At 45.1% G+C, this 72089-nt stretch overlaps 1 protein-coding gene across 1 annotated transcript; it reads right to left on the bottom strand.

Annotated features, from left to right (window-relative positions):
- Positions 1–11904: 11904 nt before the first annotated feature.
- On the bottom strand, positions 11905–32044 carry LOC135568551 (aromatic-L-amino-acid decarboxylase-like). Its single transcript, XM_065015347.1, has 13 exons — positions 31844–32044; positions 30682–30795; positions 30027–30161; positions 24580–24714; positions 22372–22521; positions 21917–21983; positions 21651–21745; positions 20795–20862; positions 19317–19393; positions 18267–18286; positions 17688–17786; positions 14688–14789; positions 11905–12832 (listed from the first exon to the last, which is right to left on the bottom strand). Exons 1-13 carry the CDS (start codon positions 32042–32044, stop codon positions 12632–12634), a joined length of 1464 nt encoding a protein of 487 aa, XP_064871419.1. The 3' UTR covers positions 11905–12631.
- Positions 32045–72089: the final 40045 nt, after the last annotated feature.

Raw genomic sequence — 72089 nt, forward strand, 5'->3', positions numbered from 1 at the left:
GGCAGGTTGTAGGGCGGCCGGCCGTCACAAGACGCGAGATTTCATCTGGAGAGAGAGGGAGAAAGAGGTCAGAGCACAGGGTAGGGCAGTGTGAGCAGAACCAGCGGTGTCGTTTGACTTAGCAAACGAGGATCGGATGTCGTCGACCTTCTTTTCAAAATGGTTGACGAAGTCATCTGCAGAGAGGGAGGAGGGGGAGGGGGAGGAGGATTCAGGAGGGAGGAGAAGGTTGCAAAGAGCTTCCTAGGGTTAGAGGCAGATGCTTGGAATTTAGAGTGGTAGAAAGTGGCTTTAGCAGCAGAGAGAGAAGAGGAAAATGTAGAGAGGAGGGAGTGAAAGGATGTCAGGTCCGCAGGGAGGAGTTTTCCTCCATTTCCGCTCGGCTGCCCGGAGCCCTGTTCTGTGAGCTCGCAATGAGTCGTCGAGCCACGGAGCGGGAGGGGAGGACCGAGCCGGCCTGGAGGATAGGGGACATAGAGAGTCAAAGGATGCAGAAAGGGAGGAGAGGAGGGTTGAGGAGGCAGAATCAGGAGATAGGTTGGAGAAGGTTTGAGCAGAGGGAAGAGATGATAGGATGGAAGAGGAGAGAGTAGCGGGGGAGAGAGAGCGAAGGTTGGGACGGCGCGATACCATCCGAGTAGGGGCAGTGTGGGAAGTGTTGGATGAGAGCGAGAGGGAAAAGGATACAAGGTAGTGGTCGGAGACTTGGAGGGGAGTTGCAACGAGGTTAGTGGAAGAACAGCATCTAGTAAAGATGAGGTCGAGCGTATTTCCTGCCTTGTGAGTAGGGGGGGAAGGTGAGAGGGTGAGGTCAAAAGAGGAGAGGAGTGGAAAGAAGGAGGCAGAGAGGAATGAGTCAAAGGTAGGCGTGGGGAGGTTAAAGTCGCCCAGAACTGTGAGAGGTGAGCCGTCCTCAGGAAAGGAGCTTATCAAGGCATCAAGCTCATTGATGAACTCTCCGAGGGAACCTGGAGGGCGATAAATGATAAGGATGTTAAGCTTGAAAGGGCTGGTAACTGTGACAGCATGGAATTCAAAGGAGGCGATAGACAGATGGGTAAGGGGAGAAAGAGAGAATGACCACTTGGGAGAGATGAGGATCCCGGTGCCACCACCCCGCTGACCAGAAGCTCTCGGGGTGTGCGAGAACACGTGGGCAGACGAAGAGAGAGCAGTAGGAGTAGCAGTGTTGTCTGTGGTGATCCATGTTTCCGTCAGTGCCAAGAAGTCGAGGGACTGGAGGGAGACATAGGCGGAGATGAACTCTGCCTTGTTCTGATGAACATTATCGAACAAATCAAACATTTATGGTGGAACTAGGATTCCTGGGAGTGCATTCTGATGAAGATCATCAAAGGTAAGTGAATATTTAAAATGCTATTTCTGAGTTATGTTGACTACCAAATATGGCTGGTATATTTTTGGCTGCTTTGTTGTCTAAACGCTGTACTCAGATTATTGCATGGTTTGCTTTCTCCTTAAAGTTTTTTAAAATCTGACACAGCGGTTGCATTACGGAGAAGTTTATCTAAAGTTCCATGTATAATAGTCGTATCTTTATCAATGTTTATGATGAGAATTTCTGTAAATTGATGTGGCTCTCTGCAATATCACCGCATGTTTTAAAACTACTGAACGTAACGCGCCAATGTAAACTAAGATTTTTTTATATAAATATGAACTTTATCAAACAAAACATACATGTATTGTGTAACATGAAGTCCTATGAGTGTCGTCTGATGAAGATCATCAAAGGCTAGTGTTAATTTTATCTCTATTTCTGCTTTTTGAGACTCCTCTCTTTGGCTGGGAAAAAATTGCTGTTATTCTGTGGCTTGGTGGTGACCTATCAATCGTTTGTGGTGCTTTCGCTGTAAATCCTTTTTGAAATCAGACACTGTGGCTGGATTAACGAGAATTGTATCTTTTAAATGTAAAATACTTGAATGCTTGAGGAATTTTAATTATGAGATTTTTGTTGTTTTGAATTTGGCGTCCTGCGGGCTCAGCTTCCGGCAGGGCAGGCGGTGGGGCAGGTTCCGGGTGGAGAGCCAGACCCGGTCGCCTGGGGGAGAAAACAGGCGCCTCACTGTGGTGGAGGTTGTGCCGAAATCACTCATCCCCCCGCAGGAGCCTCGATCTGGCTCAGATGCCAAGGTGCCAGGTCCAGCTGATACCCCAACACACACTGGAAAGGTGTGAGGTTAGTGAAGGAGTGGCGGAGGGAATCCTGTGCATACTCCGCCCAAGGTAGAAACTCCGTCCACTCCCCCGGCCGATCCTGACAGTAACACAGCAGGAACCTGTCCACCTCCTGGTTGACCCTCTCCACCTGCCCATTTGCTTGAGACCGATACCCAGAGGTGAGACTGACTGTGACCCCCAGGAGAACGCCTTCCATACCTGTGAGGTGAACTGAAGGCCACGATCTGACACAATATCCTCCCGGATCCCATAGTGCCGGAAGAGATGTATAAAATGAGCCTCCGCAGTTTGCATGGTCGATGGAAGCCCAGGCAGGGTAGGAGGCGACAAGCTTTGGAAAACCGTCCCACAACGACAAGAATGGGGGTGTTCCCTTAGAGTGGGGAAGGTCAGTGACAAAGTCCATCGAGAGGTGAGACCAGGGTTGTTGTAGAACCGGCAGGGAATGGAGCTTTCCATAAAGGAGGTTCCTGGGTGTCTTAGACTGAGCACAGATGGAGCAGGAAGAGACTTAAACCCGGATGTCCCTAGCCAAGGTGGCCAGTACTTCTCCGTAAGACAGGCGATGGCACGGCCTATCCAAGGATGACCCGACACAGGCGTCGTGTGCGCCCAGGAAAGGAGGCAGTCCCACACACCTGTGGGAATGTAGGCGCGGTTCTACAGGCACTGTGCAGGTGCGGGTTCCGTACACAGGGCATGCTGTATATGTTGGCGTCCACATCCCATACCACTGGCGGGATGATGCAGCATGGAGGGATGATGTTGGTCTCCTCTCCCTGCCTCTCCTCTGCGTCATAGAGGGGAGACAGGGCATCTGCCTTCATATTCTTTGAGCCTGGCCTATAGGAAATTGTGAAGTGGAACCTGGCAAAGAATAGAGCCCACCTGGCCTGTCTCAAGTTTAGCCTCTTTGCTGCCCTGATGTGCTCCAGGTTGCGGTGGTCCGTCCACACCGGGAAATGGTGTTTGGACCCCTCAATCCAGTGCCTCCACACCTTCAGAGCCTTCTTGACCGCCAAGAGTTCCCTGTCCCCTACATCATAGGTCCTCTGGGTGGGGCTCAGCTGCTTGGAGTAGAAAGCGCAGGGCCGCAGCTTTGGGGGGGCTCCGGTACGCTGGGACAGCACTGCCCCAATTCCTACTTCGGAGACATCCACCTCGACAATGAAGGGGGGTGAGGTGTCTGCCAGCTAGCCTACTTCAGCAGTACTGTATCATTTGAATTATTTTAGTCAATAAGATTCCTGCTACGTAAGCTTAACTTTCTAAACATTCGAGACGTGTAGTCCACTTGTCATTCCAATCTCCTTTGCATTAGCGTAGCCTCTTCTGTAGCCTGTCAACTATGTGTCTGTCTATCCCTGTTCTCTCCTCTCTGCACAGACCATACAAACGCTCCACACCGCGTGGCCGCGGCCACTCTAATCTGGTGGTCCCAGCGCGCACGACCCACGTGGAGTTCCAGGTCTCCGGTAGCCTCTGGAACTGCCGATCTGCGGCCAACAAGGCAGAGTTCATCTCAGCCTATGCCTCCCTCCAGTCCCTCGACTTCTTGGCACTGACGGAAACATGGATCACCACAGATAACACTGCTACTCCTACTGCTCTCTCTTCGTCCGCCCACGTGTTCTCGCACACCCCGAGAGCTTCTGGTCAGCGGGGTGGTGGCACCGGGATCCTCATCTCTCCCAAGTGGTCATTCTCTCTTTCTCCCTTACCCATCTGTCTATCGCCTCCTTTGAATTCCATGTTGTCACAGTTACCAGCCCTTTCAAGCTTAACATCCTTATCATTTATCGCCCTCCAGGTTCCCTCGGAGAGTTCATCAATGAGTTTGATGCCTTGATAAGCTCCTTCTGAGGACGGCTCACCTCTCACAGTTCTGGGCGACTTTAACCTCCCCACGTCTACCTTTGACTCATTCCTCTCTGCCTCCTTCTTTCCACTCCTCTCCTCTTTTGACCTCACCCTCTCACCTTCCCCTCTACTCACAAGGCAGGCAATACGCTCGACCTCATCTTTACTAGATGCTGTTCTTCCACTAACCTCACTGCAACTCCCCTCCAAGTCTCCGACCACTACCTTGTATCCTTTTCCCTCTTGCTCTCATCCAACACTTCCCACACTGCCCCTACTCGGATGGTATCGCACCGTCCCAATCTTCGCTCTCTCTCCCCCGCTACTCTCTCCTCTTCCATCCTATCATCTCTTCCCTCTGCTCAAACCTTCTCCAACCTATCTCCTGATTCTGCCTCCTCAACCCTCCTCTCCTCCCTTTCTGCATCCCTTGATTCTCTATGTCCCCTATCCTCCAGGCCGGCTCGGTCCTCCCCTCCTGCTCCGTGGCTCGACGACTCATTGCGAGCTCATAGAACAGGGCTCCGGGCAGCCGAGCGGAAATGGAGGAAAACTCGCCTCCCTGCGGACCTGGCATCCTTTCACTCCCTCCTCTCTACATTTTCCTCTTCTGTCTCTGCTGCTAAAGCCACTTTCTACCACTCTAAAGTCCAAGCATCTGCCTCTAACCCTAGGAAGCTCTTTGCCACCTTCTCCTCCCTCCTGAATCCTCCCCCTCCTCCCTCTCTGCAGATGACTTCGTCAACCATTTTGAACAGAAGGTCGACGACATCCGATCCTCGTTTGCTAAGTCAAACGACACCGCTGGTTCTGCTCACACTGCCCTACCCTGTGCTTTGACCTCTTTCTCCCCTCTCTCTCCAGATGAAGTCTCGCGTCTTGTGACGGCCGGCCGCCCAACAACCTGCCCGCTTGACCCTATTCCCTCCTCTCTTCTCCAGACCATTTCCGGAGACCTTCTCCCTTACCTCACCTCGCTCATCAACTCATCCCTGACCGCTGGCTACGTCCCTTCTGTCTTCAAGAGAGCGAGAGTTGCACCCCTTCTGAAAAAATCTACACTCGATCCCTCCGATGTCAACAACTACAGACCAGTATCCCTTCTTTCTTTTCTCTCCAAAACTCTTGAACGTGCCGTCCTTGGCCAGCTCTCCCGCTATCTCTCTCAGAATGACCTTCTTGATCCAAATCAGTCAGGTTTCAAGACTAGTCATTCAACTGAGACTGCTCTTCTCTGTATCATGGAGGCGCTCCGCACTGCTAAAGCTAACTCTCTCTCCTCTGCTCTCATCCTTCTAGACCTATCGGCTGCCTTCGATACTGTGAACCATCAGATCCTCCTCTCCACCCTCTCCGAGTTGGGCATCTCGGCGCGGCCCACGCTTGGATTGCGTCCCCCCTGACAGGTCGCTCCTACCAGGTGGCGTGGCGAGAATCTGTCTCCTCACCACGCGCTCTCACCACTGGCGTCCCCCAGGGCTCTGTTCTAGGCCCTCTCCTATTCTCGCTATACACCAAGTCACTTGGCTCTGTCATAACCTCACATGGTCTCTCCTATCATTGCTATGCAGACGACACACAATTAATCTTCTCCTTTCCCCTTCTGATGACCAGGTGGCGAATCGCATCTCTGCATGTCTGGCAGACATATCAGTGTGGATGACGGATCACCACCTCAAGCTGAACCTCGGCAAGACGGAGCTGCTCTTCCTCCCGGGGAAGGACTGCCCGTTCCATGATCTCGCCATCACGGTTGGCAACTCCATTGTGTCCTCCTCCCAGAGCGCTAAGAACCTTGGCGTGATCCTGGACAACACCCTGTCGTTCTCAACTAACATCAAGGCGGTGGCCCGTTCTTGTAGGTTCATGCTCTACAACATCCGCAGAGTACGACCCTGCCTCACACAGGAAGCAGCGCAGGTCCTAATCCAGGCACTTGTCATCTCCCGTCTGGATTACTGCAACTCGCTGTTGGCTGGGCTCCCTGCCTGTGCCATTAAACCCCTACAACTCACCCAGAACGCCGCAGCCCGTCTGGTGTTCAACCTTCCCAAGTTCTCTCACGTCACCCCGCTCCTCCGCTCTCTTCACTGGCTTCCAGTTGAAGCTCGCATCCGCTACAAGACCATGGTGCTTGCCTACGGAGCTGTGAGGGGAACGGCACCTCAGTACCTCCAGGCTCTGATCAGGCCCTACACCCAAACAAGGGCACTGCGTTCATCCACCTCTGGCCTGCTCGCCTCCCTACCACTGAGGAAGTACAGTTCCCGCGCAGCCCAGTCAAAACTGTTCGCTGCTCTGGCCCCCCAATGGTGGAACAAACTCCCTCACGACGCCAGGACAGCGGAGTCAATCACCACCTTCCGGAGACACCTGAAACCCCACCTCTTTCAGGAATACCTAGGATAGGATAAAGTAATCCTTCTCACCCCCCCTCCCTTAAAAGATTTAGATGCACTATTGTAAAGTGGCTGTTCCACTGGATGTCTTAAGGTGAACGCACCAATTTGTAAGTCGCTCTGGATAAGTCGCTCTGGCTAAATGACTTAAATGTAAATGTAAATGTGTCGGGATGTGCCAACACGGGAGCAGTGGCGAAACGTGCTTTCAGCGTCTCGAACGCCCTCTCCGCCTCCACCGTCCAACGAAGCTGCTGGGGACCTCCTCTCAGCAGGGAGGTAAGAGGTGCGACCACCGTGCTGAAGCCCCGAATAAACCCCTGGAAATCGTTGGCGAACCCCAGGAATCGCTGGACTGCTTTCACCAAGGTGGGGATGGGCCATGATCTGACTGTACTGACGCATTGCTCCTCCATCTCCACTCCCTCCGTGGCGTTGAGATAGCCCAAAAAAAGACACGGACCGCTGGAAAAACAAATATTTCTCTTGTTTAACATTTAGGTCATGCTCCAACAATCTTCTCAGCACAGATCTGACCAACAAGACATGCTGGACGCATGTATAGACCAAAATGTTGTCTATATAGATCACTAGGCCGCGTCCCAGCATGTCCCGAAACACTTCGTTGATGAAGGCCTGGAAGGTTGAAGGAGCATTAGACAGGCCAAAGGGCATTACGAGATACTCGTTATGACCCGTGGTCGTGGAAAAAGCAGTCTTTCATTCAAAGCCTGCACGAATGCGCACCAGATTGTAGGCGCTCCTAAAGTCCAGCTTCGTGAAGTACTGCGCCCCGTGCATTTGTTTGATGATGGTTGGGATGAGGGTAAAAGATAGCTGAACTTGACGGTGGCCTTGTTCAGTGTTCGATAATCAATGCAGGGGCGCAGTCCCCCATCTTTCTTCTTGACAAAAAAGAAGCTTGAGGAGGCTGGTGACTAAAAGGGGCGGATAAAACTCTGCTGGAGACTCTCCTGTACATAGGTCTCCATGGCCTCGGTCTCCGAATAGGAGAGGGAATAGACATGACCTGTTGTCTGGCGCAGCCCTCCCGAGAGGACAATGGCACAGTCCCAGGGGCAATGGGGAGGCACGCGTGTAGCCTGGGTCTTTGAGAAAACCCGGTGCAGATCCTGGTACTCCTCTGGTAAATCCACTTGAGGAGCACAGTCCGGACTTACCACCATGGTGGTGTTGACAGACACCCCGAGACACCTACCCTAACACTCCTGCAACCAACCTAGCAGTCTCCTCTCGGACCAGGAAATAACCGGGTTATGCAAACTCAAACCAGGAGAGACCTAAAACAATGGGGTGCGTGGGAGTGTCTATGATCAAGAAAGTGATCTGTTCTGAATGAGTGTCATGGGTCAGCAAAGAAACCGGAACAGTAATGTGATGTACGAGCCCTGTCCCTATTGGACGATTATCCGGGGCTCGAACTGGAATGGGTGACTGTATGGGGAACCAAAGGAATGCGTAATGCAGTGGCCAGTGCGCTAAGAGATTCCTGGCAGCTCCGGAATCAATCAGAGCTAACTGGAGTGAAGGGCTAGGGTACTCAGGGAATTTAACGGGAAAACACACTGGTTGATTTGACAGACAAGGAGAGGAGACCTTGCCTTCTACCTGGGTTGGCGCAAGATAATTCCCTGGCTTGTTAACTCCTCGCCTCCTAGTGGATAGAGAGCGGGTCGGAGAGAAATTTATTCAAAAATAAAAACTGAAATATCACATTTACATAAGTATTCAGACCCTTTACTCAGTACTTTGTTGATGCGAGTCTTCTTGAGTATGATGCTACAAGCTTGGCACACCTGTATTTGAGGAGTTTCTCCCATTCTTCTCTGCAGATCCTATCAAGCTCTGTCAGGTTGGATGAGGAGCGTTGCTGCATAGCTACTTTCAGGTCTCTCCAGAGATGTTCGATCAGGTTCAAGTCCGGGATCTGGCTGGGTCACTCAAGGACTTGTCCCGTAGCAACTCCTGCATTGTCTTGGTTTGTGCCTAGGGACGTTGTCCTGTTGGAAGGTGAACTTTCGCCCCCAGTCTGAGTTTCTGAGCGCTCTGGAACTGTTTTTTTTTATCAAGGATCTCTCTGTACTTTGCTTCGTTCATATTTGCCTTGACTCTGACTAGTCTCCCAGTCACTGCTGCTGAAAAACATCTTCACAGCATGATGTTGCCACCACCATTCTTCACCATAGGTATGGTGCCAGGTTATCTCCAGACGTGATGCTTGGCATTCAGGCCAAAGAGTTCAATCTTGGTTTCATCAGACCAGAGAATCTTGTTTCTCATGGTCTGAGAGTCCTTTAGGTGCCTTTTGGCAAACTCCTGAGAAGTGGCTTCCATCTGGCCAATCTTCCATAAAGGTCTGATTGGTGTCGTGCTGCAGAGATGGTTGTCCTTCTGGAAGGTTCTCCCATCTCCACAGTGGAACTCTGGAGCTCTGTCAGAGTGACCATAGGGTTCTTGGTCACCTCCCTGACCAAGGTCCTTCTCCCCCGATTGCTCAGTTTGGTCGGGCAGCCAGCTCTAGGAAGAGTCTTGGTGGTTCCAAACGTCTTCCATTTAAGAATGATGGAGGCCACTGTGTTCTTGGGGACATTCAGTGATGCATAAATGTTTTGGTACCCTTCCCCATATCTCTGCCTCGACACAATCTTATCTCAGAGCTCTACGGACAATTTCTTCGACCTCATGGCTTGCTCTGACATGAAGTGTCAACTGTGTGACCTTATATATACAGGTGTGTGCCTTTACAAGTCATGTCCAATCAATTAAATTGACCACAGGTGGACTCCAATCAAGTTGTAAAAACATCTCAAGGATGATGGATGGAAACAACTGAGCTCAATTTCGAGGGTCTGTAAAATTATGTAAATAAGGTATTTCTGTTTTTAAAAACGTGTTTTCGCTTTGACATTATGGGTTATTGTGTGTAGATTGCCGAGGAAAATTGTTAATTTAATCAATTTTAGAATAAGGCTGTAACTTAACAAAATGTGGAAAAAGTCAAGGGGTCTGAACACGCTCCGAAGGCACTGTATATGTTATAATTAGTATACTACTGTCACGTTCTGACCTTAGTTCCTTTGTTTTGTCTTTGTTTTAGTATGGTCAGGGTGTGAGTTGGGGTGGGCAGTCTATGTTCGTTTTTCTATGATTTGGGATTTCTGTGTTTGTCCTGGTATGGTTCTCAATCAGCGGCAGCTGTCTATCGTTGTCCCTGATTGAGAACCATACTTAGGTAACCTGTTTTCACCCTTTAGTTGTGGGTGATTGTTTTCTGTTGTGTGTCTGCACCAGCCAGAACTGTTTTCGGTCGTTAGTTTTGTTATTTCCGTGTTCATTTAATAAATATGGACACATACCACGCTACACCTTTGTCCTCCTCTTCTTCCACCACCAACGGCCGTTACAACTACCATACGTATTGGCGTGTTCTCGCATGCATCTGCATATTTCCGTTATGGATTGCCTCCTCTGTGAAGTGTGCAATAACTCAATTCAACCTTTGCATTCCTTCTAAATAACTTAGTCCACTCTGTTGATAACACATTCTAGTTTTGGGAGCAGAAAACCGTATTGAGATCAAATGATTAATGGATGAGAAAATGTGCATTGTCGCCCAAAATCCATCTCGTTCCATTTTCTCCCACTGCTGACCAGTGGGCTTCCTCTCACATGTATACATCCAGGGAAATATCCATCTCATTTTCCCGTCTGTGGTTTTACTGCTCCAAGCCTCACTGGACTGTGACAATGCTTCCATCTAGTGGTTTGCAAGGGCGTCACACAAACTCCTAAAGACAATGTATTTGAAATGGTATGATCTGATAGTGCTAATTGAGTTTTAAATAGTACCAATGTGAAAGTATGACATACTCAAACACACATTGCAAACACATTTATTTTTTTGTGTAAAGAGATGCCACAAGGCAGAAGAGCAGCAGGAAGCCACAAAGCCACTCAATGCCTATAAAAGAATACATCTACACTTAAAAAAACATAGGATTGCACTACCAGCTTATTGCCAGGTAAAAGCTGATCAATCGTACAATGCAATTTCCCCCCTAGTGTTGACTGAAGCGGTCAGCCCAGTGCTGGTTATATATCAAGTAAAGACACAAAAGAGACAAATAGAGACCACTACACATATTCTACACACACACCCCTCCATTCCTCATTCAAAAGGCACACTTGACTTGTGAATCAAACCAGTGAGAGATATTTTATCTCTTAGGATGGCTTAATTTATTTTGAGTGACTCTGACATGCTGGGATTCACAGCTTAATTCAACTGATTTGTTTATCCAACAGAACCATATGATGTGCATACAGTAAAGCACACATTTGAAACTCATTCATATTAGCTTAAGGAGAGACCCTCAAGTCAATTCCTCCTTGGCTCACTGCTACTGCAATAAGTGAAGCTAGGTACATATTGTTTTTGTGTCTCTTCAAATCAACTGAGACATTAACTGTTGTCTGAATATTTTATTTTATTATTATTATTATTTTATTTTACTGTAAGTGTTTTAACTGATGCTCCCATAAGAGCTCTTATTTGTCTCATGGGTTATTATGATGTTCAAGACAAAGCTGGTTATGAACCAGGGTTGGGGCCAATTCCTTTTTAATTTAGTCGATTATGGAATTACATTTTTTTTCTCAATGCTTCTCTAGGAACATTTTGGAATTGGTATTTTAGTTTATTTTCAGAACTGACTGAATTTAAATGGGAATGGCCCCAACTCTGGCATACGATACCTGTGTCTCTGGCATACGATACCTGTGTCTCTCTTTGGCATAAGATACCTGTGTCTCTCTTTGGCATAAGATACCTGTGTCTCTCTTTGTCATAAGATACCTGTGTCTCTCTTTGGCATAAGATACCTGTGTCTCTCTTTGGCATAAGATACCTGTGTCTCTCTTTGGCATAATCGCAACATGCTGTTCATTTTTGTACTTTTTTGTCTTCATTAAAACAGTGAACAGCTCAAACCTTGGAGGGCAATACTTCAGACAAACAGCAAGACTAAAAGGTTAGTCTTTTTTTATCTCTTCTTACTGTATAATGGTGCCAAAACATACAATGTTTTCTGACTCTTAAATCTTGTTTTAGGGACCTAGACTACACCAATGTTTTAATCAATATTTCCCTAAGGGGATAAATAATGTTGTACTGAATTGAATACCTCTACTAATCACTCCACTAGAGCAGGTAAACACAGCTGAGTGATCAGAGCCTGGATAAACCTCAGACAGGATAAAGCCCCACTCATACTAAGTACTTGCCTGTATTTTTAGCATGCTGACCCTTCTCTAAAGTGATTGGGATGAACAGTTGGTTGAGAGGGGACAGGGCAGGGTGGGTGAGGGTGGAGAAGCAGGTGGGGCATACACAGAGCCCTGAGGGGGGCTCTAGCCTGGCCTCTCTCATTTAGCACACTGATGTAGAGTCAGAGCAGAACTCTGGGGCTCCACAGCAGAACTCAGTCAGTCATTTTACATAGAACACATGCTTGTGTATTGTCAGTAAACCCTACACTACAGTAACTTATCAGGCAAAACCTTAACATCTGGATATGATTTGCTTCACCCAAAAAGCCCCTTTAATTTAGTCACGCTCACCCACACAAATTAATTGATTCACATACAACCAACCACAGGTTGGTGCCACCTCAATTGGGGAGGATGGGCTCGTGGTAATGACTGGTATCGGAGTCAGTGGAATGGTATCAAATACGTCAAACGCATGGTTTGATGCCATTCCAGTCCCTCCATTTCAGACATTATTATGAGCCGTCCTCCCCCCAGGAGCCTCCACTGAGTGAGATCCAGGCCTGTAGCATCTCAGAGTAGGCATCAAACCGTGCTGAACTAGGATCAGTTTAGCCTTTTACTTCATAAGGAATAAGATAACATGGAAACTCCTACTCTGAGACGCTTTTTGAATACCGGCCATGGTCAGGTGGGGTTAGGACCCTTATTCATCAAGCATCTCAGAGTAGGAGTGCTGATCTAAGATCAGTTTAGCCTTTTAGATTATAATGAATGGACAGGGGGGACCTGATCCTAGACATGCACTCTAACTCTGAAATACTGCTTGATACATACAGCTCCTGGACCAACCCAGCCTGTCTAGTCCATGTGGATGGTCAGTGGGGCAGCTCCTGCATGACCTCTTCGGCCAGCTGTGTGATGAGTTGCCAGGCCTTGCGGATGTGACGTGACTCGGTGTTGCGGGCGCAGAGGGCGAAGCGCAGCACAAACTGACCAGACAGCAGGCACGGCACCAGGTGGATCTTCCTGCTCTTGTTGATCCTCTTCAGCAAGGTCTCATTCACCTCGTTGGAACCCTTTCAGGAGGAAAGGTTAGATGGGGTGCTATTTGGGATACAATCTATTACCTATATAGTGCACCTTATTCCTTATATGGCCATAGGGCCCTGGTCAAAAGAAGGGCACTATATAGGTAATAGTGTGCCATTTGGGATGTTACAATAGTCTAATACGTTTAAAAAATAAAATAAAAATGGATGCCGGCAGGCAATGTGAACAATGCATAAGAAGCATAGGTTCCAAAATGTAAACTAAAACTACACTGCTCAAAAAAATAAAGGGAACACTTAAACCACACAATGTAACTCCAAATCAATCACACTTCTGTGAAATCAAACTGTCCACTTAGGAAGCAACACTGATTGACAATACATTTCACATACTGTTGTGCAAATGGAATAGACAACAGGTGGAAATTGTAGGCAATTAGCAAGACACCCCCAATAAAGGAGTGGTTCTGCAGGTGGGGACCACAGACCACTTCTCAGTTCCTATGCTTCCTGGCTGATGTTTTGGTCACTTTTGAATACTGGCGGTGCTTTCACTCTAGTGGTAGCATGAGACGGAGTCTACAACCCACACAAGTGGCTCAGGTAGTGCAGCTCATCCAGGATGACACATCAATGCGAGCTGTGGCAAGAAGGTTTGCTGTGTCTGTTAGCGTAGTGGCCAGAGCATGGAGGCGCTACCAGGAGACAGGCCAGTACATCAGGAGACGTGAAGGAGGCCAATAAGCCAGCAGCAGGACCACTACCTCCGCCTTTGTGCAAGGAGCAGGAGGAGGAGCACTGCCAGAGCCCTGCAAAATGACCTCCAGCAGGCCACAAATGTGCATGTGTCTGCTCAAACGGTCAGAAACAGACTCCATGAGGGTGGTATGAGGGCCCGACGTCCACAGGTGGGGGTTGTGCTTACAGCCCAACACCGTGCAGGACGTTTTTCATTTGCCAGAGAACACCAAGATTGGCAAATTCGCCACTGGCGCCCTGTGCTCTTCACAGATGAAAGCAGGTTCACACTGAGCACATGTGACAGACGTGACAGTCTGGAGACGCCGTGGAGAACGTTCTGCTGCCTGCAACATCCTCCACCATGACCGGTTTGGTGGTGGGTCAGTCATGGTATGGGGTGGCATTTCCATGTGCTCGCCAGAGGTAGCCTGACTGCCATTAGGTACCGAGATGAGATCCTCAGACCCCTTGTGAGACCATATGCTGGTGCGGTTGGCCCTGGGTTCCTCCTAATGCATGAAAATGCTAGACCTCATGTGGCTGGAGTGTGTCAGCAGTTCCTGCAAGAGGAAGGCATTGATGCTATGGACTGGCCCGCCCGTTCCCCAGACCTGAATCCAATTGAGCACATCTGGGACATCATGTCTCGCTCCATCCACCAACGCCATGTTGCACCACAGACTGTCCAGGAGTTGACGGATGCTCATCAGGAGCATGCCCAGGCGTTGTAGGGAGGTCATACAGACACGTGGAGGCCACACACGCTACTGAGCCTCATTTTGACTTGTTTTAAGGACAATACATCAAAGTTGGATCAGCCTGTAGTGTGGTTTTCCACTTTAATTTTGAGTGACTCCAAATCCAGACCTCCATGGGTTGATACATTTGATTTCCATTGATAATTTGTGTGATTTTGTTGTCAGCACATTCAACTATGTAAAGAAAAAAGTACTTAATGAGAATATTTCATTCATTCAGATCTAGGATGTTTTATTTTAGTGTTCCCTTTATTTTTTTGAGCAGTGTATATACCATAGACCTAACAAGAAATAGTTTTAGTCTACTCCAGTCCAAAGATAGTTTACGTCTGTTCAATGATCATGTGCTGAACTATCATTCACATTTGGTTGAATTGTCTTACCTTTAGTCTAAAGCAGACAAGCCCTAACACGACGTCTGCGCTGATCTCAAAGCGCTGGTCAGCGCGAACCAGGCTCTCAAACTCTTTGGCCAACTCCACATGCTATGAAGGCAGAGAGACAGTCAGTCATTCATTCATACTCAGACAGCCAGTGGTTGAAAAAGTACCCAATTGTTATATTTGAGTAAATATATATAAGTAAGTCACCCAGTAAAATCCTACTTGAGTAAAAGTAAAAAAGTATTTGGTTTTAAATATACTTACGTATCAAAGGTAAATGTAATTGCTAAAATATACTTAAGTATTAAAAGTATAAATAATTTCAAATTCCTTTAAGCAAACTAGGCGGCACGATTTTCTTTTTTTTTTCTTTTTTTTACGGAGATCCAGGGGCACACTCCAACACTCAGACATAATTTACAAACAAAGCATTTGTGTTTAGTGACTCAGCCAGATCAGATGCAGTAGGTATGACCAGGGATTTTCTCTTGAAGTGCATGAATTAGACCATTTTCCTGTCCTGCTAAAAGCATTCAAAATGTAATGAGTACTTTTGGGTGTCATGTAAAATTTATGGAGTAAAAAGTAAAAATGTTTTTAGGAATGTAGTGGAGTTAAAGTTGTCAAAAATATAAATAGTAAAGTAGAGTACAGGTACCCCCAAAAACTACTTAAGTAGTACTTTAAAGCATTTTGCTTAAGTACCTTACACCACTGCAGACAGCAGTCTGAGGTGCTACAGATGGAAATGGGTTAAGGTGAACTTCTTGATATGGACACCCTAGGTGACACCCTGGTAACAAAATTGTAATTAATTTTTTTTGTTGTAATACACATTTTTGTCTTTAATGTTCATTCACCCTTGAGATGGGCTCCATTCTCAACCAAAGGGTTAATGTGATGACAACTGTTTGATGAGTGAAAATACTAGATAAACATTAAAGCACATGGCCCTAACCATACAACTTCCTGAATCTAACAGAAAATGCATTGTTGTTTAGTATGCCCATGGAACCAGGTATATCTCAGTATGGAAATTAATGCACAAGCTCTTTGACAATGAATCTAGTCATAAACCAGTCAGTATTAGCCCAAAGGCTGGCAGATGGCAATATTGAGTCTTTTCAGCTTACTGTCCAAAGAGGATCTACAGTATTCAGCCGGCTATACATTTGTATCCACAGTGGACCAGTTCGTACATAAAACATTCTCCATGTGGGCTACAAAGGCATCAATTTCCTCCTTAACTTGATTTAGTGGTGACAAAATGGTGGCTAATGCTACTTCCTGACATTGCGTACAGCGTTCAGACCAATGGTAAACAGTCTGATGCAACCTGATTGGCTGAACGCGATACGCAACATCCGGGAATTGCAATTAGCCACTCTAGCATTCTGGTGGAAAATGGTGTTTCATAAAGTAAGTATGCATATTTTCCCAGTTGTTGTATGCCTTCTCACAATTAAAATCAAGTTAAGAAGCAAAGTGATGCCTTTGCAGCCTGAATGGAGAATATTTTATGCACAAACCAGTCCACGGGGGATACAAATGTACGGTTGCATAGATTCCCTTTGGACGATAAAATGAAACAATTCAATATCGCCATCTGCCGGCCTTTGGGCTAGGTCAGTCTATGTTTGAACAAAGAAGTCCGGAAATCGGAAGAAAATAACCATGAAATAGTCAAACTGTCCAACCTTCCTTGGAGGGAATGCTCAAAGCTAATGTCCTATTCCTATTCCAGCTCATCCTGTTCAAAATCTTATTCACCACAGGATCAAACATGTAATCCATTCACTAATCATCAAAGTACCCTGTGTGTGGCATTAAATGCTTAATGAGAATTGAAACGTGTATCATTGCATGTAATCACAATTACACAGTAGTACATCATGATGTACAGTATTTGTAACCAAAGGCTGAGTGAGAACAGCCAGGACAGGACTATTAGTAATAACTCCAATGCCAAATCAGTCATTAATGAGGCCAAAACTCTGGTCCTAACTGATTATTAGCTGAGCACTCCACTTCCTCATTCCCAGCCAGTAGGTCACCACCACTATGAGGTTTAATGGTCCGTGTGTGTCCACTATAATAATTCATTTAGTGTTCGTATGTCTATTGAGAAACTGTATGCTGCTGTACCAAGATGATAGGAAAAGACCCATTTCTGTCATCTGACCTATAGTAGGCAATGGTAAACTTGTTGAATAGCACGGTTTTGTAAAAAGACAACTGTAGCCTACATATAATTGATTACAAACATGTCAAATCAAACTTTATTTGCCACATGTGCCGAATACAACAAATATAGACTTTACCGTGAAATTCTTACTTAGAAGCCCTTAATCAACAGTGCAGTTCAAGAAGAAAAAATATATTTACCAATCAGGATAAAATAAAAAGTAACACTCCTCAACGAGGCTATATACAGGGGGCACCAATACCGAGTCAGTGTGCAGGGGTACAGGCTAGTTGAGGTAATCTGTACATGTAAGTGGGGGCGAAGTGACTGTGCATAGGTAACAACCAACGAGTAGCAACAGTATACAAGAGGGGGGGTCAACGTAAATTGTCCGGTGGCGATTTTTATTAATTGTTCAGCAGTCTAATGGCTTAGGGGTAGAAGCTGTTGAGGAGCCTGGTCCTAGACTTGGTGCTCCGGTACCGCTTGAGTCTGACCATTTTCTGGGCCTTCCTCTGACACCGCCTAATTATATAGGTCCTGGATGGCAGGAAGCTTGACCCCAGTGATGCACTGGGCCATTCGTACTACTACTACTACCCTCTGTAGCGGCTTACGGTCAGATGCCGAGCAGTCTCCGCTTTACTGGAGTTGTTCAATCTAATAAAGACAGTAGATGAATGCAGTATGGCTGAAGGCCTTGTGTTGCTGTTGCTTAATTTACTGATAGAGCTAGACAGACAGACCAGGCTGATTTGATTGACAGACCAATACAGAGGAAGGGAACCTGAGCTGTTTCTGTGCTTTGCGGTTACCTTACGGATGTAGTCCTGAAGGCCTTTGAGCCCATACATTCGGAACACAAACCACATCTTGAGAGAGCGGAACCTTCGGCTTAGTGGGATCTGCCAGTGCTGTGAGGTAGTGTGAGGTAAAGGGGGAGAGAGGGTGAGGTAAAGGGGGAGAGAGGGTGAGGTAGGGGGAGGTAGAGGGGGAGATAGGGTGAGGTAGGGGGAGGTAGAGGGTGCGGTAGCGTGAGGTAGAGGGGGAGATAGGGTGAGGTAGGGGGAGGTAGAGGGGGAGAGAGGGGGAGGTAGAGGGTGCGGTAGGGTGAGGTAGAGGGGGAGATAGGGTGAGGTAGGGGAGGTAAAGGGGGAGAGAGGGTGAGGTAGGGGGAGGTAGAGGGTGAGGTAGGGGGAGGTAGAGGGGGAGATAGGGTGAGGTAGAGGGAGGTAGATGGTGCGGTAGGGTGAGGTAGAGGGGGAGATAGGATGAGGCAGAGAGGGATAAGTGGGTTAGGGTTAGTGGAGCAAACAGAGTGAACTCTGATATGACATCCAGTTCCACTTACACATAGACAGAATATAATGATAATAGATAACCATTCAGCTTACCCTGTAATCTGTGATCAGTCCTGTGAATAAACAGATGAGTAATTATACTACTAGCAATTCACAGCCAACATTATAATTATTAACATATTATTGAATGTTGTTACCGTCGCTGACCTTTATTCTCTCTCTCCCTAGATAATAAACCGATCTCTCGCTCTCTCTCTCCACATACAGTAGAAAAGCCCTGTTGCAGTGGTAATAACCTGTAATTTCATTGAGCTGGAACTGGGGAAGCAGTGGCCTTACTGTGAGCAGCCTTCTCTGTGAGGAGAGGTTGGCCAGTCTTTTGTCTTTCTGTCAGTCCAATTAAGAGGAGGAGGAGGCTTCAGTGTTGTGTTGAACTGTGTCCCAAATGGCATCCTATTCCTACATAGTGCACTTTGTACAGTCCTTTGGTGCCCTGGACAAAGTAGTGCACAATCTAAGGAATAGGGTTCCAATTGGGAGAATACATCTGCATCTAAGATGGGTGACACTGTCACTGGCTAACACTGGCAGGCAGCGATGCAACAGGACCATTAGTGGACTATTACAGTGCAAATGTTTTGTGGGGAGGACGTGAGGGACATCGGTAATTGAATTGTTTTAGAGTGACATATTGCGTGTTATTAGGTCAGCGTTTGGACGCCTTATTGTATTTACTCTCTAACACAAGTACTCACAAACATATGGTACAACTACAGTACATGAACACACACCACACACACACACACACTTCCTAGCCATATAAAACATGGGGCTGTGGTGGTGAGTATTAGTTTATCCACCTTGGGTTTATTAGCAAGCCTAAAGCCAGCAGGATTGTGAGGTGAGCAGCAGGCCGACAGACCCTCAGATCCTTGATGTGATATACTGGGCTCTCACACTAACACCATTCACATCCCATTACATTACAGGGACTACAGGCATCATCTGCACTTGATCAAATTAAACCACTATACTGTAAATAGGCTGATGAGACTATTGCTAGATTTACCACATTTAAACCTAATATATTGGAAATAACAAAAAAAAAGTAATACAGACTATTGTCAGTGCAAAAATATCTACCCGACTCTTGATGATCATGTTTCAGGTATAGAGGATCCATCTTGAAGGCCCCAATGAGATCAGATCTTTTCTTCACCCTATGGACAGACACTGAAACACTTAAACACTCTTACCCTATGAGAGCTCCCACAGAAAACATAAGGGTGGGCTAAAGGGCAAGGCTTTTTAAGAAAGAAAATGGCTCCCCCACATACAGGTGTTCAGTGCTACATTAAGTCTTACAAAAGACACACGGTATTGAAGTAAATTATAATCTCTATTTTGTTGAAGTATATTCTCTTTTTGTTAACTTCTATTGAACAATAAAGTTGTATTGTAAAGTGACAATGATCTAGGGGACACCCTACAGGGATGACACAGCAGCATAAATTATGTTTTTGTAAACAATGACTTGGCACAACTTGTGCTCTAGATTTTGTCTCTGAAAATGAGTTGAAAGAATTCTGTTTTCACAATCAGTTGAGCATGAAACAAGAACGTAAGATCATAAGTAAGACCAGGGTCTGTCAGTTACAGATTCAGCTGACGTATTGTTACAAACTGTTATAAACCAATAATACCATTCATAAACTGAGATGCTACAAGTAATTTTAACTGTATTACAGTTATTAAAATACACTATAGCGTCATAAAAAGCACAGCTATTTCTGAGCAGACTACATAAGTCTCTCCTTACATAAGTCATTTTCTTTGTTAACTGACTTTGTCATGGCAACTCACCAGGGATGGAAGAGGGCATTGAGCGTTCTATCAACAAGAAATGTTGGGGTTGTTTGTGGGGTGATGAGAGAGGGCAGATGGGATGCCTATTCCCACCCACTCTGTTTAAAGAATGCTTTAGGTGTCTAGATAGTGCTTCTGGAGGTGACTTTGTTATGTCGGCCCATTGTAGAGTAGTGTAGACAATAGCCACATTAAGCAACAGTGTAACTAAGGACGGGGAGAATAGTACAGCCTTAGATTTTAGGTTATAGACACGTATTAATTTTAAAAAATTAAATTACCTTTATTTAACTAGGCAAGTCAGTTAAGAACAAATTCTTATTTTCAATGATGGCCTAGGAACAGTGGGATAACTGCCTGTTCAGGGGCAGAACGACAGATTTGTACCTTGTCAGCTCGGGGGTTTGAACTTGCAACCTTCCGGTTACTAGTCCAACGCTCTAACCACTAGGCTACACTAGTATACAGTTGCACAGTGTCGTGCTGAGCTCAGAAGGTAGTTTAGATTTGAATCAATATTAAAAACCATGCTGAAGCCGCTCCCCTCTCCCCATAGAACAGAAAAGAAACTAAGGGGTCATACAAAAGCAAAGTGAAAAATATATATTATACAAATAAAGATTTGACTTGTATGATTTGATTTAAATGACCAGCAGGGAATCTTACAGACTGTCCCCCTGGTCAGATAAAACAACCTGTTCAATAATAAAACGATGTTTCTACAAAGGCTGACTGTCAATCACTTGATAACTTACCACATTGTAGAGCAGTCAAAGTTGACCAACAGCCATTTGTGTGCATTGAAATTGAAAGAGTCTGCAAACTGAAAGAGATAAAAGAGTCATCCAATCAAATCAGCTGATTTTGACTTAAGTGTACAGGTCACCGTCTTAATACACAAGCCATTTTTTCCCATTTAAATTGTAGGAAAACCGTGGTCTTAGAATATATTTGATTTGTCAAAGCCCCTTGCTGCCATCACTAGGTTTGCACTGACTGCAGCTGGCCTATCACCATATCCTTCCCACCTGCCTTCACAGACGCAACAAAAGCAGGCAGCAATAAGAGACAATATTAATCAGAGGGGCTCGTGCCCAGTTGTTACCATGCTGACAGATGCATGAACCTGCCTATCACTCATATCCTAGCAACCAGCCTCAGCTGCAGAGGGAGCCGGTGTGTCTGCCCCCCTGTCATTCAGGTGTGTGTGTGTTTGTGTGCGCGTGCGCGTTCCCGCCTCCTCTACTACATCCCTGTCTCCCACCCCCCAACATTGTTTGAACTTGTGTCGCTAATAAACAGTGATATTTCTTTGATGAGGAGAGCAGCAGGGTTTTATCTAAAGGTCTGATGATGCCTGAGGAAATGACTTTAGCCTTATCTGTGCTCTCAGTGTGTCACTCCACTCGGCTCTGTTCGGTTGAAGACGCATGCTATCCAAAAGGCCAACGGATGCTGTTCTAATTTCCAACGGATTATTGGGTATATTACTTATTCTAGCACGCTTCCCTCTTGACAGTTAATTTAAGTTATTATCAAACACAAATTATAATGGGTGTAAAATACAAGTATGTTCACTGGCAATTTAACTGGAAGTGTGTGGTTTCTAACCTCAATGCCGTTCAACAGGGGTCTGAATTCAGGACAGATAAAGGAACTCCCAGCATATGCAGCATCAATGTGCATCCAGATTTTCTCTGCATTACCTGAGACAAAAATACAAATGTGTAGAACCAGTAGTACAGAAACATACAAAGCTGGTCCTGAGACATGGCTGTAGATTAGATTCCTATGTCTTTATCAGTCTACAACCACATGTCGGTGCTAATAGACAGCCTTTAGGAGTATGTTATTAATGCTTTGAGAATCATACTTACATATGGGCCCAAGTTCAGTAATGTGATCAAATGCACATGAGGGAGTGGACCCAAGAGTAGCACAGAACTAAATGAAAGGACAAAAATCAACGATTTCTGTCAAAACACAGTACTTTACATGATATTCATAAGAATGTGTTTGTGGACTGTATTGGACTATTGGTTATTTCTGTTTGACTATTGTCTTGGACAACATGTGGCATATTCTTTATAATAAGGGGAAAATGAATGTGTCTATTCTAAGTGCCAATCTGCCGCCTCAATGCTTGTACATGTAAATGGACGTGTGTTCTAACTTCCAAAGAAGGGGATGAGTGCGTTCTGTTCTGACGTAGAAGGGGATGAGTGCGTTCTGTTCTGACGTAGAAGGGGATGAGTGCGTTCTGTTCTGACGTAGAAGGGGATGAGTGCGTTCTGTTCTGACGTAGAAGGGGATGAGTGTGTTCTGTTCTTACGTAGAAGGGGATGAGTCCTGCAGCCTTGTCTTCCTGTATCATTCTCCGGAGGGTCTCTCCCTGGACAGCATACTTGTCTGACTGCTCCGTCGGAATCTTCTTCATCCTCACTCCGGCAATCATACCTGCTCGTTCCACCGAGCAATGAGCCTGTTCAAAGAGAATAGAGTAGAGTTAACACAAGTGACTTCAAGATAGCCAACTGTCACAACCCAAACAGAGCAGATTATAAACATGTAGGTCACTTCAAGATGGTGAACAACGTCCAACCAAAGAGAGTAGAGCTGCCAAGATAGCCAAAGAAAGACAGTGATTTTGGTGACTTAAAAGACAGCCAACATTGTCTCAGCCACCAGACTTAAGCCAGATCATGCTAATAGGTTATTTTAAACCAATCTAAATTATCATTCTATCTCGGCATATAGTACTGTACATTCACCCAAAGATGAAATTATGTTTGTAGTCCGTCCATCAAGTAAGACGTTAAACGACCAGTTGTACTGTGTGTAACATCACTCCTGGAGAAAAGGGCTGTTATCCTCTTCCCCATAAAGGCCAGTGTTGTCCTCGGGGCAAAGCCATAACCTAATCCCATGCTGCTCAGGTCAACAGAGCAGAGCTAGCATGACTGTGCTGCCTGACAAACTGTTAAGGGATTTTAATGAAAAAATGACCAAATTATGTATACATTTAAATCAGAACTATAACTAAACAGAATACTACTATGTTACTGTATGGATGTTTGAATCTTATTATAATCATTAATACTGAATGTAATGTGTGTAGTTTTCGTCAAGAATTAGTACAAGGACTTTCTGTTCCTTGTTAGAAACGAATGGAGCTATCGTCAGAGGTATATAAACCAATGTACATTGTATTATGACCAGAGCTATCGAAAATAAACGCTACTGATTAATTATGAGACTGGTCTCTGTCCATTTTATGCAAAGAAGTATCTTACAAATTCTTAGAAACGGACAGAATGTTTTAATTGAACATATAGGAAATTAATTCCTCCAACACAAACAGACCCATATCACGAGAAAGTTACCAAGAAAAACTTACAAAAGGACTAATTCAAGGCAAAAAGGAGTTGGAGCACGCAAGATTGATTTATTTTAGCTCACTTTAATCCGTTGTAGAGGATGCAAACAGGTGACTGTCGTTTCAACGTCAAGCTGAAGTCTTCCTCAGAGTGACCTAACCATTGCACTTACCTCCTATTTATAGCCTAGTGGCCCATTGAAACACAAGTGCTAGAGGCATTACTACAGATCCGGGTTCATTCCCGGGCTGTGCCACAACCAGCTGTGGCCGGTAGTCCCATAGGACGGCACACAATTGGCCCAGCATCGTCTGGGTTAGCGGAGGTTTTGGCTGGTGGGGATTTAATTGGTTCATCGCATTCTAGTGACTCCTTGTGGTGGGCCGGTTTCCTGCGGGCTGACCCCGGTAGCCAGCTGAACGGTGTGACACTTAGCATTCAGGCCAAAGTGTTCTTTACTTCTGTAAAAAATAAACTAATTACATTTGCAAACATTTCTAAAAACCTGTTTTCGCTTTGTCATTATGGGGTGTAGATGTTTAGATTTATGAGGGAAAACATTTATTTAATCCATTTTAGATTAAGGCTGTAACTTAGCAAAATGTGGAAAAAGTGAAGGGGTCTGAATACTTTCCGAATGCACTGTATATTATATTAAACAATAGAAAGAGGAACTAATACCCAAAACTATAAAGAGGAGAAAAAAAACATTTGTTTATTATATATACTTAATTATTTTTGAAATGATTCCCTCTATCTATTGGTAAATAAGTCCAAAAAAATCTAAATCAAATTTATTTGTCACATACACATGGTTAGCAGATGTTAATGCAAGTGTAGCGAAATGCTTGTGCTTCTAGTTCCGACAATGCAGTAATAACCAACGAGTAATCTAACCTAACAATTCCAAAACTACTGCCTTATACACACACAAGTGTAAAGGGATAAAGAATATGTACATAAAGATATGAATGAGTGGTACAGAATGGCATAGGCAAGATGCAGTAGATGGTATCGAGTACAGTATATACTGTACTGCAAAACGCACCTGCATTACGGCGGGACTGATTGGGTTAAAGTGCTCTATAGTGCTCATCTGGTTTTGTGACCTGACCTGTTCAGGGTAGGAGTAGGATTAATAAGAGCAAGAGTAGAAACCTGACCTGGTCGGAGGAGTAGGCCACCAGTTTGGAGATAATGTCAGTCTCTGGACGTTGTGGGTCACTGGCCAGGATCATTCTGATCACCCTGCAGCGGGCAGCTAGGAGAGCCACAAGAGTTGCCTCACAGGCCGTACCCTACAGAAAGACAGACGAATGTAAGTGGTGTGAGTTTCGATGACTTCAGTCAAACCAGTAGGCCTTGCAACATGTACATCCTCTATGGTCTTAGGCAGGTCCCACGTTCTATAAAAAACAGACTTCACATGTAAAATTTGCTTCACATAAACCTGATGGTTTTCAAATAGCTCTTGTTCTTTTTTGATACTCTTATTCCTTTTTGATACTGTCGCAAAGCTAACTAAAAAGCAGCATTCCCCAAGAGAGGATGACTTTCACTTTAGCAGTGATAAATTCATGAACTTCTTTGAGGAAAAGATTATGATTATTAGAAAGCAAATTACGGACTCCTCTTTAAACCTGCGTATTCCTCCAAACCTCAGTTGTCCTGAGTCTGCACAACTCTGCCAGGACCTAGGATCAAGAGAGACGCTCAAGTCTTTTAGTACTATATCTCTTGACACAATGATGAAAATAATCATGGCCTCTAAACCTTCAAGCTGCATACTGGACCCTATTCCAACTAAACTACTGAAAGAGCTGCTTCCTGTGCTTGGCCCTCCTATGTTGAACATAATAAACGGCTCTCTATCCACTGGATGTGTACCAAACTCACTAAAAGTGGCAGTAATAAAGCCTCTCTTGAAAAAGCCAAACCTTGACCCAGAAAATATAAAAAACTATCGGCCTATATCGAATCTTCCATTCCTCTCAAAAATTTTAGAGAAGGCTGTTGCGCAGCAACTCACTGCCTTCCTGAAGACAAACAATGTATACGAAATGCTTCAGTCTGGTTTTAGACCCCATCATAGCGCTGAGACGGCACTTGTGAAGGTGGTAAATGACATTTTAATGGCATCGGACCGAGGTTCTGCATCTGTCCTCGTGCTCCTAGACCTTAGTGCTGCTTTTGATACCATCGATCACCACATTCTTTTGGAGAGATTGGAAACCCAAATTGGTCTACACGGACATGTTCTGGCCTGGTTTAGATCTTATCTGTCGGAAAGATATCAGTTTGTCTCTGTGAATGGTTTGTCCTCTGACAAATCAACTGTAAATTTCGGTGTTCCTCAAGGTTCTGTTTTAGGACCACTATTGTTTTCACTATATATTTTACCTCTTGGGGATGTTATTCGAAAACATAATGTAAACTTTCACTGCTATGCGGATGACACACAGCTGTACATTTCAATGAAACATGGTGAACCCCCAAAATTGTCCTCGCTAGAAGCATGTGTTTCAGACATAAGGAAGTGGATGGCTGCAAACTTCCTACTATTAAACTCGGACAAAACAGAGATGCTTGTTCTAGGTCCCAAGAAACAAAGAGATCTTCTGTTGAATCTGACAATTAATCTTAATGGTTGTACAGTCGTCTCAAATAAAACTGTGAAGGACCTCTGCGTTACTCTGGACCCTGATCTCTCTTTTGAAGAACATATCAAGACCATTTCGAGGACAGCTTTTTTCCATCTACGTAACATTGCAAAAATCAGAAACTTTCTGTCCAAAAATGATGCAGAAAAATTAATCCATGCTTTTGTCACTTCTAGGTTAGACTACTGCAATGCTCTATTTTCCGGCTACCCGGATAAAGCACTAAATAAACTTCAGTTAGTGCTAAATACGGCTGCTAGAATCCTGACTAGAACCAAAAAATTTGATCATATTACTCCAGTGCTAGCCTCTCTACACTGGCTTCCTGTCAAAGCAAGGGCTGATTTCAAGGTTTTACTGCTAACCTACAAAGCATTACATGGGCTTGCTCCTACCTATCTCTCTGATTTGGTCCTGCCGTACATACCTACACGTACGCTACGGTCACAAGACGCAGGCCTCCTAATTGTCCCTAGAATTTCTAAGCAAACAGCTGGAGGCAGGGCTTTCTCCTATAGAGCTCCATTTTTATGGAACGGTCTGCCTACCCATGTCAGAGACGCAAACTCGGTCTCAACCTTTAAGTCTTTACTGAAGACTCATCTCTTCAGTGGGTCATATGATTGAGTGTAGTCTGGCCCAGGAGTGGGAAGGTGAACGGAAAGGTTCTGAGGCAACGAACCGCCCTTGCTGTCTCTGCCTGGCCGATTCCCCTCTTTCCACTGGGATTCTCTGCCTCTACCCTGTTACGGGGGCTGAGTCACTGGCTTACTGGGGCTCTCTCATGCCGTCCCTGGGGGTGCGTCACCTGGGTGGGTTGATTCACTGTTGTGGTCGGCCTGTCTGGGTTGGCGCCCCCCCCTTGGGTTGTGCCGTGGCGGAGATCTTTGTGGGCTATACTCGGCCTTGTCTCAGGATGGTAAGTTGGTGGTTGAAGATATCCCTCTAGTGGTGTGGGGGCTGTGCTTTGGCAAAGTGGGTGGGGTTATATCCTTCCTGTTTGGCCCTGTCCGGGGGTGTCCTCGGATGGGGCCACAGTGTCTCCTGACCCCTCCTGTCTCAGCCTCCAGTATTTATGCTGCATTAGTTTATGTGTCGGGGGGCTAGGGTCAGTTTGTTATATCTGGAGTACTTCTCCTGTCCTATTCGGTGTCCTGTGTGAATCTAAGTGTGCGTTCTCTAATTCTCTCCTTCTCTCTTTCTTTCTCTCTCTCGGAGGACCTGAGCCCTAGGACCATGCCCCAGGACTACCTGACATGATGACTCCTTGCTGTCCCCAGTCCACCTGGCCATGCTGCTGCTCCAGTTTCAACTGGCCTGGGCCCTAGGACCATGTCCCAGGACTACCTGACATGATGACTCCTTGCTGTCCCCAGTCCACCTGGCCATGCTGCTGCTCCAGTTTCAACTGTTCTGCCTTACTATTATTCAACCATGCTGGTCATTTATGAACATTTGAACATCTTGGCCACGTTCTGTTATAATCTCCACCCGGCACAGCCAGAAGAGGACTGGCCACCCCACATATGCTCTCTCTAATTCTCTCTTTCTTTCTCTCTCTCGGAGGACCTGAGCCCTAGGACCGTGCCCCAGGACTACCTGACATGATGACTCCTTACTGTCCCCAGTCCACCTGACTGTGCTGCTGCTCCAGTTTCAACTGTTCTGCCTTATTATTATTCGACCATGCTGGTCATTTATGAACATTTGAACATCTTGGTCATGTTCTGTTATAATCTCTACCCAGCACAGCCAGAAGAGGACTGGCCACCCCACATAGCCTGGTTCCTCTCTAGGTTTCTTCCTAGGTTTTGGCCTTTCTAGGGAGTTTTTCCTAGCCACCGTGCTTTTACACCTGCATTGTTTGCTGTTTGGGGTTTTAGGCTGGGTTTCTGTACAGCACTTTGAGATATCAGCTGATGTACGAAGGGCTATATAAAATACATTTGATTTGATTTGATTTGATTCTTTGCGGAGGCTAGTCATATGCACATTCACTTAACCAAAAAAGCAGTTAAGAAAATAACTTCAAAAAAAATAAGAGAAAAGTAACAAATAATTAAAGAGCAGCAGTAAAATAACAATTGTGCGGGGGCACTGGTGTCAAGGTAATTGAGGCAATATGTACATGTAAGTAGAGTTATTAAGGTGACTATGCATAGATGATAAGAGAGTACTGCAAATAGTCTGCGTAGCCATTTGATTAGATGTTCAGGAGTCTTATGGCTTGGGGGTAGAAGCTGTTTAGAAGTCTCTTGGACCTAGACTTGGCGCACTGGTACCACTTGCCGTGCGGTAGCAGAGAGAAAATTCTATGACTAGGGTGGCTGAAGTTTTGGACAATTTTTAACCCCAAAACCTGCTATATAGGTCCTGGATGGCAGGAAGCTTGGCCCCGGTGATGTACTGGGCCGTTCGCAATACCCTCTATAGTGCCTTGCGGTCAGAGGCCGACCAGTTGCCATACCAGGCAGTGATGCAACCCGTCAGGATGCTCTCGATGGTGCAGCTGTAAAACCTTTTGAGGATCTGAGGACTCATGCCAAAGGAGGAGGTGGCCTCCATCATTCTTCCATTCAAGAATGATGGAGGCTACTGTGTTCTTGCGGACCTTCAATGCTGCAGATATTTCTGTACCTTTCCCCAGATCTGTGCCTCGACACTATCCTGTCTCGGAGCTCTACAGACAATTCTTTCGACCTCATGGCTTGGATATGCACTGTCAACTGTTTTGTTTCTTCTTCCTTCTAAAACTTGTTTTCACTTTGTCATGATAGGGTATTGTGTGTAGATTGATGAGAAACATATTCAATTTAATGCATTTTAGAATAAGGCTGTAACGTAATAAAATGTGGAAAAAGTGAAGGGGTCTGAATACATTTCGAATGCACTGCACTTTAATTACCTCATACCCCTGCACATCCACTAGGTACTGGTAGTCCTTGTATATAGACAAGTTATCATTACTCATTATGTATCTATTATGACATGTTTAACTTTTCTATTATTTCTCTATTTTCTTTCTCTCTGCTTTGTTGGGAAGGGCCCGTAAGTAAGCATTTCAGTAGTCCACACCTGTTGTTTAGGATGCATGTGATTTGATTTTTCAGTATAATAATTTCACTCACAATCATGAATGCAAATCTCACTCATTAGCTTCTGTTTGATAAAACTGCTGCTAAATGCATCTCATATTCTTTCAAATGTTCATCTGAACATGATGCATCAGGTGAGATGGCAATTTGTCACAGCTCTCATAAGGCTAGCAACAAGTGAGAGGAGGCCTACTTTTTGCCATAGTGAAGCGCACTTAAAACCCCAGCCACAAACAAAACACCCCTAGGATGAGCGATGATCCTCGATGGATTCAATAGAGGGCCATTCAATTATCTGTCAGCCTTCTCTCTCATGCCTAAGCCACCTCTCCGATCTCATCCCTGGCTGAGACAGTCACCTCAGCTGCACTGCTGTATCCACAACAATAAATGAACACTTTACCACACGAAATAAGTACCCACAACCCCAAAACACACACGCCCATCTTTGACTGACATATTAAAAGGCAATTTCCTGCTGTTTATCTGGTGTTGTGAGGCAAACAATAACCAAAACATATATGACAGACAAATTGCTGGCAGCGACAGAATCGTGAGCAGTCAATTGCTTTTCCTATTTTTCTAACATCTGCATTGTTTTAGAAGGCAAAGTGGCAGGGGCTGTAAATCCGGTTTTGACCCTACTGTGAATACCATGTGTTCTGTACAAATATTAGATTTATATTGTTCTTGGATATCCTTACTTGAAATATGACTACGACAAATATCCGACTACATTTTTCATTTAAATTAATTAATTGAATTGTAAATGTATTTGAAAGTATGTTGTGGCAATGTAGCAATACAACTGTGGAATGCATCGTCTTACCCCAAAGAAATGGTGGGTAGTTTTACCTGGATGACGCCTCCTCCTTGTCCGTGTGTCCCGGCGATGAAGTCTTCTGGCAGCTTGAGCATCTTCCCCAGCCAGTCCATCATGACTGTCTCCAGCTCTGTACACGCCGGGCTGGCAGGGCTGTTAGAGACAGCCTACACGCCGGGCTGGCAGCCTACAGTAACGTGGGGTTAGAGACAGGGTCAACACACAGCTCACACAGCAGTAACGTGGGGTTAGAGACAGGGTCAACACACAGCTCTGTACACGCCGGGCTGGCAGCAGTAACGTGGGGTTAGAGACAGGGTAACGGGCTGGCAGCCTATAGTAACGTGGGGTTAGAGACAGGGTCAACACACAGCTCTGTACACGCCGGGCTGGCAGGTTACCACACCATTTGGACAAGGACCGATATTAGCATTTTTCGCATCAATGAATTGAATTTGTGCCACAAATGCTAAAACGTTAATATTTGGAAACAGTGCTATGGAATCTTAACCAAAACATGGATTGCTGTCATACCTTGTCCATAAACTGCTTACAGGGTAAGGAAGCCAACATGTAATTTTGAAATGTGGGTGAACTATCCCTTTGTCTTAAAATGTTGATACTGTTCAAATCACATTCAAAAGAAAGAGAGAGGATGACAGAAACAGATGACAAGGTCATACATACCCAGGAGAATCCGATGCAACCAATAGCTCCAGACAGCATGTCTGCCAGGATGGCCGGGAAGGAGTTCGCCGCGGCGAAGTAGGCATAGAAGTACGGGCTGTGCCAGTGGGTCACCTAAACACAGAGGAAGAGTCGTGTCAGGTAGCCTAGAGGTTAGTCTGGTTCGAATCCTAGGTGTAACCTGACAGAGTAAATCTGAGTTTTGCTAGTATCCTGCTAAATACCATGCCTTGCCGTGGTGCCACTGAGCCCTTGATCAAGGCACTTAACCCCTAAAGTGCTCTAGGCCTTGAGCATGGCAGTTAAACTGTTCCAGGCTGAATTCCAGTCTTGTGCGTGTTTGGGGCACCAAGCTAGAGGCTGCCAGTGTCCCTGCCTGTCTCCCTTACATGCTTTCCCATGGTGAGTCATTCATTAGACTAACCGGGCTTATTCCACACTGTTAAAAGCAGAGGGGGTAAAGAAAGAAAAAAATGTTTTAGAGGGTCAGATTGATAATGGAAAAACAGCTTTCATGTTACAGCTAAGGAAAGGGTTTGGGTTGGGAGTAGATAGATTAAAACTGGTTTGTTTCTTTGGTGGTGAGATTATTGATGTCTTTGAACTTTGCCATGTGAAAGGCCACAGAATGCAGGGAATTTTACAACCATTTGCAAAAACAACTACATGGTTGATATGTGTCATATACAGTTAATGTGAGCTTTCGTGAACTGATTTCTCAGTACAACGGAACACTGTCTCGTTAACAAAACGTTCAACACTGAAACTCCTTACTGTACATCTTCTGAATGGTCACTAAACAGTCAACAGACCAGAAGTTGATACAGATATTGTGATAATGCCTCCCCCATAACTTAGCAGTTAGTGACTGTGTGCATTGACTTGTGTATGTTCTCATGATCTCATATTCAATGCAGCCGGAAGCCACTGGGTAAACAGCCCATTGGTATCATCAATGCTTTCATATTTAATGCTTAACTTTTCACTGATGAAATCTGGGAGAAAGCGGATCTCCAATAACAGAGTACCTGACCTATAGCAAGTTATGAATACCTTATGTATGCCACCTTCAAGTAAAGTTTTACCATCATGTTACAGCTGTAATCAGCCTTCAATCAATAGTCACCTCATCTATAATAATATAATCATCTTGGCCGCCTACCCCAGGCATGATGACCCTCTCAATGTCTTTGACCACGTCCTCGTAGTTGTCAGGCTCCTCAGGGGCCTCCTCAGGGATGAGGGGCCGCAGGTACCCAGGCTCCACGTCGGGGTACACCGTCCTCTGCTCTATGTTCTCCAGGTAATCTGCTATCAGGTCTACCATCTCCTTCCCTCTCCTTCGGAACTCTGTAGCGTCCATTGTACAACTGGAACAGACAAATATCCCACTTCATCGTCCCAACCTTCACTAACAGTCCTACAAACTTAATACTGATTGCACGCACACACACGATTTAGCAAGCCACATTATGACAACGACACCTTGCTTCCAGACAAACTAAACACCTTCTTCGCCCTGCTTTGAGGAAATCAACACTGAGCTGCCGACGTGGGCCCCTGCCACTCACGAGGACTTTGTGCTCCCGATCTCTGTGGCTTACGTGAGTACACAGAACCCAAACCAGCCATCGTGCTTAGCTTGTTATTAATCCACCTGGCGTGTCAGATTTCAATAAAGCTTTTCGGCGAAAGCATACCAAGCATTTATGTAAGGACATCTCTCGCAGTAGGCAAAATATTACAAACAGCTAGCAGCCAAGTAGATTGGTCACGAAAGTCAGAAAAGCAATAAATTAAATCACCAACCTTTGATGATCTTCGGATGTTTGCACTCACGAGACTCCCAGTTACACAATACATGTTCCTTTTGTTCCATAAAGATTATTTTTATATCCAAAATACCTCCATTTGGTTGGCGCGTTATGTTCAGAAATCCACAGGCTCGAGCGGTCATGACATCACAGACGAAAATTCCAAATAGTATCCGTAATGTTCGTAGAAACATTACTAATGTTTTTTATAATCAATCCTCAGGTTGATTTTACAATATATAATTGATAATGTATCAACCGGGAATGTAGCTTATTCTATAGGAGAGAGAGAGAAAATGGCTGGGACAAGCTGTTGCGCATACAAAACGCTGCTGGCACCCAGCCATACAATGTGTGATCTTTCTCGCTGATTTTCAAAATAAAAGCCTGCAACTACGTCTAAAGACTGGTCACACCATGGGGAAGCCATAGGAAAGGGAATCTGGCTGATGTCCCTTTAAATGGAGCAAAGGCAGGCTATGGAACATGGAGCTTTCAAAATAGAGGCCACTTCCTGGTTGGATTTTCCTCAGGTTTTCACCTGCAATATCAGTTCTGTTATACTCACAGACAATATTTTGACAGTTTTGGAAACTTTAGAGTGTTTTCTATCCTAATCTGACAATTATATGCATATTATAGATTCTAGGCCTGAGAAATAGGTCGTTTAATTTGGGTATGTTTTTTATCCAAACATCAAAATACTGCCCCCTACACTCAAGAGGTTCATTTACGGCAATTTAGCTAGTTAGTTTGCATTGCTAGCTAATTTGTCCTATTTAGCTAGCTTGCTGTTGCTAGCTAATCTGTCCTGGGACATAATCATTGAGTTGTTATTTTATCTGAAATGCACAAGAACCTCTACTCCGACAAAAAACGGCCATCCGAATCATTTCGAGTCATCTCTTCTCCTTCCAGGCTTTTTCTTCGTTTAACTTATATGGTGATCGCATCTAAACCTTAATTTTATTACCACAACTACCGGCAAAACAGTTAGTCTTTCAGTCACCCACGTGGGTATAACCAATGAGGGGATGACACGTGGGTACCTGCTTCTATAAACCAATGAGGAGATGGGAGATAAAGGTAAAGCTCAACCTTATCTCAGTTCACTGGTCACGATGGCAACACCCACCCGTAGCACGCGCTCCAGCAGGTGTATCTCACTGATCATCCCTAAAGCCAACACCTCATTTGGCCGCCTTTCGTTCCAGTTCTCTGCTGCCTGTGACTGGAACGAATTGCAAAAATCGCTGAAGTTGGAGACTTTTATCTCCCTCACCAACTTCAAACATCTGCTATCTGAGCAGCTAACCGATCGCTGCAGCTGTACATAGTCTATCGGTAAATAGCCCACCCAATTTTACCTACCTCATCCCCATACTGTTTATATTTATTTACTTTTCTGCTTTTTTGCACACCAATATCTCTACCTGTACATGACCATCTGATCATGTATCACTCCAGTGTTAATCTGCAAAATTGTAATTATTCGCCTACCTCCTCATGCCTTTTGCACACAATGTATATAGACTCTCTTTTTTTTTCTACTGTGTTATTGACTTGTTAATTGTTTACTCCATGTGTAACTCTGTGTTGTCTGTTCACACTGCTATACTTTATCTTGGCCAGGTCGCAGTTGCAAATGAGAACTTGTTCTCAACTAGCCTACCTGGTTAAATAAAAGTGAAATAAATAAATAAATAAAAAATGTCAAATATAACTCAGTTCTATTTCTGACGCAGGTCGTGCTGCAAGTCCTGCCTCTCCCATCTCATCATTGGTTTATAGAAGCAGGTATCCACGTGCCATCTCCTCATTGGTTATACCCACGTGGGTGATTGAAAGACGAACTTTGTTGCCGGTTGTCGTGGTAATACAATGAATGTTTAGATGCGATCACCATATAAGTTCAAAGATGAAAAAGCCTGGAAGGAAGAGCGATGACTAGAAACGATTCGGTTGGCCGTTTTATGTGTGGATTAGTTGTCGGAGGAGAGGTCCTTGTGCATTTCAGGTAAAATAACAACTTAATGTTTCTATCCCAGGACAAATTAGCTAGCAACAGCAAGCTCGCTAAATTGGACAAATTAACGTTAGCTAGCAAGTGCAAGCTAACTAGCTAGATTGTCATACATGTTTAATGCTTTTTGACCTGTCCCCAAATTAATGTAATTGGTTCAGAGTTTGTTTTGATATTTTAACCTGCTTGTCGTGATCGCGTTTGGTGTAGGGGGACAACATAAATGTATGCACGATGGCGCACCCGCATTCGGTTTGGGTTCCGTAGAGTCCTTGGCACGTGCAAGAAGTGTGGGTGCAATAATTGAATGTTAGATTTCTAAATTGATTTTACAATGAGAGCGGTGTATAGACATTTAAGTGTTTTAACCCTCGCAAGGCTGCCGGCCCAGATGGCATTCCAAGCCATGTCCTCAGAGTATGTGCAGACCAGCTGGCTAGAGTGTTTACGGACATATTCAATCTCTAACTATCCCAGTCTGTTGTCCCCACTTGCTTCAAGATGTCCACCATTGTCCCTGTACCCAAGAAAGCGAAGGTAACTGAACTACATTACTATTGCCCTGTAGCACTAACTTCTGTAATCATTAAAGTGCTTTGAACAGCTAGTTAAGGACCATATCACCTGCATCTTACCTGACAACCTAAAAGCAATTTGCATACCTCCCCAACAGATCCACAGCTGACGCAATCGCCATTGCACATCGCTCTATCCCACCTGGACAAGAGGAATACCTATGTAAGAATGCTGTTCATTGACTACAGCTCAGCCTTCAACACAGTAATGCCCTCCAAGCTCATCAATAAGCTCAGGGCCCTGGGTCTGAACCCCGCCCTGTAGAAATTGAAGCAAATTGTATTTCTGATTCATTCTTGTTACATATATTTTAGGACAGTCAATAAAGTGAAAATGTGTTCTTATTATATAATGAAACTGATTTCTGTGAAAATCATTCAAACTTCAAAGAGAAGTTCATTTATGTAATGCTCCCTGTTAGTGTTTTTTAGGTCAGTGTGTTATGAGTGACAATGTAGGCTTTCTGAGTGAGAATTGCCAGTTATGGTTGAACAAGCTTATTTTGAAACATTAAGTATTTGTGTTTTGAGTGAGTTTAACTGTTAGGCCAAGATGCATGTTGGTAATGCAGACTGAAGAGTTTTGAAAAGGACTTCATTATTGACCGATGCTTGTTAGCAATTGAAAAAAAATGTAAATCGGTTTGAGGTCAGGACCCTGACTGGGCCACTTCAGAAGGCATATTTTCTTCTGTTGAAGTCATTCTGTTGATTTACTTCTGTGCTTTGGGTCATTCTGTTGGATCACCCAACTTCTGTTGAGCTTCAGTTGACGGAGAGACAGCCTAACATTTTCCTGCAAAATGTCTTGATAAACTTGGGAATTCATTTTTCCGTTGATAGCAAGCTGTCCAGGCACTGAGGCAGCAAAGCAGCCCCAAACCCTGATGCTCTCTCCACCATACTTTACAGTTGGGATGAAGTTTTGATGTTGGTGTGCTGTACCTTTTTACCTCCAAAGTGTTGTGTGTTCCTTTCAAACAACTCAACTTTAGTTTAATCTGTCCACAGAATATTTTGCCAGAAGTGCTGTGGAACATACAGGTGCTCTTTTGCAAACTTCAGACATGCAGCAATGTTATTTTTGGATAGCAGTGGCTTCTTCTGTGGTGTCCTCCCATGAACACCATTCTTCTTTAGTGTTTTACGTATCGTAGACTCGTCAGAGATATTAGTATGTCCCAGAGATTTCTGTACGTCTTTAGCTGATACTCTAGGATTCTTCTTAACCTCATTGAGCATTCTGCACTGTTCTCTCGTAGTCCTCTTTGCAGGACGACCACTCCTAGGGAGAGTAGCAACAGTGCTGTACCTTCTCCATTTACAGGCAATTTGTCTTACCGTGGACTGATGAACATCAAGGCTTTGAGATACTTTTGTAACCCTTTCCAGGTTTATGCAAGTCAACAATTCTTAATCTTAGGTATTCTGAGATCTCTTTTGTTCACATCAGGCAATGCTTCTTGTGAATAGCAAACTATATATATAGGGCAGAGCAGCTCTAACCAAAATATCCAATCTCGTTTCATTGATTAGACTCCAGGTTAGCTGACTCCTGACTCCAATTAGCATTTGGAAAGTCATTAGCCTAGGGGTTCACATACTTTTCCAACCTACACAGTGAATGTTTAAATGATCTATTCAATATAGACAAGAAAAAAACCATTTGTTATTAGTTTAAGCAGACTGTCTATGGTTGTAACTTAGATGATCGCATTTTAAAACTAATTTGTGCAGAAATCCAGGTAATTCCAAAGGGTTCACATACTTTTTCTTGCCACTCTATATCTGCTGCACTAAATGTTTTATATACACTACCGTTCAAAAGGTTGGAAGTCACTTAATGTCCTTGTTTTTGAAAGAAAAGCACATTTTTGTCCATTTAAAATAACATCAAATTGATCAGAAATACAGTCTAGACATTGTTAATGTTGTAAATGACTATTGTAGCTAGAAACAGCAGATTTTTAATGGAATTTCAGAGGCTCATTATCAGCAACCATCACTCTTGTGTTCCAGTGGCACGTCGTGTTAGGGAATCCAAGTTTATCATTTTAAAAGGCTAATTGATCATTAGAAAACCTTTTTGCAATTATGTTAGCACAGCTGAAAACTGTTCTGATTACTGATTAAAGAAGCAATACAGCTGGCCTTCTTTAAACTAGTTGAGTATCTGGAGCATCAGCCTTTGTGGGTTCGATTACAGGCTCAAAATGGACAGAAAAAAAATTAGCTCGTCAGTCTATTCTTGTTCTGAGAAATGAAGGCTATTCAATGCGAGAAATTGCCAAGAAACTGAAAATCTCATACAAGGATTACTACTCCCTTCACAGAACAGCGCAAACTGGCTCGAACCAGAATAGAAAGAGTGGGAGGCCCCGGTGCACAACTGAGCAAGAGGACAAGTACATTAGTGTGTCTAGTTTGAGAAACAGACGCCTCACGAGTCCTCAACTGGCAGCTTCATTAAATAGTACCCGCAAAACACCAGTCTCAACGTCAACAGTGAAGAGGCGACTCCGGGATGCTGGCCTCCTATGCAGAGTTGCAAAGAAAAAGCCATCTCAGATTGGCCAATAAAAATAAAAGATTAATGGGCAAAAGAACACAGACACTGGACAGAAGAACTCTGATCATAATGACTAATCATAGATCAGCACTCCTACTCTGATAAATTTGCTACAGCCCCTGGTGTGCATGTATTCTGAAGCCCGGTGGAGACCTGCAGTCCTGATAAACCCAAAGAATAATAGAGAGGTGGTTGGCGGTGGGTGTACTCACGTTGTCGAGCACAGCCGTGGTCGGGTCCTCCTCTCTTTCAGTCTTCACACACTGTTAGTGTTTTTTAGGGCAGTGAGTGGTGTACATCAGGAGCGGCGAGCACGGCTCTTTTATCTGCCCAGTGGCCCCCACAGCCAGCCAATGGGAGTGTGGCTCCGGGCCAAGGCAGTGTGCACAGGCAGGAAGGGCTGATTTCACAAGGAGTTAATGAGATCCAAATCACTTTCCACACAGCCTGATTGACACAGAAGCTTAGCACACAGCTACCTGTTGAACGGCACTATTATAACTACTATTGTTAACCTATATTACTGTTAGTATTACCACTTACCAGTAAAGCCTGATAATCTTGGGTTTTGGCAAGCAGCTAACTGACAAACATAATTTCAACCAATGCGGTATAACTTTATTACAGACTTATAAACTATAAACTACTAATTTTACATTTACAAACTACTTATAAACCTTGTTATAACTCATTTTAGGTATACATTTTTGGTTGATATTTGATTGAGGTTGGTTTGTTGATTTAACTCTAACTCAAATGTGAGAACTATGTTGACATTTACGCCTCCAGGGATAATATTTGAGACTCAACCCATTGTTAACAAGCTAACAATAGTTCCAAAATACATATGGTTATGCATCCTCTAGTGTCTGGATATATCAATGATTAAATACACAGATGCCAATCTGACGAAAGATCTTAAGCAACATAAAATGGTACATCTCAACTCTCATCTGCATAACCAGGATGTTGTTTTATCTACATCCTCTTATGGGGCCTGGATGATTGCTCCATTCTAATGTTGCATTCATAACCAAGTGGCAAGGTGGTAATTACCATTTGTGAAGTTGTACATATGAGTTAGATGCATTAAACCCCCTTGAACTGCATCGACCGTAGACAAAAATACATATAGTGCTCGCAAACAAATTATAGTGTTCACCAACCATATTAATAGATTTATTTTTATAAATAATATTTAGTTTAATTTTACTTCCAAAAATGCTGTTATAGAGGTAATTTCCTTACTGGGTTACGTCAGAGTTCAACATGGGAGAAGTCGGCGCTCAGGGATAACAGAACAGTTTCATAGTAATTACCAGTTGGAGGGACGGTCAAGTGGATCTTTCTTTACAGTTCTATGCTTGTATTTACGACTTTACAACATGCTATTAACACAGCATTAGGTCTGTATCGAGCAAACTGTCCAAGTTTTGTGCCAACATCCGTGATGCTTTTGAATGAATCTTGATTGTTGGGACATGTAAACCATCCTTAAAAATGTGAAATGTGTTAGTTCATGACGTCTGCCCCTAAAGGGGCAATCCATTTTTGGACTTATAAATGAATGATATGTAGCTTTCCACTGAGTCTTGAAGAATATAGCTTATAAATGCCTCATAAGCTTAGTTCAACTGCCGTACCCCATCAGAACCCAAAATATAAGCTTGATTTACGCCAATGTTTGTTTACATTTTCTTTGTTCACAAACTACATGGCTTCAAAACATGATTGAAACTATCATTTTGATATCATGGATACTCAGTCCTTGCATCCATATCTCTGTCTATGAATTTGAGAGTGGTTACTCCAGCCCAATACCACAGCGTTTTACCAAAACACAGAACATTTCAAGCAGACATTTATGATAGGTAGATGAAAATATATAACTAAACTCATGGTAAGATGCAGTGGAATTGTAATGCCATCTACAATAATTAGCATTTGTTTTCAAAAGAAACAGAATGACTTGCAAATAGAATACAGTGATTTAAATGCATTTGTAATTACCTGGATTAGGACTCAAGGTAATTGAGTAATGAGGAAAAAGGTCAAACTTCTCTACCAAGACAATACCATCACTGCTCAAATTAATAACAATGTATTAATGTTTTATTCTAATTACAATAAACAGAACATCTCAGTCCCTTATTTGTACAAAAATACCTGAAAAGGTTACAATTAAGATATATAAGCCATTCAGCTATTTACAGATTGAAGCAAAGCACAGTATGAATACAGGATCTTTCTCTTAAAAAGAGATACAGGTTCTTGTTTTTTTGCATTCCCTGAAATACATAATGGTTTATATTTATATAGATCTATATATATTTGCTTTACTCCTTTGTACAGTCACTGTATCTTGCATTGTGACAATATATGCAAAGCACAAGAGTCATTATCGATCACTGGAAAAGGTTCCCATGAACGGTCCAAAGTCAGCTCTGGTTTAGTGCAGAGAAAAGGTCATCAGAGGCACCTGCTGCATTTGAGGCTTCTTGGGACAAACAGACTTACACAAGAGAGAAGAGGACACCTGTGCTGTACTACTGTTTGGGAGAAACTACTGGTATTCTGAAAGAACATCATAAAGGCCAAACTACTTACTAAAGAAAAAATGATTTGGTGAAATACTATTAACCCCAAGTTGATCAACAGAACTACACAACATCGCACATACAAAATCTCACTGGTCTGACGATATGACCAGTTTTCAACAGGCTCCATGTCAACCCTGAGCAACCCAGTTACATTCATTTCTCTGAAATATAAAAAAGTACATTTACTTAATCCACTTTCATCAGTTCACTACTTTGCAGGTGATTCAATGTCACTAGTAACATTCTAGTTCATAGCAAGACACTATGTGAGAGAACTCGCCTCTGAATACAAAAAACACCTATCTGTATCTAACAGGCCTAAACAGTTAGTGTTGAGAAGTCAGTGATGTCTGAGTAGCTTAGGATGACTTGCAGGAACTATGAAAAGATGTACACTGTATGCCCAAGCCAACTATAGTTCCATACCAGCAACATTCCAATATTACAGACATTTGTGAAGAGGTTTTTACATGACAAACACATAAGAAATTAACTCGATATGCACATTAAATCAAATTATAAAAATCACCCAAATAAATCAAGTTTCTTCATGGCGAAGGCAGTGTGCACGGGCAGGAAGGGCTGATTCACAAGGAGTTCATGAGATCCTACTCACTTTCCACACAGCCTGATAGACAGAGGCTTAGCACACATCCACCTGTTGAACGGCACTGTTACAACTAATATTGTTAATTGATATTACTGTTAATACTTTACCACTTACCAGTAAAGTCTGATAATCTTAGGTTTTGGCAAGCAGCTTACTGACAAACGTAATTTCAACCAATGTGGTATAACTGTTTAGTACAGACTTAAACTACTCATTTATAGTTTACATACTACTTATAAACGTTCTATTGACTCATTTTAGATGTACATTTTTGGTTGGTTTATTGATTTAACTCTATCAAACTCAAATGTGCGAAGTATGTTGACATTTGCGCCTCCAGGGATACTATTTGATACTCAACCCATTGTCAACAAGCTTAAACTAGTTCCTAAATACATATGGTTATGCATCCTCTAGGGTCTGTTGATATGTTAATGCTTAAATACACATTTGAGTTTTTACAGACTGGCCAGATGCCATTCTGACGATAGATCTTAAGCAAGATAAAAATCAAAGCGTATTTGTCACATGCCCCGAATACAACAGTGAAATGCTTACTTACAAGCCCTTAACAAACAACGCAGTTTTAATAAAATACAAAAAAAGGTAAGAGATAAGAATAACAAATTATTAAAGAGCAGCAGTAAATAACAATAGCGGGCTATATACGGGGGTACCGGTACAGAGTCAATGTTTTTTATTTATTTATTTTTATTTCACCTTTATTTAACCAGGTAGGCAAGTTGAGAACAAGTTCTCATTTACAATTGCGACCTGGCCAAGATAAAGCAAAGCAGTTCGACACATACAACGACACAGAGTTACACATGGAGTAAAACAAACATACAGTCAATAATACAGTAAAAAAACAAGTCTATATACAATGTGAGCAAATTAGGTGAGAAGGGAGGTAAAGGCAAAAAAGGCCATGGTGGCAAAGTAAATACAATATAGCAAGTAAAACACTGGAATGGTAGTTTTGCAATGGAAGAATGTGCAAAGTAGAAATAAAAATAATGGGGTGCAAAGGAGCAAAATAAATAAATAAATTAAATACAGTTGGGAAAGAGGTAGTTGTTTGGGCTAAATTATAGGTGGGCTATGTACAGGTGCAGTAATCTGTAAGATGCTCTGACAGTTGGTGCTTAAAGCTAGTGAGGGAGATAAGTGTTTCCAATTTAAGAGATTTTTGTAGTTCGTTCCAGTCATTGGCAGCAGAGAACTGGAAGGAGAGGCGGCCAAAGAAAGAATTGGTTTTGGGGGTGACTAGAGAGATATACCTGCTGGAGCGTGTGCTACAGGTGGGAGATGCTATGGTGACCAGCGAGCTGAGATAAGGGGGGACTTTACCTAGCAGGGTCTTGTAGATGACATGGAGCCAGTGGGTTTGGCGACGAGTATGAAGCGAGGGCCAGCCAACGAGAGTGTACAGGTCGCAATGGTGGGTAGTATATGGGGCTTTCGTGACAAAACGGATTGCACTGTGATAGACTGCATCCAATTTGTTGAGTAGGGTATTGGAGGCTATTTTGTAAATGACATCGCCAAAGTCGAGGATTGGTAGGATGGTCAATTTTACAAGGGTATGTTTGGCAGCATGAGTGAAGGATGCTTTGTTGCGAAATAGGAAGCCAATTCTAGATTTAAATTTGGATTGGAGATGTTTGATATGGGTCTGGAAGGAGAGTTTACAGTCTAACCAGACACCTAAGTATTTGTAGTTGTCCACGTATTTTAAGTCAGAGCTGTCCAGAGTAGTGATGTTGGACAGGCGGGTAGGTGCAGGTAGCGATCGGTTGAAGAGCATGCATTTAGTTTTACTTGTATTTAAGAGCAATTGGAGGCCACGGAAGGAGAGTTGTATGGCATTGAGCTTGCCTGGAGGGTTGTTAACACAGTGTCCAAAGAAGGGCCGGAAGTATACAGAATAGTGTCGTCTGCGTAGAGGTGGATCAGAGACTCACCAGCAGCAATAGCGACCTCATTGATGTATACAGAGAAGAGAGTCGGTCCAAGAATTGAACCCTGTGGCACCCCATAGAGACTGCCAGAGGTCCGGACAGCAGACCCTCCGATTTGACACACTGAACTCTATCAGAGAAGTAGTTGGTGAACCAGGCGAGGCAATCATTTGAGAAACCAAGGCTGTCGAGTCTGCCGATAAGGATGTGGTGGTTGACAGAGTCGAAAGCCTTGGCCAGATCAATGAATACGGCTGCACAGTAATGATTCTTATCGATGGCGGTTAAGATATCGTTTAGGACCTTGAGCGTGGCTGAGGTGCACCCATGACCAGCTCTGAAACCAGATTGCATAGCAGAGAAGGTATGGTGAGATTCGAAATGGTCGGTAATCTGTTTGTTGACTTGGCTTTCGAAGACCTTAGAAAGGCATGGTAGGATAGATATAGGTCTGTAGCAGTTTGGGTCAAGAGTGTCCCCCCCTTTGAAGAGGGGGATGACCGCAGCTGCTTTCCAATCTTTGGGAATCTCAGACGACACGAAAGAGAGGTTGAACAGGCTAGTAATAGGGGTGGCAACAATTTCGGCAGATAATTTTAGAAAGAAAGGGTCCAGATTGTCTAGCCCGGCTGATTTGTAGGGGTCCAGATTTTTCAGCTCTTTCAGAACTTCAGCTGAATGGATTTGGGAGAAGGAGAAATGGGGAAGGCTTGGGCGAGTTGCTGTTGGGGGTGCAGTGCTGTTGACCGGGGTAGGAGTAGCCAGGTGGAAAGCATGGCCAGCCGTAGAAAAATGCTTATTGAAATTCTCAATTATAGTGGATTTATCAGTGGTGAAAGTGTTTCCTATCTTCAGTGCAGTGGGCAGCTGGGAGGAGGTGTTCTTATTCTCCATGGACTTTACAGTGTCCCAGAACTTTTTTGAGTTAGTGTTGCAGGAAGCAAATTTCTGCTTGAAAAAGCTAGCCTTGGCTTTTCTAACTGCCTGTGTATAACGGTTTCTAGCTTCCCTGAACAGCTGCATATCACGGGGCCTGTTCGATGCTAATGCAGAACGCCATAGGATGTTTTTGTGTTGGTTAAGGGCAGTCAGGTCTGGGGAGAACCAAGGGCTATATCTGTTCCTGGTTCTAAATTTCTTGAATGGGGCATGTTTATTTAAGATTGTTAGGAAGGCATTTTTTAAAAATATCCAGGCATCCTCTACTGACGGCATGAGATCAATATCCTTCCAGGATACCCCGGCCAGGTCGATTAGAAAGGCCTGCTCGCTGAAGTGTTTCAAGGAGCGTTTTACAGTGATGAGTGGAGGTCGTTTGACCGCTGACCCATTACGGATGCAGGCAATGAGGCAGTGATCGCTGAGATCTTGGTTGAAGACAGCAGAGGTGTATTTAGAGGGGAAGTTGGTTAGGATGATATCTATGAGGGTGCCCGTGTTTAAGGCTTTGGGGGGGTACCTGGTAGGTTCATTGATAATTTGTGTGAGATTGAGGGCATCAAGTTTAGATTGTAGGATGGCTGGGGTGTTAAGCATGTTCCAGTTTAGGTCGCCTAGCAGCACGAGCTCTGAAGATAGATGGGGGGCAATCAGTTCACATATGGTGTCCAGAGCACAGCTGGGGGCAGAGGGTGGTCTATAGCAGGCGGCAACGGTGAGAGACTTGTTTTTAGAGAGGTGGATTTTTAAAAGTAGAAGTTCAAATTGTTTGGGTACAGACCTGGATAGTAGGACAGAACTCTGCAGGCTATCTTTGCAGTAGATTGCAACACCGCCCCCTTTGGCAGTTCTATCTTGTCTGAAAATGTTGTAGTTTGGAATTAAAATTTCTGAATTTTTGGTGGTCTTCCTAAGCCAGGATTCAGACACAGCTAGAACATCCGGGTTGGCAGAGTGTGCTAAAGCAGTGAATAGAACAAACTTAGGGAGGAGGCTTCTAATGTTAACGTGCATGAAACCAAGGCTATTACAGTTACAGAAGTCATCAAAAGAGAGCGCCTGGGGAATAGGAGTGGAGCTAGGCACTGCAGGGCCTGGATTCACCTCTACATCGCCAGAGGAACATAGGAGGAGAAGAATAAGGGTACGGCTAAAAGCAATAAGAATTGGTCGTCTAGAACGTCTGGAACAGAGAGTAAAAGGAGGTTTCTGGGGGCGATAAAATAGAATCAAGGTATAATGTACAGACAAAGGTATGGTAGGATGTGAATACAGTGGAGGTAAACCTAGGTATTGAGTGATGAAGAGAGAGATATTGTCTCTAGAAACATCATTGAAACCAGGAGATGTCATTGCATGTGTGGGTGGTGGAACTAATGAGTTGGATAAGGTATAGTGAGCAGGACTAGAGGCTCTACAGTGAAATAAGCCAATAAACACTAACCAGAACAGCAATGGACAAGACATATTGACATTAAGGAGAGGCATCCTTAGTCGAGTGATCAAAAGGGTCCAGGGAGTGGAGAGGTTGGTTTGGGGGTCACGGCGATTTAGACAGCTAGCCAGGACATCGGTAGCAAGCTAGCATAGGATGGAGGTCTGTTGTTAGCCACCTCTTGCGTTCCGTCAGTAGATTAGTGGGGTTCCGTGTGGTAGAGGGGATTAGTCCAAATCACACAACAACAAAAACATAAAAACAATAGATATAGTTATAGAGGCCCAAGAAGAAACATAATAATAATAAAAATAAATAAATTGTCCGATTGTCTATTCTGAGAGCAGTCGGTAAGACAGCTAACGGTTAGCAGGCCGCAGATGGGCGTTCAGGTAACGTCGCGACGGAGGAGCCAGCCAGATCTCCTTCGGGTAGATAACGTCGGCAGTCCAGTTGTGAAGGCCCGGTGGGGCTCCGCGTAGGCAGTAAAACGGGTCCGGATAGGTGACTGCAGCCCAGGAGTGATTGACGGAGCTCAGGAGTGATTGACGGAGCTGGCTAGCTCCGGAGTAATTGATGTTTGCTCCGGAATCGACGAAAGCAGATAGACACACAGATAGCAGCCAGCTAGCTGTGAGATCCGGGAGTGAATGTCCAGAGAGCAGTTAAAATCCAGGGACATGGAGAGAAAAATTGGTCCGGTATGTTCCGTTCCGAGCCGCGCTGCGCCGTACAAAACTGGCGATATATTTTCGAGCTAAAGGATAGCTGATGACCACAAACCGTGGTTAGCTGAATACTAACGAGTTGCCAGTAAAGAAGCTAACTAGCTTCTGATAAGCTTCTGGCTAGCTCCTGGCTAGCTTCTTGGAGTTTCTGGCTAGCTTCTTGGAGGATTGCAGATTTGAGGTAAATAATACTTATTTATAAATATAAATTGGTGAGGCGGGTTGCAGGAGAGTGTATTGAAGATGAGTTGATGGAAAATAAAAATAAAATGTATGTGAAAAAAATTGTAAATATATATATATATACACGACACGACAAGACGAGGACAAAAGACGTCTGAACTGCTATGCCATCTCGGGCAAATGTGCAGGGGCACCGATGTCAAGGTAATTGAGGTAATATGTACATGTAGATAGAGTTATTAAAGTGACTATGCATAGATGATAACAGAGAGTAGCAGCAGCGGGGGCAATGCAAATAGTCTGGGTAGCCATTTGATTAGCTGTTCAGGAGTCTTATGTCTTGGGCGTAGAAGCTATTTAGGAGCCTCTTGGACCTAGACTTTGCGCCCCGGTACCGCTTGCATGCGGGAGAAGAGAGAAGTCTATGACTAAGGTGGCTGGAGTCTTTGACAATTTTTAAGGCCTTCCTCTGACACCGCCTGGTATAGAGGTCCTGGATGGCAGGAATCTTGGCCCCGGTGATGTAATGGGCCATACGCACTAGCCTCTGTTGTGCCTTGCGGTCGGAGGCCGAGCAGTTGCCATACCAGGCAGTGACGCAACCAGTCTCGATGGTGCAAGCTGTAAAACCTTTTGAGGATCTGAGAACCCATGCCAAATCTTTTCAGTCTCCTGAAGGGGAATAGGTTATGTCGTGTCCTCTTCACGACTGTCTTGGTGTGCTTGGACCATGTTAGTTTGTTGGTGATGTGGATGCCAATAGCTTGAATCTCTCAACCTGCTCCACTACAGCCCCGTCGATGAGAATGGGGGCGTAGTCGGTCCTCCTTTTCCTGTAGTCCACAATCATCTCCTTTGTCTTGATCATGTTGAGGAAGAGAATGTTGTCCTTGCACCACACGGTCAGGTCTCTGACCTCTTCCCTATATGCTTTCTCATCGTTGTCGGTGATCAGGCCTACCACTGTTGTGTCATCAGCAAACTTAATGATGGTGTTGGAGTCGTGCCTGGCCGTGCAGTCATGAGTGAACAGGAAGTACACAGGAGGGGACTGAGCACGCACCCCTAAGGGGCCTTTGTTGAGGATCAGTGTTGCAGACATGTTGTTACCTACCCTGACCACCTGGGGGCGGCTCGTCAGGAAGTCCAGAATCCAGTTGCCGAGGGAGATGTTTAGTCCCAGGGTCCTTAGCTTAGTGATGAGCTTTGACGGGCACTACGGTGTTGAACGCTGAGCTGGAGTCAATGAATAGCAATCTCACATAGGTGTTCCTTTTGTCCAGGTGTGAAAGGGCAGTGTGGAGTGCAATAGAGATTGCATAATCTGTGGATCTGTTGATGCGGTACGCAAATTGGAGTGGGTCTAAGGTTTCTGGGATAATGGGCCTTGTGAATGTTGACCTGTTTAAAGGTCTTACTCACATCGGCTGCGGAGAGCGTGATCACACAGTCGTCCAGAACAGCTGATGCTCTCATGCATGTTCATTGTTACTTGCCTCGACGCGATCGTAGAAGTTATTTAGCTCGTCTGGTAAGCTCGTGTCACTGGGCCGCTCTCGGCTGTGCTTCCCTTCGTAGTCTGTAATAGTTTGCAGGCCCTGCCACATCCGATCGGAACCGGTGTAGTACGATTCGATCTTAGTCCTGTATTGAGGCTTTGCCTGTTTGATGGTTCGTCGGAAGGGCATAGCGGGATTTCTTATAAGCTTCCGGGCTAGAGTCCCGCTCCTTGAAAGTGGCAGCTCTACCCTTTAGCTCAGAGCGAATGTTGCCTGATAAAATGATACATCTCAAATCTCATCTGCATAACCAGGATGTTGTTTTATCTACATCCTCTTATGGGGATGATTGCTCTATTCTTATGCTGCATTCATAACCAAGTGGCAAGGTGGTAATTACCAATTGTGAAGTTGTAAATATGAGTTAAATGCATTCACCCCCCTTGAACTTGAGAAATGTTGTTTGGCTAATGGCAAAAAAGCTGCATCAACCATAAACTACAAGTACAGATAGTGCTCACAAACAAATTATAGTGTTCACCAACCATATTAATAGATTGCTTTTTATAAATAATGTTTTGTTTAATTTAACTCCCGAAAATGCTGTTATAGAGGTAATTTCCTTAGTGGGTTACGTCAGAGTTCAACATGGGAGAAGTCGGCGCTCAGGGATAACAGAACAGTTTCCTAGTAATTACCAGTTGGAGGGACGGTCAAGTGGATTTTTCTTTACAGTTCTATGCTTGTATTTACGACTTTACAACATGCTATTAACACAGCATTAGGTCTGTATCGAGCAAACTGTCCAAGTTTTGTGCCAACATCCGTGATGCTTTTGAATGAATCTTGATTGTTGGGACATGTAAACAATCCTTAAAAATGTGAAATGTGTTAGTTCATGACGTTTGCCCCTTAAAGGGGTGATCCATTTTTGGACTTATAAATTAATGATATGTAGCTTTCCAACTGAGTCTTAAAGAATATAGCTTATAAATGCCTCATAAGCTTAGTTCAACTGCCGTACCCCATCAGAACCCAAAATATAAGCTTGATTTACTCCAATGTTTGTTTACATTTTCTTTGTTCACAAACTACATGGCTTCAAAACATGATTGAAACTATCATTTTGATATCATGGATGCTCAGTCCTTGCATCCATATCTGTCTATGAATTTGAGAGTGGTTACTCCAGCCCAATACCACAGCGTTTTAACAAAACATAATGCGGGGTATATGCTTTGCTATTGTGTCAATGGATGATTTCCCATTTAAGTAGAGTATTTGATTAGCTTTCGTAGTGGTTGTCTGCCATCTAGTGGGGAAACAGGGTGACGTATAACCCCATGTACAGTTGAACATTTCAAGCAGACATTTATGATAGTTAGATGAAAATATATAACTAAACTCATGGTAAGTTGCAGTGGAAATGTAATGCCATCTATAATAATTAGCATTTGCAATAGTTTTCAAAAGAAACAGAATGACTTGCAAATAGAATGCAGTGATTTAAATGCATTTGTAATTACCTGGATTAGGACTCAAGGTAATTGAGTAATGAGGAAAAAGGTAAAACTTCTCTACCAAGACAATACCATCACTGCTTATATTAATAACAATGTATTAATGTTTTATTCTAATTACAATAAACAGAACATAACAGTCCCTTATTTGTACAAAAATACCTGAAAAGGTTACAATTAAGAGATATAAGCCATTCAGCTATTTATAGATTGAAGCAAAGCACAGTATGAATACAGGATCTTTCTCCTAAAAAGAGATACAGGTTCTTGTTTTTTTTGCATTCCCTGAAATACATAATGGTTTATATTTATATAGATCTATATATATTTGCTTTACTCCTTTGTACAGTCACTGTATCTTGCATTGTGACAATATATGCAAAGCACAAGAGTCATTATCGATCACTGGAAAAGGTTCCCATGAACGGTCCAAAGTCAGCTCTGGTTTAGTGCAGAGAAAAAGGTCATCAGAGGCACCTGCTGCATTTTAGGCTTCGTGGGACAAACAGACTTACACAAGAGAGAAGAGGACACCTGTGCTGTACTACTGTTTGGGAGAAACTACTGGTATTCTGAAAGAACATCATAAAGGCCAAACTACTTACTAAAGAAAAAATGATTTGGTGAAATACTATTAACCCCAAGTTGATCAACAGAATTACACAACATCGCACATACAAAATCTCACTGGTCTGACGATATGACCAGTTTTCAACAGGCTCCATGTCAACCCTGAGCAACCCAGTTACATTCATTTCTCTGAAATATAAAAAGTACATTTACTTAATTCACTTTCATCAGTTCACTACTTTGCAGGTGATTCAATGTCACTAGTAACATTCTAGTTCATAGCAAGTCACTGTGTGAGAGAACTCGCCTCTGAATACAAAAAACACATCTGTATCTAACAGGCCTAAACAGTTAGTGTTGAGAGTCAGTGATGTCTGAGTAGCTTAGGATGACTTGCAGGAACTATGAAAAGATGTACACTGTATGCCCAAGCCAACTATAGTTCCATACCAGCAACATTCCAATATTACAGACATTTGTGAAGAGGTTTTTACATGAAACATTTAAGAAATAAACTCGATATGCACATTAAATCAAATTATAAAAATCACCCAAATAAATCAAGTTTCTTCATGGCGAAGGCAGTGTGCACGGGCAGGAAGGGCTGATTCACAAGGAGTTCATGAGATCCTACTCACTTTCCACACAGCCTGATAGACAGAGGCTTAGCACACAGCCACCTGTTGAACGGCACTGTTACAACTAATATTGTTAATTGATATTACTGTTAATACTTTACCACTTACCAGTAAAGTCTGATAATCTTAGGTTTTGGCAAGCAGCTTACTGACAAACGTAATTTCAACCAATGTGGTATAACTGTTTAGTACAGACTTAAACTACTTTATAGTTTACATACTACTTATAAACGTTCTATTGACTCATTTTAGATGTACATTTTTGATTGGTTTATTGATTTAACTCTATCAAACTCAAATGTGCGAAGTATGTTGACATTTGCGCCTCCAGGGATACTATTTGAGACTCAACCCATTGTCAACAAGCTTAAACTAGTTCCTAAATACATATGGTTATGCATCCTCTAGGGTCTGTTGATATGTTAATGCTTAAATACACATTTGAGTTTTTACAGACTGGCCAGATGCCATTCTGACGATAGACCTTAAGCAAGATAAAAATCAAAGCGTATTTGTCACATGCCCCGAATACAACAGTGAAATGCTTACTTACAAGCCCTTAACAAACAACGCAGTTTTAATAAAATACAAAAAAAGGTAAGAGATAAGAATAACAAATTATTAAAGAGCAGCAGTAAATAACAATAGCGGGCTATATACGGGGGTACCGGTACAGAGTCAATGTGCAGGGGCACCGATGTCAAGGTAATTGAGGTAATATGTACATGTAGATAGAGTTATTAAAGTGACTATGCATAGATGATAACAGAGAGTAGCAGCAGCGGGGCAATGCAAATAGTCTGGGTAGCCATTTGATTAGCTGTTCAGAAGTCTTATGTCTTGGGCGTAGAAGCTATTTAGGAGCCTCTTGGACCTAGACTTTGCGCCCCGGTACCGCTTGCCATGCGGGAGAAGAGAGAAGTCTATGACTAAGGTGGCTGGAGTCTTTGACAATTTTTAAGGCCTTCCTCTGACACCGCCTGGTATAGAGGTCCTGGATAGCAGGAAGCTTGGCCCCGGTGATGTAATGGGCCATACGCACTACCCTCTGTTGTGCCTTGCGGTCGGAGGCCGAGCAGTTGCCATACCAGGCAGTGACGCAACCAGTCAGGATGCTCTCGATGGTGCAAGCTGTAAAACCTTTTGAGGATCTGAGAACCCATGCCAAATCTTTTCAGTCTCCTGAAGGGGAATAGGTTTTGTCGTGTCCTCTTCACGACTGTCTTGGTGTGCTTGGACCATGTTAGTTTGTTGGTGATGTGGATGCCAATACCTTGAATCTCTCAACCTGCTCCACTACAGCCCCGTCGATGAGAATGGGGGCGTAGTCGGTCCTCCTTTTCCTGTAGTCCACAATCATCTCCTTTGTCTTGATCACGTTGAGGAAGAGAATGTTGTCCTTGCACCACACGGTCAGGTCTCTGACCTCTTCCCTATATGCTTTCTCATCGTTGTCGGTGATCAGGCCTACCACTGTTGTGTCATCAGCAAACTTAATGATGGTGTTGGAGTCGTGCCTGGCCGTGCAGTCATGAGTGAACAGGAAGTACACAGGAGGGGACTGAGCACGCACCCCTAAGGGGCCTGTGTTGAGGATCAGTGTTGCAGATGTGTTGTTACCTACCCTGACCACCTGGGGGCGGCTCGTCAGGAAGTCCAGAATCCAGTTGCCGAGGGAGGTGTTTAGTCCCAGGGTCCTTAGCTTAGTGATGAGCTTTGACGGGCACTACGGTGTTGAACGCTGAGCTGGAGTCAATGAATAGCATTCTCACATAGGTGTTCCTTTTGTCCAGGTGTGAAAGGGCAGTGTGGAGTGCAATAGAGATTGCATCATCTGTGGATCTGTTGGTGCGGTACGCAAATTGGAGTGGGTCTAAGGTTTCTGGGAATAATGGGCCTTGTGAATGTTGACCTGTTTAAAGGTCTTACTCACATCGGCTGCGGAGAGCGTGATCACACAGTCGTCCAGAACAGCTGATGCTCTCATGCATGTTCATTGTTACTTGCCTCGAAGCGATCGTAGAAGTTATTTAGCTTGTCTGGTAAGCTCGTGTCACTGGGCCGCTCTCGGCTGTGCTTCCCTTCGTAGTCTGTAATAGTTTGCAGGCCCTGCCACATCCGATCGGAACCGGTGTAGTACGATTCGATCTTAGTCCTGTATTGAGGCTTTGCCTGTTTGATGGTTCGTCGGAAGGGCATAGCGGGATTTCTTATAAGCTTCCGGGCTAGAGTCCCGCTCCTTGAAAGTGGCAGCTCTACCCTTTAGCTCAGAGCGAATGTTGCCTGATAAAATGATACATCTCAAATCTCATCTGCATAACCAGGATGTTGTTTTATCTACATCCTCTTATGGGGATGATTGCTCTATTCTTATGCTGCATTCATAACCAAGTGGCAAGGTGGTAATTACCAATTGTGAAGTTGTAAATATGAGTTAAATGCATTCACCCCCCTTGAACTTGAGAAACGTTGTTTGGCTAATGGCAAAAAAGCTGCATCAACCATAAACTACAAGTACAGATAGTGCTCACAAACAAATTATAGTGTTCACCAACCATATTAATAGATTGCTTTTTATAAATAATGTTTTGTTTAATTTAACTCCCGAAAATGCTGTTATAGAGGTAATTTCCTTAGTGGGTTACGTCAGAGTTCAACATGGGAGAAGTCGGCGCTCAGGGATAACAGAACAGTTTCCTAGTAATTACCAGTTGGAGGGACGGTCAAGTGGATCTTTCTTTACAGTTCTATGCTTGTATTTACGACTTTACAACATGCTATTAACACAGCATTAGGTCTGTATCGAGCAAACTGTCCAAGTTTTGTGCCAACATCCGTGATGCTTTTGAATGAATCTTGATTGTTGGGACATGTAAACAATCCTTAAAAATGTGAAATGTGTTAGTTCATGACGTTTGCCCCTAAAGGGGCAATCCATTTTTGGACTTATAAATGAATGATATGTAGCTTTCCACTGAGTCTTGAAGAATATAGCTTATAAATGCCTCATAAGCTTAGTTCAACTGCCGTACCCCATCAGAACCCAAAATATAAGCTTGATTTACTCCAATGTTTGTTTACATTTTCTTTGTTCACAAACTACATGGCTTCAAAACATGTTTGAATCTATCATTTTGATATCATGGATGCTCAGTCCTTGCATCCATATCTGTCTATGAATTTGAGAGTGGTTACTCCAGCCCAATACCACAGCGTTTTAACAAAACATAATGCGGGGTATATGCTTTGCTATTGTGTCAATGGATGATTTCCCATTTAAGTAGAGTATTTGATTAGCTTTCGTAGTGGTTGTCTGCCATCTAGTGGGGAAACAGGGTGACGTATAACCCCATGTACAGTTGAACATTTCAAGCAGACATTTATGATAGTTAGATGAAAATATATAACTAAACTCATGGTAAGTTGCAGTGGAAATGTAATGCCATCTATAATAATTAGCATTTGCAATAGTTTTCAAAAGAAACAGAATGACTTGCAAATAGAATGCAGTGATTTAAATGCATTTGTAATTACCTGGATTAGGACTCAAGGTAATTGAGTAATGAGGAAAAAGGTAAAACTTCTCTACCAAGACAATACCATCACTGCTTAAATTAATAACAATGTATTAACAATGTATTATTTTATTCTAATTACAATAAACAGAACATAACAGTCCCTTATTTGTACAAAAATACCTGAAAAGGTTACAATTAAGAGATATAAGCCATTCAGCTATTTACAGATTGAAGCAAAGCACAGTATGAATACAGGATCTTTCTCTTAAAAAGAGATACAGGTTCTTGTTTTTTTTGCATTCCCTGAAATACATAATGGTTTATATTTATATAGATCTATATATATTTGCTTTACTCCTTTGTACAGTCACTGTATCTTGCATTGTGACAATATATGCAAAGCACAAGAGTCATTATCGATCACTGGAAAAGGTTCCCATGAACGGTCCAAAGTCAGCTCTGGTTTAGTGCAGAGAAAAAGGTCATCAGAGGCACCTGCTGCATTTTAGGCTTCTTGGGACAAACAGACTTACACAAGAGAGAAGAGGACACCTGTGCTGTACTACTGTTTGGGAGAAACTACTGGTATTCTGAAAGAACATCATAAAGACCAAACTACTTACTAAAGAAAAAATGATTTGGTGAAATACTATTAACCCCAAATTGATCAACAGAACTACACAACATCGCACATACAAAATCTCACTGGTCTGACGATATAACCAGTTTTCAACAGGCTCCATGTCAACCCTGAGCAACCCAGTTACATTCATTTCTCTGAAATATAAAAAAGTACATTTACTTAATTCACTTTCATCAGTTCACTACTTTGCAGGTGATTCAATGTCACTAGTAACATTCTAGTTCATAGCAAGACACTATGTGAGAGAACTCGCCTCTGAATACAAAAAACACCTATCTGTATCTAACAGGCCTAAACAGTTAGTGTTGAGAAGTCAGTGATGTCTGAGTAGCTTAGGATGACTTGCAGGAACTATGAAAAGATGTACACTGTATGCCCAAGCCAACTATAGTTCCATACCAGCAACATTCCAATATTACAGACATTTGTGAAGAGGTTTTTACATGACAAACATTTAAGAAATAAACTCGATATGCACATTAAACCAAATGATAAAAATAAATCAAGTTTCTTCATTTCATAAGTAGTTAAGAGTAAGCCAATGCGGTAATAATAGTGATCTGTAACCTAAATACAGTGTTGCATCTACATGGTTTCATATGCTAATATGGTACATTGATTCAATACACAACTTTTACATGAGTTGCATATTACATTGTACAGCTAAGATTACCACCGGAGGAGGCAATTCTAACTGATTTCTACTGAAATCATTATGACCAATGGGAAGATATATTGTCCGACGTTTTGACCGAATTTAGCAAAGAAGTAAGCAGCTTTGGCACCTAACCTGCTCATTGTATAGTCATAATGATTCCACACCCAGAGCCATACATTAACATATATTATATATTCATGGCTCTGGTCACACCCAATAAACAGTGAAGTGTAGCTCTGAAGTTACTCTTAAAATTCCATGGAAAAAGGTACTGCAATGGGCATCTAGTGGTGCCATCACATCCAAGCCTTTCTCATTGGATAATACACACTATGCTGTGGAAAAGACTTGGCTATTTAATGTACTGTACGCCAATTCGTTTTTTGCAATTGTGGCTCAAGTATTGTGAAGGTATAGCTTCACTTCTGACAAGAAACAAAGTTCTGATTAACGCAAAGTTTAAAGAGTGAAAGTTCTGTAAAATGGAAGACAACTAACTGTAATGAAATGGGACAGAGCAACTGAACTGACAGCTCAAAAAACAGTGTCTATTTGAAAATCAACTCATGAATTAAATATCTAGATATGAAATGAATTTGATTGACATTATCAGTGAAAGTCACTTAAGAAGATGTCAAATGTTTAAATATGTAACAAACAAAAAAATACATGTAATCTTCTTCAACCTGTGTGTTTGAAATATTCTTGAGGGGTTCATGTGAAAAGATTTCCTAAATGTAGAAGAATGTGTGAGAGAAAGGCATTAAACTGAATATCGATGTGAAACGCACTGTGACTGAAATATTAGTGACTTTTATTCCCCACGCTTTTTCTACTGACACCAATTTGGAATGAAAACCACTAGGGAACACCACTTGAATGTTACTTCATAGTAAGTGTTGGTGATAAAATAGTTTGAGTGTTCAAACATAAAAAGCAAGAAATTAATTATAGGCTTTGTAATAGATGCTATGTAATAATTACGCTGTTCAATCATTCCAGGGTAATGATAAAACAGTAATGAACAGCACTGAGAAAAGAGCTACATTTCAAGTAATCACTCACATCCAGGTAAATAAATACATTTGCAAAACAATACTTGAAATGATTGAGTCATTGCATCTTGTTTTTTGAAATGTCATTGTGCAGAACTTGTAGATAGTGTGGCTAATATTCTGTATCTGAATCTATCCAGCTTAAGACACTATAAATAAAATAAAAAGATGGCTCTTTCTTAATGTTGCGTTACAGGTAAAAACATCTTTACAAATCTGTGTGTTCACTGCAACCTTGGACGAGGCTGGACAGTAAAAACCCTTCCACTTCAGGGTATCATCCATTACTAGGGCTTCACAGTGTCTGTTCTAAAAACAATCATTCAATCACATCATGGAAAAGAAAAGCAACAAGTCTAAAATGAACGGACTTGGGGTGAATCCCAAATGGCACTCTATTCCCGATATAGTGCACTACTTTTGACCAAAGGCTTACGGGCCCTAGTTAAAAGTAAGGTAATGCACTATCTAGGGAATACGGTGCCATTTGCGATGCACCCTTGGATTAAGAAGATGAGTCCTCCTAGCAGATGACTCGATTGATTCCAGTTGCATTCTACAGATAGCACAACAGACAGACCGACCTTGGACTCTACACGTCAACTCTGAGCTAGTCAGATCCCTCTAGTGGATCACAAGAGGTTGGTGTAGTGGTTATATTTCCCTGTGTTCTGACGGAGGGAATGCAAACAGGTAGGTTTAAAAGAAAACTGTGGCACCCTCCCGCCCCAGTGGCCTGTTAGATTTTACTCATATAATCATAACCATGTCTTCAGAGTGCTTACAACATGGAATTAGTCCACAAGATGGCCATAAGCTTTCCAATGTTATACATATAGCTTTATTATTGTGTTGACACCAAGAGAGACCCAAGAGCTGAGCTGTTATGTTGCTTGTTATCACCTGAAGAGCAGCATGGTAGCCTAGTGTCATTCTGAATACGTACTGTAGCCAACAATAGAAGGGTTGGTTATAGCACACGGTATAGGACTAGGCTAGCAGCGTGGACCACAACAGCTATCTATTACATGGACTTAAATGAGTGGATGAGAGGGGGAGTGAATGAATACCTGTAGTAGTTTATATTTTGGGGAGAAGTTCATGTGGAACACCGGATGGTGGAGCTGATGATGGATTGATTTAACACCGAACTGGATGTAGTGATTTAGTTGTTGTTGTCTGACTGTTAGAAATCTATATGCTCCAGACTACTGATAAGAAACTAAAACGGACTAAGAACACATTTGATGTAGTACTAAAATGTCATGAATACAAACGCCTGTGAGGTCACCAAAGAAAGAAAGAAATGAAGAAAAGTCCTATGAGAGTGGAATAAATGGATCCTGTGTAGTCCTTGTGTCACGCCTTGGTCTTAGTATTTTGTGTTTTCTTTAATTATTTGTTCAGGCCAGGGTGTGACATGGGTTTATTGTATTGTCGTATTGGGGTTTTTGTAGGCATTGGGATTGTGGTTGATTAGGGGTGTGTGTAGCATAGGTTTGGCTGCCTGAGGCGGTTCTCAATCAGAGACAGGTGATTCGTGTTGTCTCTGATTGGGAACCGTATTTAGGTAGCCGGGGTTTCACTGTGTATTTTGTGGGTGATTGTTCCTGTCTCTGTGTAGTTTCACCAGATAGGCTGTAATTAGGTTTCACGTTCCGTTTGTTGTTTTTGTATTTGTATAGTTATTTTCATGTGTCACTTTGTTCATTAAAGTCATGAGTAACCACCACGCTGCATTTCGGTCCGACTCTCTTTCGACAAACGAAGAACGCTGTTACAGACCGAGCAGCGTGTTAACAGGCAGCAGCGAAGGGAGGACGTTATGGACAGCAGAGGCTTGGAGTATACGACGTGGGAAGAAATAGACAGGTGGGCGGCCGACCCAGAGAGAGTACCTGAGCCCGCCTGGGATTCGCTGGAGCAGTGCGAAGAGGGCTATAGGCGAATGGAGTCGAAAAGAAAGACACGGCCGTGCAGAGCGAAACCCGAAAGTCACCCCCAAATATTTATTGGGGGAGGGCTCAGAGGGAGAGTGGCTGAGTCAGGTGTCAGACCTGAGCCAACTCTCCCTGTTAATCGTGAAGAGCAGTTGCAGTGGGAGAGGCTGCACCACTTGGAGAATTGGACATGGGAGGAAGAACTGGATGGAAAAGGACCCTGGGCTCAGCCTGGAGAATATCGCCGTCCCAAGGAAGAACTAGAGGCGGCTAAAGCGGAGAGGCGCTGGTATGAGGAGGCAGCACGGCGACGCGGATGGAAGCCCGAAAAGCAGCCCAAAAAAATTATTGGGGGGCTTAAAGGGAGTATGGCTATGCCAGGTAGGAGACCTGCGCAAACTCCCTGTGCTTACCGATGGGCTAGAGAGACCGGGAAGACACCGTGTTATGCTATGGAGCGCACGGTGTTTCCAGTGCGGGTGCATAGCCCGGTGCGGTTCATACCAGCCCTTCGTATTGGCCGGGCTAGAGTGGGCATCGAGCCAGGTAAGCTTGGGCAGGCTCGGTGCTCAAGAGTTCCAGTGCGCCTGCACGGTCCGGTCTATCCAGAGCCACCTCCACACACCAGTCCTCCGGTAGCAGCTCCCCGCACCAGGCTTCCTGTGCGTGTCCTCGATCCAGTACCACCAGTTCCAGCACCACGCACCAGGCCTTCAGTGCGCCTCACCTGTTCAGCGCAGCCAGCGCTTTCCTCCTCTCCTGCGCTGTTGGAGTCTCCCGCCTGTTTAGCGCAGCCAGAGCCTTTCTCCTCTCCTGCGCTGCCGGAGCCTCCCGCCTGTTCAGCGCAGCCAGCGCTTTCCTCCTCTCCTGCGCTACCGGAGCCTCCTGCCTGTTCGGAGCAGCCTGAGCTGTCAGTCTGCATGAAGCAGCCAGAGCTGTCAGTCTGCATGAAGCAGCCAGAGCTGTCAGTCTGTATGAAGCAGCCAGAGCTGTCAGTCTGTAAGAAGCAGCCAGAGCTGTCAGTCGGCAAAGTGCTGCCAGTCTGCAAGGAGCTGTCAGTCTGCAAGGACCTGTCAGTCTGCAAGGAGCTGTCAGCCTGCATGGAGCAGCCAGAGCTGTCAGTCTGCAAGGAGCTGTCAGTCTGCAAGGAGCTGCCAGTCTGCATAGAGCAGCTAGATCCGCCAGTCAGCCATGATCTTCTAGATCTGCCAGTCAACCAGTCTCTTCCAGATCTGCCAGTCTGCATAGAGCAGCTAGATCTGCCAGTCAACCAGAATCTTCCAGATCTGCTAGTCAACCAGAATCTTCCAGATCCGCCAGCCAGCCAGGATCTACCAGAGCCTACTACCTGCCTGAGCTTCATCTCAGTACTGGGCTTCCTCTCAGTACTGGGCTTCCTCTCAGTACTGGGCTTCCTCTCAGTACTGAGCTACCCCTCAGTCCCGAGCTACCCCTCTGTCCCGAGCTGCCCCTCTGTCCCGAGCTGCCCCTCTGTCCCGAGCTGCCCCTCTGTCCCGAGCTGCCCATCAGTCACGAGCTGCCCCTCAGTCCAGTGGGGTTCTGGGTGAGGACTATTAGGCCATGGTCGGCGGCGAGGGTGGATTATCCCAGGATGCGAGGGAGAGGAACTATGACATTTATGAAGTGGGGTCCACGTCCCGAGCCGGAGCCGCCACCATGGACAGACGCCCACCCGGACCCTCCCTATGGTTGTGAGGTGCGTCCGGGAGTCCGCACCTTAGGGGGTTCTGTCACGCCTTGGTCTTAGTATTTTGTGTTTTCTTTAATTATTTGTTCAGGCCAGGGTGTGACATGGGTTTATTGTATTGTCGTATTGGGGTTTTTGTAGGCATTGGGATTGTGGTTGATTAGGGGTGTGTGTAGCATAGGTTTGGCTGCCTGAGGCGGTTCTCAATCAGAGACAGGTGATTCGTGTTGTCTCTGATTGGGAACCGTATTTAGGTAGCCGGGTTTCACTGTGTATTTTGTGGGTGATTGTTCCTGTCTCTGTGTAGTTTCACCAGATAGGCTGTAATTAGGTTTCACGTTCCGTTTGTTGTTTTTGTATTTGTATAGTTATTTTCATGTGTCACTTTGTTCATTAAAGTCATGAGTAACCACCACGCTGCATTTCGGTCCGACTCTCTTTCGACAAACGAAGAACGCTGTTACAGACCGAGCAGCGTGTTAACAGGCAGCAGCGAAGGGAGGGCGTTATGGACAGCAGAGGCTTGGAGTATACGACGTGGGAAGAAATAGACAGGTGGGCGGCCGACCCAGAGAGAGTACCTGAGCCCGCCTGGGATTCGCTGGAGCAGTGCGAAGAGGGCTATAGGCGAATGGAGTCGAAAAGAAAGACACGGCCGTGCAGAGCGAAACCCGAAAGTCACCCCCAAATATTTATTGGGGGAGGGCTCAGAGGGAGAGTGGCTGAGTCAGGTGTCAGACCTGAGCCAACTCTCCCTGTTAATCGTGAAGAGCAGTTGCAGTGGGAGAGGCTGCACCACTTGGAGAATTGGACATGGGAGGAAGAACTGGATGGAAAAGGACCCTGGGCTCAGCCTGGAGAATATCGCCGTCCCAAGGAAGAACTAGAGGCGGCTAAAGCGGAGAGGCGCTGGTATGAGGAGGCAGCACGGCGACGCGGATGGAAGCCCGAAAAGCAGCCCAAAAAATTATTGGGGGGCTTAAAGGGAGTATGGCTATGCCAGGTAGGAGACCTGCGCAAACTCCCTGTGCTTACCGATGGGCTAGAGAGACCGGGAAGACACCGTGTTATGCTATGGAGCGCACGGTGTTTCCAGTGCGGGTGCATAGCCCGGTGCGGTTCATACCAGCCCTTCGTATTGGCCGGGCTAGAGTGGGCATCGAGCCAGGTAAGCTTGGGCAGGCTCGGTGCTCAAGAGTTCCAGTGCGCCTGCACGGTCCGGTCTATCCAGAGCCACCTCCACACACCAGTCCTCCGGTAGCAGCTCCCCGCACCAGGCTTCCTGTGCGTGTCCTCGATCCAGTACCACCAGTTCCAGCACCACGCACCAGGCCTTCAGTGCGCCTCACCTGTTCAGCGCAGCCAGCGCTTTCCTCCTCTCCTGCGCTGTTGGAGTCTCCCGCCTGTTTAGCGCAGCCAGAGCCTTTCTCCTCTCCTGCGCTGCCGGAGCCTCCCGCCTGTTCAGCGCAGCCAGCGCTTTCCTCCTCTCCTGCGCTACCGGAGCCTCCTGCCTGTTCGGAGCAGCCTGAGCTGTCAGTCTGCATGAAGCAGCCAGAGCTGTCAGTCTGCATGAAGCAGCCAGAGCTGTCAGTCTGTATGAAGCAGCCAGAGCTGTCAGTCTGTAAGAAGCAGCCAGAGCTGTCAGTCGGCAAAGTGCTGCCAGTCTGCAAGGAGCTGTCAGTCTGCAAGGACCTGTCAGTCTGCAAGGAGCTGTCAGCCTGCATGGAGCAGCCAGAGCTGTCAGTCTGCAAGGAGCTGTCAGTCTGCAAGGAGCTGCCAGTCTGCATAGAGCAGCTAGATCCGCCAGTCAGCCATGATCTTCTAGATCTGCCAGTCAACCAGTCTCTTCCAGATCTGCCAGTCTGCATAGAGCAGCTAGATCTGCCAGTCAACCAGAATCTTCCAGATCTGCTAGTCAACCAGAATCTTCCAGATCCGCCAGCCAGCCAGGATCTACCAGAGCCTACTACCTGCCTGAGCTTCATCTCAGTACTGGGCTTCCTCTCAGTACTGGGCTTCCTCTCAGTACTGGGCTTCCTCTCAGTACTGAGCTACCCCTCAGTCCCGAGCTACCCCTCTGTCCCGAGCTGCCCCTCTGTCCCGAGCTGCCCCTCTGTCCCGAGCTGCCCCTCTGTCCCGAGCTGCCCATCAGTCACGAGCTGCCCCTCAGTCCAGTGGGGTTCTGGGTGAGGACTATTAGGCCATGGTCGGCGGCGAGGGTGGATTATCCCAGGATGCGAGGGAGAGGAACTATGACATTTATGAAGTGGGGTCCACGTCCCGAGCCGGAGCCGCCACCATGGACAGACGCCCACCCGGACCCTCCCTATGGTTGTGAGGTGCGTCCGGGAGTCCGCACCTTAGGGGGGGGGTTCTGTCACGCCTTGGTCTTAGTATTTTGTGTTTTCTTTAATTATTTGTTCAGGCCAGGGTGTGACATGGGTTTATTGTATTGTCGTATTGGGGTTTTTGTAGGCATTGGGATTGTGGTTGATTAGGGGTGTGTGTAGCATAGGTTTGGCTGCCTGAGGCGGTTCTCAATCAGAGACAGGTGATTCGTGTTGTCTCTGATTGGGAACCGTATTTAGGTAGCCGGGGTTTCACTGTGTATTTTGTGGGTGATTGTTCCTGTCTCTGTGTAGTTTCACCAGATAGGCTGTAATTAGGTTTCACGTTCCGTTTGTTGTTTTTGTATTTGTATAGTTATTTTCATGTGTCACTTTGTTCATTAAAGTCATGAGTAACCACCACGCTGCATTTCGGTCCGACTCTCTTTCGACAAACGAAGAACGCTGTTACAGACCGAGCAGCGTGTTAACAGGCAGCAGCGAAGGGAGGACGTTATGGACAGCAGAGGCTTGGAGTATACGACGTGGGAAGAAATAGACAGGTGGGCGGCCGACCCAGAGAGAGTACCTGAGCCCGCCTGGGATTCGCTGGAGCAGTGCGAAGAGGGCTATAGGCGAATGGAGTCGAAAAGAAAGACACGGCCGTGCAGAGCGAAACCCGAAAGTCACCCCCAAATATTTATTGGGGGAGGGCTCAGAGGGAGAGTGGCTGAGTCAGGTGTCAGACCTGAGCCAACTCTCCCTGTTAATCGTGAAGAGCAGTTGCAGTGGGAGAGGCTGCACCACTTGGAGAATTGGACATGGGAGGAAGAACTGGATGGAAAAGGACCCTGGGCTCAGCCTGGAGAATATCGCCGTCCCAAGGAAGAACTAGAGGCGGCTAAAGCGGAGAGGCGCTGGTATGAGGAGGCAGCACGGCGACGCGGATGGAAGCCCGAAAAGCAGCCCAAAAAAATTATTGGGGGGGGGCTTAAAGGGAGTATGGCTATGCCAGGTAGGAGACCTGCGCAAACTCCCTGTGCTTACCGATGGGCTAGAGAGACCGGGAAGACACCGTGTTATGCTATGGAGCGCACGGTGTTTCCAGTGCGGGTGCATAGCCCGGTGCGGTTCATACCAGCCCTTCGTATTGGCCGGGCTAGAGTGGGCATCGAGCCAGGTAAGCTTGGGCAGGCTCGGTGCTCAAGAGTTCCAGTGCGCCTGCACGGTCCGGTCTATCCAGAGCCACCTCCACACACCAGTCCTCCGGTAGCAGCTCCCCGCACCAGGCTTCCTGTGCGTGTCCTCGATCCAGTACCACCAGTTCCAGCACCACGCACCAGGCCTTCAGTGCGCCTCACCTGTTCAGCGCAGCCAGCGCTTTCCTCCTCTCCTGCGCTGTTGGAGTCTCCCGCCTGTTTAGCGCAGCCAGAGCCTTTCTCCTCTCCTGCGCTGCCGGAGCCTCCCGCCTGTTCAGCGCAGCCAGCGCTTTCCTCCTCTCCTGCGCTACCGGAGCCTCCTGCCTGTTCGGAGCAGCCTGAGCTGTCAGTCTGCATGAAGCAGCCAGAGCTGTCAGTCTGCATGAAGCAGCCAGAGCTGTCAGTCTGTATGAAGCAGCCAGAGCTGTCAGTCTGTAAGAAGCAGCCAGAGCTGTCAGTCGGCAAAGTGCTGCCAGTCTGCAAGGAGCTGTCAGTCTGCAAGGACCTGTCAGTCTGCAAGGAGCTGTCAGCCTGCATGGAGCAGCCAGAGCTGTCAGTCTGCAAGGAGCTGTCAGTCTGCAAGGAGCTGCCAGTCTGCATAGAGCAGCTAGATCCGCCAGTCAGCCATGATCTTCTAGATCTGCCAGTCAACCAGTCTCTTCCAGATCTGCCAGTCTGCATAGAGCAGCTAGATCTGCCAGTCAACCAGAATCTTCCAGATCTGCTAGTCAACCAGAATCTTCCAGATCCGCCAGCCAGCCAGGATCTACCAGAGCCTACTACCTGCCTGAGCTTCATCTCAGTACTGGGCTTCCTCTCAGTACTGGGCTTCCTCTCAGTACTGGGCTTCCTCTCAGTACTGAGCTACCCCTCAGTCCCGAGCTACCCCTCTGTCCCGAGCTGCCCCTCTGTCCCGAGCTGCCCCTCTGTCCCGAGCTGCCCCTCTGTCCCGAGCTGCCCATCAGTCACGAGCTGCCCCTCAGTCCAGTGGGGTTCTGGGTGAGGACTATTAGGCCATGGTCGGCGGCGAGGGTGGATTATCCCAGGATGCGAGGGAGAGGAACTATGACATTTATGAAGTGGGGTCCACGTCCCGAGCCGGAGCCGCCACCATGGACAGACGCCCACCCGGACCCTCCCTATGGTTGTGAGGTGCGTCCGGGAGTCCGCACCTTAGGGGGGGGGTTCTGTCACGCCTTGGTCTTAGTATTTTGTGTTTTCTTTAATTATTTGTTCAGGCCAGGGTGTGACATGGGTTTATTGTATTGTCGTATTGGGGTTTTTGTAGGCATTGGGATTGTGGTTGATTAGGGGTGTGTGTAGCATAGGTTTGGCTGCCTGAGGCGGTTCTCAATCAGAGTCAGGTGATTCGCGTTGTCTCTGATTGGGAACCGTATTTAGGTAGCCGGGGTTTCACTGTGTATTTTGTGGGTGATTGTTCCTGTCTCTGTGTAGTTTCACCAGATAGGCTGTAATTAGGTTTCACGTTCCGTTTGTTGTTTTTGTATTTGTATAGTTATTTTCATGTGTCACTTTGTTCATTAAAGTCATGAGTAACCACCACGCTGCATTTCGGTCCGACTCTCTTTCGACAAACGAAGAACGCCGTTACACCTTGAGTATCCTTCAGCTCCATCCTAAATTACCAGGTCCAGCCTTTCCTTTTCTACAGCTTGAAAGAGACAGCTGGCCTCGTGATCTGTCTTGTGATGTTCTTTTTCCGAATATCAGATTGTCCATCCATCCCTCCAACACAGGAGGGATTTGCCATTGTTGGTAACGAGAAGAATGAGACGGTAGAGGAATTCTTCTTCAGTCAGTGTGGAAAGACCTGTTCCCAGTTTCACAAGCGCCAAACTAGAAAACAATCAGCTTTTCAGAAAAAGGTTGTAGTATAGATTATTTGTAACAAAAAAAATACTTTCATTATGTAAAAAAGTGGCCCAGACTAAACAAAGTCCTGATGATTGTACAAGGAAAATAAAAACTCCTTTGTTCTCATAAACTGTCACTAAATAGTGTCAGTGGATCAGAGCTTATTGGTGACTATGAATACAAACTTGAAAATGTTTTAGTTTTTTATAAGAGTTAATAACAACGTGGTGCAGCTTTTTGCTTTTATTTTTGCTTCTTTATCTCCTCCTTCCTTCCGGAACACAGAGGTCACTGAAGTCCACTGGCGTCCATCCTAACCCCCCAACCACTCCGTCCTGTTCCATCCGCAGTCTCTGGCAGCTCATGACACATCAAGAACAACATGAGTTCATCACTTTAGCTTCTCCTAAAGAAAAAGTCTTGAGTTTGTTTGTAGGCAGAGTCCGGTCAAGTCATAGGTCAGGGGTCATAAGGCTACGAGGGTGCAGGGGTGCTTGAGTTTACAAGGCAGGACTCCTCTGTTGAGCTGGTAGAACTCCACCAGCTGGATCAGGTCGGTGAATTTGGTGGACCCGTCGTCAAGGCTGAAGAAGATCTGGCCGTCCTCTTCACACTGCAGGACGGACCATAGAGACAACAGTCAGGTGAGAACAACAGGAAGTAATGAACAACAAAAGTGTGCCTAGCTTTAGGGTAGCCTAGCGGCAGGGTAGCCTAGTGGTTAGAGCATTGGTTAGATCATTTAAAAATGATCTCAGTGCATTAAACTCCCCACTCGGAGATGAGACTAGCGTGAATAGTATGTGGTCTTGCTTCTGGCCTGATCAGAAAGCTCTTGGATCCTCGGTTGGGTGACTGTCAGGAGCCTCAAAAGAAAATGACGTCCAAGTGCAACAGAAGGACAAGCTAATCAAAGAGGATCATTTGAGAAGAGACAGATCATACAGTATTTGTCTCTCCTAATACAAAGACAGTCTTATTAGAGGAGCTTTGGATAGCCAGCAGTTCAATGTATCACAAGAAAACGGAACTGTATATTCCATGAAGTACCAAACTACTCAGAAATGTTACTCAGAAAATAGTTTGTTTAGAGTAGGCCCACATTCCATCGAATCAGGTGTATAGCTTTTTTACATGGAACATATTGCACCTTTACTTCTCCAACACTTTGTTTTTGCATTATTTAAACCAAATTGAACATGTTTCATTATTTATTTGTGGCTAAATAGATTTTTATTGATGTATTATATTAAGTTAAAATAAGTGTTGATTCAGTATTGTTGTAATTGTCATTATTACAAATAAAACGTTTTTATTTTATTTTTTTAATCGGACGATTAATTGGTATCGTTTTTTTTGGTCCTCCAACAATCGGTATCGGTATCGGTGTTGAAAAATCATTATCGGTCAACCTCTAGTGTGTAATCAGACAAGACAGTCTGGGGTTTATGATAATGAATCCCGTTCAGTGAAGCCTAGAAAACCGGTAAGGTAGACCTCCAGAACTGGTGAACAGAATGAGCATCATTACCGGGGGATCCCTGACATTACCCCCCCCCCCCCCGACACGCTATAACACCGGCCTTGGAGACGACCACAGGGGCGCGGTGCGGGTTGGGCTGGGCGCCGACGGTGAAAATCCCTGGTCAGCGAAGTGTCCAGGATGTCCACCGCAGGAACCCAGCACCGCACCTCTGGACCGTACCCCTCCCAGTTGATGAGGTACTGCAGCTTCAGCGAGGGGACCAGGCACCACTTGCCTGAGGAGAGACACATGAAAGGTTGGGTTAATGCAGTAATCAACAGGGAGTTGTAAACGGTACGTTACCTCATTAACCCTCCTCAGGACTTTAACATCTTTGGGGTAGGGGGCAGTATTGGGTAGCTTGGATTAAAAAACGGCCCCAAATTAAGCTGCCTGCTACTCAGCCGTAAAAGCTAGAATATGCATATAATTAGTACATTTGGATAGAAAACACTCTGAAGGTTTGTAGCTTTTCAACTCAGCCCCCATTGAAGAAAGTCCATGTAGCTACCTTCCACTTCATTTATACAGACAAAGGAATTGTATGGTTGGAACATTAATGACGTTTTACAGTATGTTAAAAACATTCTAAAGATTGATTCCATACTTAGTTTGGCATGTTTCTACGGGCTTTAAAATAACTTTTTGAACTTTTTGTCCGACGTACGGTGCGACCTGAACACGCTTTTGGATTTGTTTACCAAACGCCCTAACAAAAGAAGAATTTGGACATAACTGATGAACATTATCGAACAAATCAAACATTTATGGTGGAACTAGGATTCCTGGGAGTGCATTCTGATGAAGATCATCAAAGGTAAGTGAATATTTAAAATGCTATTTCTGAGTTATGTTGACTACCAAATATGGCTGGTATATTTTTGGCTGCTTTGTTGTCTGAACGTAACGCGCCAATGTAAACTAAGATTTTTTTATATAAATATGAACTTTATCAAACAAAACATACATGTATTGTGTAACATGAAGTCCTATGAGTGTCGTCTGATGAAGATCATCAAAGGCTAGTGTTAATTTTATCTCTATTTCTGCTTTTTGAGACTCCTCTCTTTGGCTGGGAAAAAATTGCTGTTATTCTGTGGCTTGGTGGTGACCTATCAATCGTTTGTGGTGCTTTCGCTGTAAATCCTTTTTGAAATCAGACACTGTGGCTGGATTAACGAGAATTGTATCTTTTAAATGTAAAATACTTGAATGCTTGAGGAATTTTAATTATGAGATTTTTGTTGTTTTGAATTTGGCGTCCTGCGGGCTCAGCTTCCGGCAGGGCAGGCGGTGGGGCAGGTTCCGGGTGGAGAGCCAGACCCGGTCGCCTGGGGAGAAAACAGGCGCCTCACTGTGGTGGAGGTTGTGCCGAAATCACTCATCCCCCGCAGGAGCCTCGATCTGGCTCAGATGCCAAGGTGCCAGGTCCAGCTGATACCCCAACACACACTGGAAAGGTGTGAGGTTAGTGAAGGAGTGGCGGAGGGAATCCTGTGCATACTCCGCCCAAGGTAGAAACTCCGTCCACTCCCCCGGCCGATCCTGACAGTAACACAGCAGGAACCTGTCCACCTCCTGGTTGACCCTCTCCACCTGCCCATTTGCTTGAGACCGATACCCAGAGGTGAGACTGACTGTGACCCCCAGGAGAACGCCTTCCATACCTGTGAGGTGAACTGAAGGCCACGATCTGACACAATATCCTCCCGGATCCCATAGTGCCGGAAGAGATGTATAAAATGAGCCTCCGCAGTTTGCATGGTCGATGGAAGCCCAGGCAGGGTAGGAGGCGACAAGCTTTGGAAAACCGTCCCACAACGACAAGAATGGGGGTGTTCCCTTAGAGTGGGGAAGGTCAGTGACAAAGTCCATCGAGAGGTGAGACCAGGGTTGTTGTAGAACCGGCAGGGAATGGAGCTTTCCATAAAGGAGGTTCCTGGGTGTCTTAGACTGAGCACAGATGGAGCAGGAAGAGACTTAAACCCGGATGTCCCTAGCCAAGGTGGCCAGTACTTCTCCGTAAGACAGGCGATGGCACGGCCTATCCAAGGATGACCCGACACAGGCGCCGTGTGCGCCCAGGAAAGGAGGCAGTCCCACACACCTGTGGGAATGTAGGCGCGGTTACCAGCCCTTTCAAGTTACCAGCCCTTTCAAGCTTAACATCCTTATCATTTATCGCCCTCCAGGTTCCCTCTGAGAGTTCATCAATGAGTTTGATGCCTTGATAAGCTCCTTTCCTGAGGACGGCTCACCTCTCACAGTTCTGGGCGACTTTAACCTCCCCACGTCTACCTTTGACTCATTCCTCTCTGCCTCCTTCTTTCCACTCCTCTCCTCTTTTGACCTCACCCTCTCACCTTCCCCCTCTACTCACAAGGCAGGCAATACGCTCGACCTCATCTTTACTAGATGCTGTTCTTCCACTAACCTCACTGCAACTCCCCTCCAAGTCTCCGACCACTACCTTGTATCCTTTTCCCTCTTGCTCTCATCCAACACTTCCCACACTGCCCCTACTCGGATGGTATCGCACCGTCCCAATCTTCGCTCTCTCTCCCCCGCTACTCTCTCCTCTTCCATCCTATCATCTCTTCCCTCTGCTCAAACCTTCTCCAACCTATCTCCTGATTCTGCCTCCTCAACCCTCCTCTCCTCCCTTTCTGCATCCCTTGATTCTCTATGTCCCCTATCCTCCAGGCCGGCTCGGTCCTCCCCTCCTGCTCCGTGGCTCGACGACTCATTGCGAGCTCATAGAACAGGGCTCCGGGCAGCCGAGCGGAAATGGAGGAAAACTCGCCTCCCTGCGGACCTGGCATCCTTTCACTCCCTCCTCTCTACATTTTCCTCTTCTGTCTCTGCTGCTAAAGCCACTTTCTACCACTCTAAAGTCCAAGCATCTGCCTCTAACCCTAGGAAGCTCTTTGCCACCTTCTCCTCCCTCCTGAATCCTCCTCTCCCCCCCTCCTCCCTCTCTGCAGATGACTTCGTCAACCATTTTGAACAGAAGGTCGACGACATCCGATCCTCGTTTGCTAAGTCAAACGACACCGCTGGTTCTGCTCACACTGCCCTACCCTGTGCTTTGACCTCTTTCTCCCCTCTCTCTCCAGATGAAATCTCGCGTCTTGTGACGGCCGGCCGCCCAACAACCTGCCCGCTTGACCCTATTCCCTCCTCTCTTCTCCAGACCATTTCCGGAGACCTTCTCCCTTACCTCACCTCGCTCATCAACTCATCCCTGACCGCTGGCTACGTCCCTTCTGTCTTCAAGAGAGCGAGAGTTGCACCCCTTCTGAAAAAACCTACACTCGATCCCTCCGATGTCAACAACTACAGACCAGTATCCCTTCTTTCTTTTCTCTCCAAAACTCTTGAACGTGCCGTCCTTGGCCAGCTCTCCCGCTATCTCTCTCAGAATGACCTTCTTGATCCAAATCAGTCAGGTTTCAAGACTAGTCATTCAACTGAGACTGCTCTTCTCTGTATCATGGAGGCGCTCCGCACTGCTAAAGCTAACTCTCTCTCCTCTGCTCTCATCCTTCTAGACCTATCGGCTGCCTTCGATACTGTGAACCATCAGATCCTCCTCTCCACCCTCTCCGAGTTGGGCATCTCCGGCGCGGCCCACGCTTGGATTGCGTCCCCCCTGACAGGTCGCTCCTACCAGGTGGCGTGGCGAGAATCTGTCTCCTCACCACGCGCTCTCACCACTGGCGTCCCCCAGGGCTCTGTTCTAGGCCCTCTCCTATTTTCGCTATACACCAAGTCACTTGGCTCTGTCATAACCTCACATGGTCTCTCCTATCATTGCTATGCAGACGACACACAATTAATCTTCTCCTTTCCCCCTTCTGATGACCAGGTGGCGAATCGCATCTCTGCATGTCTGGCAGACATATCAGTGTGGATGACGGATCACCACCTCAAGCTGAACCTCGGCAAGACGGAGCTGCTCTTCCTCCCGGGGAAGGACTGCCCGTTCCATGATCTCGCCATCACGGTTGACAACTCCATTGTGTCCTCCTCCCAGAGCGCTAAGAACCTTGGCGTGATCCTGGACAACACCCTGTCGTTCTCAACTAACATCAAGGCGGTGGCCCGTTCTTGTAGGTTCATGCTCTACAACATCCGCAGAGTACGACCCTGCCTCACACAGGAAGCAGCGCAGGTCCTAATCCAGGCACTTGTCATCTCCCGTCTGGATTACTGCAACTCGCTGTTGGCTGGGCTCCCTGCCTGTGCCATTAAACCCCTACAACTCACCCAGAACGCCGCAGCCCGTCTGGTGTTCAACCTTCCCAAGTTCTCTCACGTCACCCCGCTCCTCCGCTCTCTTCACTGGCTTCCAGTTGAAGCTCGCATCCGCTACAAGACCATGGTGCTTGCCTACGGAGCTGTGAGGGGAACGGCACCTCAGTACCTCCAGGCTCTGATCAGGCCCTACACCCAAACAAGGGCACTGCGTTCATCCACCTCTGGCCTGCTCGCCTCCCTACCACTGAGGAAGTACAGTTCCCGTGCAGCCCAGTCAAAACTGTTCGCTGCTCTGGCCCCCCAATGGTGGAACAAACTCCCTCACGACGCCAGGACAGCGGAGTCAATCACCACCTTCCGGAGACACCTGAAACCCCACCTCTTTCAGGAATACCTAGGATAGGATAAAGTAATCCTTCTCACCCCCCCTCCCTTAAAAGATTTAGATGCACTATTGTAAAGTGGCTGTTCCACTGGATGTCTTAAGGTGAACGCACCAATTTGTAAGTCGCTCTGGATAAGAGCGTCTGCTAAATGACTTAAATGTAAATGTAAATGTGTCGGGATGTGCCAACACGGGAGCAGTGGCGAAACGTGCTTTCAGCGTCTCGAACGCCCTCTCCGCCTCCACCGTCCAACGAAGCTGCTGGGGACCTCCTCTCAGCAGGGAGGTAAGAGGTGCGACCACCGTGCTGAAGCCCCGAATAAACCCCTGGAAATCGTTGGCGAACCCCAGGAATCGCTGGACTGCTTTCACCAAGGTGGGGATGGGCCATGATCTGACTGTACTGACGCATTGCTCCTCCATCTCCACTCCCTCCGTGGCGTTGAGATAGCCCAAAAAAGACACGGACCGCTGGAAAAACAAATATTTCTCTTGTTTAACATTTAGGTCATGCTCCAACAATCTTCTCAGCACAGACCTGACCAACAAGACATGCTGGACGCATGTATAGACCAAAATGTTGTCTATATAGATCACTAGGCCGCGTCCCAGCATGTCCCGAAACACTTCGTTGATGAAGGCCTGGAAGGT

Source organism: Oncorhynchus nerka, unplaced genomic scaffold (assembly GCF_034236695.1).
Source record: "Oncorhynchus nerka isolate Pitt River unplaced genomic scaffold, Oner_Uvic_2.0 unplaced_scaffold_1496, whole genome shotgun sequence".
Lineage (NCBI taxonomy): Eukaryota > Metazoa > Chordata > Actinopteri > Salmoniformes > Salmonidae > Oncorhynchus > Oncorhynchus nerka.

Bases quoted from the DNA above. Each gene is read 5' to 3' on its own strand.
- LOC135568551 (XM_065015347.1), bottom strand. From the start codon at position 32,044: ATGGACGCTACAGAGTTCCGAAGGAGAGGGAAGGAGATGGTAGACCTG. The intron at 21,746-21,916 runs GTAAGTATGATT...TTTTTGTCTCAG, and splicing joins TACTGAACTTGGGCCCATAT to GTAATGCAGAGAAAATCTGG. The intron at 18,287-19,316 runs GTAGATATTTTT...GTTTATTCACAG, and splicing joins ACATGATCATCAAGAGTCGG to GACTGATCACAGATTACAGG.